Source organism: Prosopis cineraria, unplaced genomic scaffold, assembly GCF_029017545.1.
Source record: "Prosopis cineraria cultivar Desert tree isolate PC_DT_omini unplaced genomic scaffold, ASM2901754v1 PC10, whole genome shotgun sequence".
Lineage (NCBI taxonomy): Eukaryota > Viridiplantae > Streptophyta > Magnoliopsida > Fabales > Fabaceae > Prosopis > Prosopis cineraria.
In genome coordinates, this window is record NW_026555341.1 from 34,554,387 (window position 1) to 34,626,475 (window position 72,089).

The 72,089-nt window shown below is 30.6% G+C and overlaps 7 protein-coding genes across 11 annotated transcripts; 2 read left to right on the forward strand and 5 right to left on the reverse strand.

Moving 5' to 3' along the window:
- Positions 1-4,548: 4,548 nt before the first annotated feature.
- On the forward strand, positions 4,549-5,629 carry LOC129321217 (VQ motif-containing protein 8, chloroplastic). The gene has a single exon (XM_054966913.1). It carries the CDS (start codon positions 4,605-4,607, stop codon positions 5,274-5,276), a length of 672 nt encoding a protein of 223 aa, XP_054822888.1. The 5' UTR covers positions 4,549-4,604; the 3' UTR covers positions 5,277-5,629.
- An 18,112-nt stretch (positions 5,630-23,741) lies between these two features.
- On the reverse strand, positions 23,742-24,916 carry LOC129323036 (uncharacterized). Its single transcript, XM_054969574.1, has one exon. It carries the CDS (start codon positions 24,839-24,841, stop codon positions 23,888-23,890), a length of 954 nt encoding a protein of 317 aa, XP_054825549.1. The 5' UTR covers positions 24,842-24,916; the 3' UTR covers positions 23,742-23,887.
- Positions 24,917-36,387: 11,471 nt separating this feature from the next.
- LOC129284498 (endonuclease 2) lies at positions 36,388-39,014 on the forward strand. The gene is made up of 9 exons (XM_054920002.1): positions 36,388-36,681; positions 36,834-37,008; positions 37,257-37,361; positions 37,768-37,823; positions 37,923-38,006; positions 38,149-38,241; positions 38,340-38,407; positions 38,616-38,689; positions 38,778-39,014. Exons 1-9 carry the CDS (start codon positions 36,568-36,570, stop codon positions 38,870-38,872), a joined length of 864 nt encoding a protein of 287 aa, XP_054775977.1. The 5' UTR covers positions 36,388-36,567; the 3' UTR covers positions 38,873-39,014.
- Positions 39,015-39,867: 853 nt separating this feature from the next.
- LOC129322887 (universal stress protein A-like protein) lies at positions 39,868-42,180 on the reverse strand. The gene is made up of 4 exons (XM_054969339.1): positions 41,761-42,180; positions 41,459-41,550; positions 40,502-40,620; positions 39,868-40,136 (listed from the first exon to the last, which is right to left on the reverse strand). The coding sequence occupies exons 1-4, from the start codon at positions 41,948-41,950 to the stop codon at positions 40,055-40,057; spliced, it is 483 nt and encodes a 160-aa protein (XP_054825314.1). The 5' UTR covers positions 41,951-42,180; the 3' UTR covers positions 39,868-40,054.
- Positions 42,181-44,233: 2,053 nt separating this feature from the next.
- On the reverse strand, positions 44,234-48,759 carry LOC129321839 (acyl-acyl carrier protein thioesterase ATL3, chloroplastic-like). Its single transcript, XM_054967767.1, has 5 exons — positions 48,435-48,759; positions 47,686-47,786; positions 44,906-45,015; positions 44,725-44,820; positions 44,234-44,644 (listed from the first exon to the last, which is right to left on the reverse strand). Exons 1-5 carry the CDS (start codon positions 48,623-48,625, stop codon positions 44,528-44,530), a joined length of 615 nt encoding a protein of 204 aa, XP_054823742.1. The 5' UTR covers positions 48,626-48,759; the 3' UTR covers positions 44,234-44,527.
- Positions 48,760-52,474: 3,715 nt separating this feature from the next.
- LOC129321336 (transcription factor bHLH75-like) lies at positions 52,475-54,038 on the reverse strand. Its single transcript, XM_054967078.1, has 6 exons — positions 53,748-54,038; positions 53,516-53,647; positions 53,332-53,397; positions 53,121-53,189; positions 52,948-53,028; positions 52,475-52,696 (listed from the first exon to the last, which is right to left on the reverse strand). Exons 1-6 carry the CDS (start codon positions 53,979-53,981, stop codon positions 52,598-52,600), a joined length of 681 nt encoding a protein of 226 aa, XP_054823053.1. The 5' UTR covers positions 53,982-54,038; the 3' UTR covers positions 52,475-52,597.
- A 4,744-nt stretch (positions 54,039-58,782) lies between these two features.
- LOC129322350 (membrane-bound O-acyltransferase gup1) lies at positions 58,783-66,772 on the reverse strand. Of its 5 annotated transcripts, none has more exons than XM_054968669.1 (20): positions 66,637-66,772; positions 66,230-66,538; positions 66,060-66,118; positions 65,123-65,304; positions 64,974-65,022; positions 64,402-64,505; positions 64,253-64,317; positions 63,671-63,741; positions 61,933-61,992; positions 61,689-61,802; positions 61,368-61,492; positions 61,213-61,264; positions 60,973-61,035; positions 60,774-60,883; positions 60,608-60,700; positions 60,429-60,510; positions 59,954-60,031; positions 59,267-59,342; positions 59,111-59,160; positions 58,783-58,995 (listed from the first exon to the last, which is right to left on the reverse strand). In XM_054968669.1, exons 2-20 carry the CDS (start codon positions 66,393-66,395, stop codon positions 58,954-58,956), a joined length of 1,641 nt encoding a protein of 546 aa, XP_054824644.1. In that variant the 5' UTR covers positions 66,396-66,538; positions 66,637-66,772; the 3' UTR covers positions 58,783-58,953. The 5 variants fall into 5 exon arrangements, with proteins under 5 accessions (XP_054824644.1, XP_054824645.1, XP_054824649.1 ...); XM_054968670.1 differs by having other exon boundaries at positions 66,675-66,758; XM_054968674.1 differs by lacking the exon at positions 66,637-66,772 and having other exon boundaries at positions 65,123-65,294; positions 66,230-66,370.
- Between the last annotated feature and the right edge of the window lie 5,317 nt (positions 66,773-72,089).

Here is a 72,089-nt window from a genome sequence, read left to right on the forward strand (position 1 = left end):
AATATTATATTATGCATAGTAAATATAAATTTTTTTTAAAAAAATTTCCACGATATGGTGGTCCTATGCTAATTTAGTAAAAAATATAACATGACTATAAGATAGCGGATGGTTTGATTTTAAAAAAAAAATAAAAAAAATGATAATTATAGTTCTCAATTAATAGACAACATCAAGTTGGAAGGTAAAGGACATTGGAGTTGTTTTCGAGGAATGACAAGCCAAACAAGACTAATTTGCCGGTTCAACTAGAAAACCAACAAAGCACTTACCCTTCATTTGATTGGAAAAAAAATAGGAATAAAAAAATAAGGGTGTAAAAGTTTTAAAAATAATAAAAAATTATTTTAAAAAAAAAACAATTTCTCTTCTCCAAATTTTCTCTTCACTTTTCTCTCTATCCAAACAAAGCCTTAGTCTACTTTGAAATTGGGAATCAATTCGAACCAATTGAACTAATTCGAATTGGTAATTCTTTTTTTTTTTTTACATTTTAAGTTGTGTTTTCAAACTAGCTATTTTACAAATTTATATGTTTAAATGTTGAAAAGAATAATAATGATAAAATGTGCTAAAAATATATTTATATAATTATAAACTAATTATATATAATTTATTAAATAAACAAACCAAAGCCTAAACTTATTGGGTAGTCTCCCACAAAAAAATGGAAATCCCTAAATTTTTAACCTTATTTTGTTCAATTTGGAGCGAAATTATCTATCTATCAGTCAAGTTCACCAAATTATTTTCCTTTAATTAATAAAAATAATTTTTTGCATTAATTAATCAAGCAGAATCGTAACCATTTAGCAGAATTTTATATATATATATATATATATATGAGATGAGATATATTTTCTCCGTTAAAAAATATAAGACATTTTTAACCGAATCTTACCCTTCAATAAAGTAATTACTTACTTTTCAACTAACCCTATCTTTTTATATTTACTCCTATTAACTACTGTATAATAAATATAAAGTCATTATCAATAAGGATACTTTTAAAAAAAAGTAATGATTACATCTCGAAAGATTAAAAATATTTTATATTTTTAAATATCAAACTCCTCAAAAAATATCTTATATTTTTTAATGGAGGGAGTATAAGTTGTTATTAACACTATCTGAACTAATTCAAGTATCATTTTCTCCTCAAACGATGTTCCAGTTATGTTATTTATCTTAACTTGGTCGGTCATTTATATTATAACTATGTATTACAATATTTACTACATATGTGTATATATTATTATGGAAAAAATATTATTATATTGTTGCTTGACTATTTTCGATTTTCAAACCAACTCCTCGGATTGGTACGAACACATGATTAATTCTACACCTTTTTGCTTTAATCTTCATGTTTACGCACACTCTTTTTTCTTTGGTGGGGGCAACTTACACTTGTTTATCTTATATTTTTATTAATTAATTTATTGATTGATTGATATTTAAGATGAACCATTTTTCTTCCCCATCATAGTAAATATCGCAAGGTCTATAATATGTGTCTGCTTTCTCCTCTTATTTCTGAGCCTTTTGATTTTCTTTTGGTAGAACTTTGTAAATTATTGACTTTGGTGTTGCTGTTTTCATTGGGAAAACTTGAAAAAAAACAAAAGAAAAAATTATTAAAAGTTGATATTACATCACGTTCAATGATCTGATATTCTCCAGGTCAAAGGCCAACTTGCAGGTAAAAATTGTTAAAAGTCTTGCCTTTCAACACAAATTTTTAATTAAAGATGGGTCCCACAATAATGTTTTATTTAAGATTTTAATATTTTTACAAACATTCCCATTTTTATGTGCAATATAAAGTTTTTGGATAAAATATATGTAAAGTAATAGAGTTTAATCATATGTCATAATTGACATTCCTAAATGAGAGATTTTATATACTCATACAAAGGTTAAAGGATAAATTTATTTTGAAAGATTTTCACCAGAAGTTTGCTCCAAAAGGTTTTCACCTAAATATGATTAAAGAGCAATTTGCTCCAGAAGTTTGTCTAGAAAAGTAAATTGATATCTTAAACTTTATTTGGTATAATATTTTTTGAGTTATCAATATTTAAATCATAAGGAGGATCTAACAACCTGTTTCAAATTTTAATGAGTTAGTTAATTATCTTTAAAATTATATATATTTTTATATTTATTTTTATTTAATAGAGTATTTCAATTAGAAAATTTTATTAATTACATCCTTAATTAAAGATATTTTGAAAAAAAACTCATTAATTACATATTAAAAGATCCAAAATGCTTTATATTTTGAATATTTTATTTTAAAAATATTTTATATTTTTTAATCAAGGGAGTAATAGTTGGGCCAATAATTTTTTGATTAATTTAATTTAATTAATGGGGCCTTTAATTTTATTTATTCAAGTTATACTTTATATTAATTAATTCCAACTAATATTTTTAGAACTGAACTGGATATTGAATCAGAAAGATTAGTGATTCACAATTTGCAGGATCAAATCAAGTTGGATCAATAGTAAAACTGATGAAGTAAGATTTAAATAAAAATAATATTAAATATATATAATAAATAAAAAAATCTATTGCATGTTAATAAAATGACATAACATGAATGTAAATTAATAATATTATAATTTATAATTTTACTTCAATATAGGTGAATCTTAATTAAATTAGATATAAATGGACTTAAAAATATCTGTATTTACATATATAATTATCAACATCTTTATAAAAAAAAGTCTCAAATTATATATTATATATGTGAATTATTTAAAAATAAAGTTGACTTTTAATAGAATTTAATTTTTAATTTTTTTTAGTTTTTAAAAATTTTTAAGCTGTTTTAAATATTAGGTTTAAAACCATCCAATTTTTTGAAAACTACCCTGGTTTTCAGTTTCACTCTGATTTCAGACTCTAGCAATTCAAGATCCAATTCAGTTTAATTATAAAAATAATTTTTTGATTCAAACTGAGCTATTAACGGCTCTAACTGGTTGGGTTTGATTTTTAAATTATTGACTGCGGTTTCAATATTAGGCAATGACTTCTACTCTGGTCTCCAGCAACCTAGCACATGACGTAAACATCCTTGGAATTTCATACCAACCCATTTCACACACTGGATGTATCCCCAATTAATTAAATAATGCCAAATCCCTTCATTACCAAATAATTCAAATTTGTAGGGCTGATTTCTTAGAGTTATTACATATATAAACACGTAATTACCAACCAGCTTAATATTCCACGCAAGCAAACAAAAGCTCAGGTGGGGTAATTAAAAAGTTAAAATATTATTATTTTAGCCAACCATGCTCAGAATTGAAGTACAGCAATGGAGGCGTAGATATTACCTGGATCTATCACTAAACAAACTATAAGCACGAGGCATTAATTTTCTACACTATTATATAATCGGTTATTTTTTATGACCCTCAAATTTAATAATAATTTTGTCACAATAAGATTTGATGTAACTAGCATATCATAGGTTGTTATAATGAGATAAGATACTTCCTAAATAAATATACCATATGCGTTCTCCCGGACATTATTAATAATAATGATTTCACATGATAGAAGTCTGAATTAGTTTAAAAAAAAAGTGATAATATTTCTAAATATGAATACAAATTTTTCGAGATATCAAATGATGGAGTAAAAAAAAATGATAAATATGAACACGAATTTAATTTTCTAAATAATTATAACAGTTAATTCAAAATAATTTATTTTATGAGCTTTGGCCACGAACAACTCAAATCCTATAGCTTCTTAGACTTATAACAACTAGATTTTTAGTTTCTAACTTAGCATAGTATAACTCAATTTTTATAATTTTTTAACTTAATAAATTATAAAAATTAAATTGTATTGAATTAAAATTTAAGAACTAAATTAATAATTGAGAGAAAATTTAATTAAGGATCCGCTAGAAGTTATGTTGTTCTTACAGAATTTTTTTTAGTGATGAGACCAAAAATATCTGCTGCCAACAAAAAAAAAAAAAAAGACTAATCCTAAGCTCCTAACCCATAGTGATTGAGTCTAGCGTAACTTCAGAAGAGGTTTTTTTGTTTTTTGTTTTAGTGGAAAGTGGAAATTCATTAGAGAGAACTGTACAGATAAAGGCAAAAGCCAACTATGTTGAAGGCTTAAAAGTTCTAACAACTTTAAGAGCATGGTCTACTAGAAATTAGGTTTTTTAGTGAATTAAAATTTGAATTTCTTCCACAAAAAAATACCTATATTTAATGTCTTACCATACATCAACAAGATTTTCTCTAACAAAATGAAACTTTTGTTCAATAAAAAAGCATAGACTAATCTCAGATAATTTTATCTAAAATTTAGCCATCAAAAAGTTACAGAACGCCGTCACATAAACAAACCCTTACCATGTCTTCCTCCAAAATAATAATAATAAATCTTTCCATGTCATTTTCACCAAAAAGAAAAAAAAAACAAACAAACAAGGTCCTCCGTCAACAGTCAGAATCGTTGGCTACAAAATTTTCCTCTATAAATATCACTTCCATGCTTCTTTCTTCATCAAACAGCATTTGCAGTTTCAACATTCAATCTCTGTCATCACCAAGAAGATGAGCCCACCACCAGCTTCTTCAAGCTTCCATGGCTTCCAGCACTCATCCAAGGATCTCATCAAAGGCCCACGTCCCTCTCCTTTGATGATCAACAGAAGCTCCCATTCCATCAGAAAACCTTCATCTTCGCTGGCGCCGCTGCATGCCTCCTCCGTCACAGAGACGACGACCACCACGAATCCCAAACCCCATCATCATCATCAACAGCAACAAATAAGGAAGCCCATCATCATCTACGCGCACTCACCCAAGACCATCCATACCAAGCCTCAAGATTTCATGGCTCTGGTTCAGAAGCTCACCGGCATGCCCCGTCCTAAAGACAAAGACGTTATTGCTGTTTCCGGCGCCGGCACCGAGAACCTGGAGTCTTCCTTGTCCGACGAATCGATTATTAGCAGTATTAAACAAGAGAATAAGCACGGTACTTCTGAAGCTAATAACGAGATTACGAGCTCGTCATCACCATCGGTGCCAGTATATAGACATACTACTGGTTCTGCAGAATTTAATTATGCTGATATACCTCTATTTACACCGAATTCTTCAGATTTCTTGAGTCCCTACTCTAGATCGGTGTATAAGCATTCTGATTCACTCTTTGGTATGCTGGGTACTTTGATTTCACCTTCTGGGTTGGAATTCATCAAAGAGCTTCCTGAATATTGAATTTTACAACTTTTTGGGGTTCATTTGCACGTGAAGGTCAATATCTGATTTCTTGCTTGATTGGTTTGTTTGTCTCTACTTTGAATAAGGTTTTGTTAGCTGCAAAATAACAATTAGATGCCTAGAATATAGAATATGTAGTAGCTAGCTAGGTATCAATCCACCATGAATTTTCAATAAAATTTAATTTATTCTTTGTGCATGTATATAGATATATACAACGTGTAAGTTCTACAAAAAAGGGCAAAAGTTGATTGATTTGGTTTTTCGTTTGTTGATGTAAACTCATTTTTTTTGATATATTCCTAGTTTCATTTCATTTTTTTCAATGTGTAAAAGTTTGAACTCTGCCATGTTTGCTTCCTCTTCTTAACTTTGAAAATTGAAATACCTCATATTACCCGAAGGAATATACCGTCCTCATCATTAGTTCATTATCATCTTTGTCTCTTATTTTAAAACTTATTATTATATCACCAACAAATATGTTGGCGTATATATTTCCAGAGCTATCTAGTAATAAATATATATTGTTGAATTAATTTAATTATAACTAATAAGATGCACATCAAAAGATGATAAGTATGAACATGTCGATCGCTGACCATTATGCATAAGTCAACTCGATTATCTCTCTTATCACAAGTTCATTTTTTTAGTACCATTTGACATAATTTAAAAGCCATATCGATCGTTTTAGAAGCTAATGCTTCTTTCTTCTTGTTAGCTTACTTGTCCACCAATAAACAAAAACGTCTGGAAACAAATGCTTACATTATTAATTAGCAACATAAAAAATTTGAGTAATTTTGGTTTACTCGTATAATAAGGTTAGGTTTCTTCCCGGCCGTTAGTTCCTTGTTTCCTTCAAGATTCAAATGCAAATGGGTTTTCTTGCTAGACTCAAGTTTAAAAAATTCCGGGTTAAATGATCTCTAAAATTTTAATCTTATAAAGTATCGATCATATTTGGGGGGCAAAATGCAATATGTATATGTCAGTATAATATGCGCATATTGTGCCTTGTAATACACATAATGTATTCTATTGGGTTTAAATCCTTTAAAGTTAAGATTCCTAAACTTTTGTATGTGAAACTTTCTTTTTTTAGTGTTTTTCTTATTTTGTTATTTTTACATAAAATATAAAATCTTCTTTTTTTCCAAAAAAAAAAGAGGAAAACTTTACAAAAAATTTAGGGATCGAGAATTTAAATCTTATTCTATCATCTTTATATATTTTTGGTTTTATTGGTTTTTTAATTGTGTTATATTTTTAAAAAATGGATCAACAGCTTAACAAGAGAATTTTAACCATTATCCGAATTGCTTGGAAACGGATCAAATACTTGAATTTGAATGAACATTAGGTTTCAACAAGATGCTTAAACCCTCCCCCCCCCCCCGGGTTGAGGGGAAGCCAATATTCTAGCCGGTGCAATGTGGATATTTCAAAAAAAAATCGGTAATTTGTTATTATTTTTTTAAAACATGTTCTAATTAGTTCTGTTGTTAATATTTCTATGCTACTTTTTAAATACTTATTTAATTAAAATAAAAAGGATTCACAAAATATAAGACGTTTCTAAAAAAAAGGTTTTTATTAATGATAATTATTCCAATATTAATACTCATTATTTCACCCCTTAAATAAATTGTCTTCCCTCTCTCTTGTTAATGAAGGTTTTTTTTTTTGGGTCAGAAACATAAAATATCATTGACAACTGTAGCGTTTACAAAGACAAATAAGGTACAACGAACAAAATGCAAATAAAAAACAACACAATAAAAAAAAACAATAAACCCAATACAAAATGACACAAAGATAGAAAATAAACAACACCACAAATACATCCCAAGCCTTAAAATGGAGCTAGATAGCAAAAAATGTTGCTATTGTGGTGAAAACTTCAAGAAACTAAAAGTCACATTGAAAAATAGGGATCGTAGTTCATAAAACCATCCTAACAGTCTCATTCTTATGTAAACAATACTCTTTTGGTTTTATTTATAAGTGACTTCTAACATATTTTATTAGTATTAAGAAAAACTTTAAAACTTATTAACTTTATCTTAAAATTTAATAAGTCCTCAACTTTATCCCTATTAAATATACTCACTTTAATAACATATTTTCTCTCTCTAACATTTAATAGAGGGCAAAAAAGAAAAATTATAATGAAATTTAATGATGTGACTTATAAATAGGATAAAAAAAAATTTCTCTCTCTGTCATATAAATAGGACTCAAGGAAGTAACTATTATCCAAATAGCAAATTTAACACCCCATGCATCAGATTCCACCATCAGCAATAGCAATAAACTAGCTTCTAGCATCATAAAAAAAAAAAAAAAAAGCACCCCCATCTCTACCGCAAACCATCACCAATTAAATTGAGAAGCCAAAGTTGAGACCCCCAACAACAAATCAAAATTATCAAGATCTATATTGAAAAAACCTCATACCTCTTTGCCTACAATAAGAAGTTACAAAACCCACAACTAACCATGGTGCAAATTGTCAATCTTTTGGATAGACATTCTTTGCCTCCCCGACACCAATCAAATCCCTATTTCCTTCTCAACAACTTAGATCCAAGGAGGAAACAACACACCCCAACATAAAGACTCAGAAAACCAATCCCATACTCATCCACGCCATACGCTCCTCTCACGGCAAAAGCCAGCAACAGAGGCATTGGAAAACAAAGGTCATAGAAAAGAACTCCCACTGATAGAGAAAGAAAAGCTCCCATTGAAGGGATTTTTGGAAATTTATAGAAAAATTAAGGTTGTAAACTTTATTTATTAAACTTCACCGGGATATGTAATTTTGTTAAAAAAAGTTTTATAAATTGTAACGGTGGGAGTACGTAATTACATATTCATATTTATATGCCACCCATATATATATATTTGTATCTTAAAATTTTAAAATTTTTTTGTATTCAGCATATATATTGTATCATACTTCTGGGTCTTAAGAACTGTTATATATAGGTTGTTAACTTGTAAAAATGTTTTTGGAAAATACTCTTAAATTTTAAGAAAGTTACAATAAGATTTTAAGGAACTAACCAGGTTTGAGAAACTTAAATTTTGATAATATTTTTCTCAAAATTTGTATGTACCCCCTCCGCTCCTTTTTACTGATTCCAGAGAAAAAAAATAAAATCTGGGGAGAATTTCAACAAAGGAGATGTGACTTTTCTTCAAACCACACCCAATAGATTCTGAAATTTTACTTTGGGACCAAAGGACTAAATAGAAATTATGTTTTGATAGCAAGTTATTAAAATACCTTTTATTATTTTTAAACATATTCCAGTCACTGTCACCGGTGGCCGACCGCCGACAACCAAACCGCGTCCACCGAAGTTCTGATGATCGGCGGTTGATTCGAGAGAGGAAAAAAAATTAAAACCGCTTCAATTGATCTACTATGCAATCACCACATGCATGATAATAATTACCAAAATAACTAAAGAAAAAAAAAAGCTGAGGTGGAGAGAATGTTAAACGTGTGAAATTTTATAGGTTTAAAAATGTGTAGACCTAACAAGAGGAAGGAAGGCAGAAACAGCCAATTGGAACCTTTTGAAGGAAGCTAGCTATCAACACACACACATGTATGTGTATAAAATATCGTAGCAGCCCTATACACACACACATATATGTTATATAGGGTTAATGAAGTCAAACATGCTCTCTCAAATACGATTATAGAAATTGAAGCTTACAACTCAAAAGATTGACCTCAAGCTTTCTTTCATGTGAAAATTCAAAGGGAAGAAATTAATTTATAATACAATTCCACTCACCTCCTTCCTAATTAACAACTCAGGCCAACTAATACTGATCGTTGACTATTTGATATTAATGTTTTGACGGATAATTTCCTGGATAATATCGTGTGGTTCAAAAAAAATCTAGTGGTCTACATTTCTAGGATCATCTTCATTGAATATATGTCAAGCGAAAAGTGATATTATGATATACAAATGCTAAACATATATTTGACTTCCTGGCCAGACTTATGATATAAGTTATTTACTTAACTTGTGTCTGTACATACATACGTACGTACATATATTGTGTGTGTTTTTGTACATTTGGAATTGTTTCTCTTTTATGTTTTATTTTTAAAAAAATTAAACAAAATAGAAAAAAATCTGTTTAAGAGAAGAGAGAATAATGATTTTTTTCCCTGGTGGACCAAAAAAATAAGAGGCAAAGGTTATCTTTGACTTGAGGAAGCATCGTCATTCCACGGACTACTACAGAATATATCTTTAGGAGTGGGTCTTTAGGAGCGCTTTTTAAATAAGCGCTCTAAAATGTGAATGTGGAATTTACCGGAGCGTTTTTCTAAATAAGCGCTCCTGTATGTCAGGCTTATCAATAAGATAACGCTCTTAATTAATATATATATATATATATAATGTTATAAAAAATTTAAAAATACCTTCGGGAGCGCTCGTACTTAAGCGCTCCGGAAGATTGCTAAAGAACTTTGGAAGAACGCTCTTCCGGAGCGCTCCTTCACGAGTGCTTAGGAAGAGCCTTTGGAACTCTTCCAGAGCGCTCATGAAAGACCGCTCCGGAAGACGCTCTTCCGGAGCGCTTTTCGACGAGCGCTCTGGAAGAGTTCCGGAAGAGTTTTCTAGCTTCATTTATTTTCCCGTCCGTTTTTTCTCCATTAAGTTTCTTTCAAACCTCTCTCTCTTTCTTTCAAACCTTTCTTTTCTCCATCGCCGTCTCCTGCACTGCGTCGCCGTCCGTCACTATCTGTCGCAGATCCCCCACTGTGTTGCCGTTCCCGCACTGCATCGCCGTCCGTCACCATTCCTACGTTGCATCGCATCACTGTCTCCTGCACTACGTCGCCATCCGTTACCATTCCTGCGTTGCGTTGCGTCGCTATCTCTTGCACTGCGTCGCCGTCCATTCCGCCGTTCTGTCGCAGCCGCCGTCCTTCTAGCTTTGCTATTTGCTGTTTGCTGTTTGTTGTTCCAAATCTGAATCTCTATTCCAGATTTGCATTGCTATTGCAGATCTGTGTCGCTGCTGTACAGCGGAGGAAGCGACGTCGCTACTGCCGTGAATACCGCCATTTTCTGCCGTGAAGACTACACTTTGAAGGTATTTTTTTTAATAATTAATTTATATATATTTGATAATAAATTTCAAATATTTTTTAATAATCAATATTATAGATAATATATGAATTGAAGTTATTTATATTAAAATTATGGAGTATTTGTAGTTGGTAATTTAGATTAAAGTTGAGGAAACTACTTGAATATTTTTATTTTATTTATGAAATATACTTTTAAAGGAGATTATTGTTATTAATTAAATTACAATTGATTGATAGAATTTAGATGCATTATGCTATTAAATTTTTATTTGGATGAATTGATTTTTTTTAGTTTAAATGTATTGTGTCGTGGAATTTGATTGTTTGATCATTTGGGAGGTTGTTCTTTTAAGAAAGATGCTGTTGAATTTTTTTTATAGAAATCTAAGTCTTTTGTTTATTGAATTTTGATAATTATATTAGTGATATAGATCGTAAGTGGATGTAGCATTATATAATAGGGCTGTAGCACGTTATCAAGGAGGTGAAGGTCTCCCTCCAAACACCAAAAGACCTAATTCTGTTGAGTTTTATTCATGAAAAAGAATAAAGGTTTGTATTATTTTCTTAATAAAACAAGTTGGTACATATCTAAATGATTATTTGATTGATATTTTATGTTTGTTATTCTGAATATGTTGTTCTGGATTGATGTAAAATTTTTGGAAAATTCTGAAACTTTCAAGTTATAGGGGAGACTCTGCCGGATTTTCGACAGCAAATACTTATATCATTTATATAACTTCATCACTGAAGTATTTTAAATTAAGTTAGAATTTATTTCTACCATATTTTGATAATGACATCTTTTATTATTTTATAAGTACCTACACAATTACAAGGTTGGGAGTGTGGATAATATGTTATGAAGTTTATAAGAGAAGTAATCACACAATAAGACTTGATCATTCATGAAAATATAAGTCAAAAACTTTAAAATTAAGTTAATATAATGTTAATTACTTATATATTGCTTTCATATCTAGTGTAATATTTTATTGGAGCAAGGTATTCGCATTTTACTATGGAGCAAATAGAAAATTTAGTTGAAGAATGGTCAGAATATATTATTGGCTGTTTGTGATAGGAAGTTAGATTTCAATATTAAAAAAATAACAATAGTTTCATTTGTTAGGCTTGTTAGAAATTAAACTAGGTTAGTTAGAAAATTGAAATTGTTGTATCAGTTTCAAATTCGTTTCTTGTATATAAATTTTTATGTTGATATTATTTTTAAATTAGTTTTTAATATTATGATTTGCCATTGTTAAAGATATGTAAAAGGAGAAATTTGAAAATTTTGATTTAAAAAAAATAAATATAATATACGAGAGCGCTCATTTAAAGAACGCTCCTGTAAAGTAACTTTTCGAAGTGCTCTTTACAAGAGCGCTCCGGTAAGTTGTCAGCATACGGGAGCGCTTTTTATAAGAGCGCTCCCGTACACCGCATACAGGAGCGCTCTCTTAATGAGCGCTCCGGTAAGGTGTCAGCATATGGGAGCACTCCTATAGAGAGCACTCCTGTATGCATCATATGGGAGTGCTCTTATAGAGAGCGCTCCTGTACATAGCGTGTGCCCTTATAAACCGGAGCTCTCTTACGGGAGCGCTTTTAGAAAAGCGCTCCTGTATAGTGTACATACAGGAGCGCTTTTTTTAAGCACTTCTGTATATTTCGGAGCGCTCGATATGAGAGCGCTTTAAAAGCGCTCCCTAAAGTAAAAAAAACGCTCCTATAAGCTTATTTTGTAATAGTGAGCCATACCTATATTGCTATTGCCTTTGACTTTATAAGAGGATAATGTTGATCGTATTTATTTTAACTAAAGATAAATTTTATGTAGGATGTTGGAAAGTGTGTGTCTATTGTGTGAAATTGATGAGTTTATACTAAAATAAATAATAAATTCAAATACGAATTTTTTTATTTAACTTAGATTTGATTGAGTTCTTACCTTCGAACGGAAGAGATAATTTTGAAGACACAACATCAATAGTCATAAGCAACATTAATAGCAAAATGCGCAATAGCATATCAAGGGCTAGTTTATTTAAAATGAAAAGGAAAAAAAAGTGATTTTAGTCAAGTCCAACATGTGAGTTTTTAAGATAAATTAAACTAATCATAAAGATTTTGTTAAGGAAAAAAAAACTATTTTTAGAAATCAATTCCACTAGATAAGATCTGTGGTTTTTCTGGTAACAACTATAAAAATGGTAGTTAAGGGTAGGGGCAAAAATAGACTAAGTAAAACTAGATTTTGACAATATAGGCTCACTAGTAAAAAAATATAAAATTTACAAGGTATTTTTTACATCATTTGGAAAGCAAACAGTGTAAAAGGTTAAGGCAGTGACATTTTTATAATTATGTTAAAGTATGTAACACTTTTTACATTGGATGGACCTCCACTTGATGTAGAAACATGACTTTCTATATCCACCTAGTGTAGAAAAGTCACTTTCTACAGCAGGTGGTCATGTTTCTACATCAGGTGGAGGTCCACCCGATGTAGAAAGTGACTTTTTTACCAGTTGGATTTTTGCCCAATGTAGAAAATTTTTTAAAATATCCTCCTTCTTTCTCCTACACAAACTTACATAGTTTCTCCTTCCCCTTCATTTGCTGTGCTTTGACCCCCTTCCTTTCTCTTATTTGCTCCTTCTCCATTTCCTTCCCCTCCTCCCTCTAGCAACCCACGCACCCTCCCTCTCCCCATCCCCCTTGCATGCCCCCCTTTACACACCCACCCCCCTCCCCCTCCCCTACCTCTCCCCTTTTGCTCCCCCTCCCCCTCCTTAGTGTCTTTGCCTATCTATCTGCCACCACTCCTTCTCCTCTCCTCACTCTCTCAGTACTAAGCCGTTACTGCAGTTGCCACCACCTAAGTATGTCTTGAATATAAATTTTTAAATTTTATAATACTTAAATTTATATTTTAATAGTATTGATTGTTGTTGGGAGTGCTGTTAATGGCTTTAGATGGCCTCAAGTTATTACATGTAATCATTTATTTGGTTTAAAATTATTAATTTTCTCATGTAAAATTTTCTAAAACTTTTAAGAAGTCTAATTTTTAGGGGAGACTCTATCAAAAAAAATTTTTTTTGAATTCATTCGTTCTTCTAAATTGCTTAAATTTAGTTTTTAATTATATTGATTGTTGATGAGAGTGTTGTTAGTGGCTTTATAAGGCCTCAGGTTATTGCATGTGATCATTTATTTGGCTTCATAAGGTCTCCTATCACGTATCAAGCCTCTTATTGTGTTTGAGGACTAGCTTGATGTGCCAGAGCGTGTGAAGAAACAGATTTGAAAAAATATTCTGGTAAATAATTAAAAATTAAAATTTTTTATAGTTATATATTATTGGGCAATTACTGGTTATTATCTTATGTCTTTATTGTAGCTCATATACGATATTCCATCTAATCAAGATTGTCAACACAAGTTGATTTCTTACTGTGGAACACGTTGAAAAAATTTTAAGACTGATCTTGCTAGAAGATATATCTTTGTCGAGGTGCCAGAGGGTCAGGCTCATCCCAATCCTCTTGATACATACCAGTTCCTTAATGAAGATACTTAGAAAGAATTTGTCAAGATTCAGACTTTAAAAAAGTTTTGGTCTGTTAATTTTTAATTGATTTAAGTTTTATTTAGATTTACTTCAACCATAAAATCTAAAAATTCAATTTATTAATAGGAAAAATGAGCTAAAAGGCGAGAAATTGTTTAGCAGAATCAATGCCCCCACACCCTATCTCATGGAGGTTATGCTAGAGCTAATGATATATTGATGGCAGAGAAACATAAGAAGAGAGAAGAAAAAGCTAAGTTTGATCCTTTCATATTCCTTTCTCTACCATCACCTATCTCTCGAGAGGAGAAATGGATATATAGACATCAGTACAAGAAAGGAGGTTATATAAGTGAGACAGCACGTGAGATTGCTGAGAGGATTGTAAGTAAAATTATTATTCCTTGTCCCTTTAAATTTCTATACAATTATATATATTATTAATTAATATTATTATTTTTATGTTACAAGATGCTCTTAAGGAGCAACAAGCCCAAGGAAGCTTCATTCCAGAGGGCAAAAATCATATCTTATTAGTTGTTACAGGCAAATTAGAGCATCCGGGTCATGTGAGGGGCATTGGATATGGTGTGGGCATTAAGGACTACTTTAGAGCATCTGCATGTCCCAATTCAGGAGGTGTAGTGACTAGAGAAGAGCTTGATACATTGATATCCACTGTGAGGTAACAGACTAAGGATGAGTTTGAAGCTTCATTTATAGCTCAGCTTCTACAAATGAAAGAGCAAATGAAGGACGAGATGACGAGCATGATGAGCTCACGACAGGAAAGAACTACTGAACCAATTCATATGTCTCCTGAATTTCATAGTACAAAAGGGAGTAATATTCTTGAGCGTATGTCAGAAGGTCCTTCTGGTGACAATATTGGTGAACTATGTAAGATATTTATGGAAGATTTTAATAAACACTTAATTGCTCTTGGTAACATCTACAGCTTGGGGTCAACCATCCACCATAAGCAAATTCAAGATGATCAAGTGAGAGTGGTGGTTGCAGATCCAAAAGTGCCAATTGCGTTAGTTTCATTCCTTACTGATAAGGTGAAGACCGTGATTGAAGCTATTGGCAATTTTATCCTATGGCCCAAGAGACTTGTAAATCTAGTTCAATCTGTGGTACAAAATTTCATGAATTTTTATTATGTAGCAACTTCCTAATATATATTTTTTATTAGTTATTTCTTGCCTTTTTATTATATAGAAGCTTTCCTCGCTGAATCTCCTGAAACTTCCACAATCCTTGTTGACTCCGCATTAGCGAATGATCTTAATGAGATATGATTCATCATTTAAATTCAAAAGTTTAGAAATGGATTCGAAGCTTATGGGTAAGAAAGACATGATAGTGAAAATTGAACGGGAAGATTTGGTTCAACTTTTGTCGAATAATCAGCTTACCACATCACACATTGAACTATTTATGATATGAGTATGTTTTTCTTTAATATAATTGTATTGTTGTAAGTAAACTTAATCATCAAGTTTAGTAAACTAATATAATTGCATTGTTATAGGTACCTTCATCATTTGTGCTTTACATCGAACAAAAGTGATAAGTTTGGATTCCTTTGCCCCCATCACATAACAGAGAAAGGTAATACTCCAGAGTTAAGGGCCGAGTACCACTAACAAAGAATATATGAAGTCAAAAAGGATATTTTTATGGCTTCATATATGCACTTGTAAGGATCAATTTATAATTAATAGTTTTTTTCAATATGGATTTACTTTAACTTGTATCATATTTAGCAGGGACTATTGATAGTTATTTATTCTTTCAATAAAGAGTAACACTGTCGTCTTTTTATGCTCCCTCCATTATAAACTTGAGAAAGAAATGAAGAAGATGATAAACTTATAAGAATACATTTATTAAACTATTTAATTTAATTTTTTTTTGAATATATTATTTACTAACTTGGTGATCTTGATCATAGGGCAATGAAAACATAACAAAATATAGTCTTACAAAAGCATGGATATAAGCTCAAGGAACTCACGTGAATCGAGCCAAGGTGATGCTATACTTTATTAATATATTCAATTATTAAGATTTTTTACCAATGTCTTATGATTTGTTCTTATACAGAGTTATAGACAATCGGTGAGGACAAACTTTTGCGGTTTATATGTCATGAGACACATGCTCAATATCATTACATTGGGCATGACCGAATTTACAAAAGAGGTAAATATATTTTTAAAAGTTTTATTTTATTATGTTATTTGAGATTGATTAATACGCTTATTTTGTGAATCAAATTTTAGATATTCGACAATTTGGATGCATTTCCTAAAGCTAAAATTAAAAACATCCGCATACGTTGGGCAACCTATTTTGTGGAGAACTTGTGAGGTTTTTTGTTAGTTTTAGACAAGTTTTAATTTTGATAATTGACATAATTTAAACAATTGTTAGTTTTTTTAATAGTTAAATAGTTTTGTATAGTTGATAAATACTTAATAAATAATTATAAATTAATTGAGCTGTTTGATTTGATAATTTTTATGCACAAGAATGGGTAAAATTGATAAAATAAATACAGTATAAAAAATTAAATATTTTTTACACATGTTATTACCATAACCGCTATAGAATATAACATATTTTACATCGGTTATGGTAATAACCGATGTAAAATATAGACTTTTTACATCGGTTCGGTTGGACTGCAACCAATGTAAAAAGTCTCTATTTTACATCGGTTGAACTGTCAATCGATGTAAAAACTTCAAGTAATTTTTTTTATTTTCTTATATATAATTTTCAACATCGACTTTATAGTCGATGTAAAAATTTTAGTTTTTGCATCAGGTTTATAATTGATGTAAAAAGATGAAACTTTCTACATCCCCTAAAACAATATCACCTCTTTAATCACTGTAAAAAGTCATTTTTGTACTAGTGGCTCGATCAAGCCTATGTAATAGATTAGATGTCTGAGCTTGATCAAAAGTTTATATAAGACCTTTTTCAAGGCTTAATTAACTATGAGCCTACTCAAAGTTTAATTGATTAAACATAAAATTTGAAACTGGTATATCATTGATCCATAAAAAAAAAAAGCTAATAAAAAGTAACATACGCAAGGAAGAACTTGTACAGTGCATTCAAGTTTTGATTTCAAGGATGAACAAGAAGAAAGGGGCCAAATAAAGGTCGTGAAATTGATTATTTCCCAATTGCTAATATATATATATATATATATATATTAATTATTCTATATATGTAATATAGGATTATTGAAAACTTTAATATCTAAACTATAAGTCTTAGAATGTCTAGGACTCAACTTGTTTTTTATTTAATGTTATCCTTTAACTTTTCAAAATATTATAATCTTATTTTTACTGTTAATAAAAGTTCAAGTCGAACTTGAAGTAGTTCAAGTTGTAAATTTTTGATAAGTCAACCAGCCTACTTTCACTCCTATTTAATGTAATATTTATTACGGATAAGTCCAAGAGTTTTAGCTAAGTAATAGTAGGCGACGTTTTTAAAACATTTTTAGCCCATCAAACGTTTAAGTCATCAAAAATATCAAAAGTTCAGTTACGGCGTTTGGATGAAATCTAAGATATTTGGTGAGGCATTTTATGTGAGTCCCACTATGGAAGTTTAGATTAAACATCAAAATGGCTTGTTTTGAAGTGGGTCAATTTAAGCTCAACCCGTTTGCCTATGAGTTAAACAGACCCATTTGAGCCCGAGCCCAAAATCCAAAAAGGTTCAAATTCCTTAAATGATCTCCGATGCCCATTGGCAAAAATATCAAAGCGGCATAATCAAAAATTCATTACAACATCCTTGCAAGTTACTTGCAATTTCCAGTACACTACATACTATAGTTAATAAAAAGTATAGTGCAGAAAAATAAGGCATGTACAAAGTTGATCTCACTGTCTGGACATGTAATATAGAGTTATTTTCCAGTGTAATTTTAGGATTTTAGAATTTAAACATCAGTATTTCTATTTAGCTTTTGCTCTGCCCTGGTTTTTTTATTGAAAAAAATGAACATACATTGATATTTATGAAAAAAAATTGATTATGAATTTATTTTACCGTGTGAAAAGAAAAATGAGTTTAAGTTGTCTAAATTCTCTGATATTTAAAAATTTCCATATGAAATAAAGAAAGATTCATGAGTGAACTTTTGTAAAATTCAATTATGTAGACTGGTCAGTTTTTGACCAACTGGATGTGCATTTCGACAAAGATCACACGCGTACAAGGCAAAAGAAAAAGAACGTTTTCTGTCACAAAAAAATTCAGGTTGGTTGGGTTGGGAGTTTACCAAGATTAAAATATACTTCCAAGCTTAGAAAGAACTTATAAAGATATTTATAAATCACTCATCAACACGTAAGGCCAAAAATAGCCTAGCTATTTAAAGGGGGGCCAACTTTCACATAACAAAATTGTTAATTTAAAATTTTTAAGATTTATCATACTGAATTTTTAAAAATTAATTTTGTGATTTAAAAAATATTTGATAACAAATCATGTATAATTACATACATTTTTTAGAAAAATTTAAGATACCCGATCTGGATATCAAATGATCATCCATTTTTACCCTTATAATTTTAATAGCCTTTTATACTTAATTTGAACAAGACATGATGAGGTTCTCTTTAATATAGGGTGAAGGGAATATTATACTCCTTCTAAATTACAATATAAATTATCTTTTAGAACCCTTATTTGGTCCAAAATATGACATTGTATTGTTTTTATAATTATTTTTCAACTATACTCCTACTTTATTTATTACTTATTTTGAAAAAAATTATGCAACGAAATTTTGATTATCATTATTAAGATATTTATATAAAGTATTTAATGATGTTATGATTGAAAAGATGTATATAATATGGAGATTATTTTAATTGGGAGAAATTACCTGAAGAATGTTTGTGAGACATGAGAAAATCTGGAAATGGGATGAGAGAATTGGGATATATATTACAAGGTGATGGTAGAAGGTTGGGGGCTGTCATTGTGCCATGGGGTAGGGGGTTATGGTTCCCCTTGCATTACATAAAACTATCCTAGCCTTTCACAAGTGAGAAGCTATCTGATAAAGGTTATTTAACTTACTTGTGGGTCATAATTTCTCTCAAATCTCACATTATAGAGTGTCATTCTTCTTGAACTAGCTTCTTCATTGAACAAGTAAAAACTATATTAGGTTATAGTTCCTCGATGAACCGTGGGATAGTTCTTCATTAAACAAGTGGAACAATAAATATAAATATATCTTGGCAAGTCATTGAGCTTCGAATGGTGACCATATCATCTAGATTTTAACTCACTATTCCTCTTTTAAGGAAAACTCTCACATTACATGATCATGCAAAGTACATGTGTAAACAATTTATAGCATGCATATAACTAAACATATTTAGTGTGCCAAATTGCGTCATTGTACTTTGCACATATTTACTTCACAACACATTACATAATTTTCACATTATAACTTATCATAGAACTCCACGTTTCTCAAGTTATTCACAATTCTAGTCATTTTTCAATATGACTTACAAATCAAGTATCATACTACCTGTTTCACATAAACATTTAGCTTATCAATCAACTCAAAAATCGTGCCAAATATGCATTTTCAATTGCATCATGCCACACTTGCTTTACAAACATTTCCACAAATTTCAATGATAATTTATAAATCAAAGTAACAAATTAACACACAAAAGTATAAGAAAAATTTCCTTAATTACTTTTAACCTTTAAGAAGTCAAAGGTTTATCCCTTAAAATAAAACACTTATAAAGCTAAGTTTAAATGGTGCCGATATGTAATTCAATCTACAATTTACCACATCAAAATCATCAATACCATGATTTTCACAAGTCTTGCTCCTTAATTCAACACTTGAAACTCCTAAAAGCCTAATCTTTTTACTTTTAAACATACCTATTGGGTTCACTAGCTCCCATTAGATCATATTAACTCCATTGAACTCCCAATCAAATATTAATGGCATTAATAACCCTAACTACTTCATTTATGATGAATTTTTGGATATTAATTAAACACACCAGACTTTGATTAAATGTGTAAGGACGGAAATATATATTGGGTTGAGCTATTGAGTGTGATTACTGTACTTATGATTAGAAAGAAAGCTAATTCTTGCACATCACCTAGGTTTAGTGTTCCCTTGGTTCATATGTTTTCAAAAATTTAGACCTATATTAGGGACAAAGGAAGAATATTGTAAAGGGAAGGGACCACGAATGAATTGAGAAAGAAATGGGTGACATGACCGCAAGGTTCAAATGGGCTTACATATTGACAAGAAGAATCATAGATGTGAAGGATCTTTCAATGTCAAGTTATATACATAAGTGCTATCTTGTGTTTTATGCTCAAGTATCAATTGAATTTTTTCAAAAAAAAAAAATGCTGAAGTTGTTCAATAGAATTCAATTTCTGATTATCAAAGAAAGATCCATAGGATGATTTTTTTTTTTCCCATTGAGAAAGGGAGCACAATATATAGATGTGTGTGTCTTGTTCTTGGTTATATTATAAAGTTGTTATCATTGCAAAGATTAAGTAGTAATTAAATATGTGCTATTAAATTTATAAGAGTAGAGTATCGGAGGCATGGAGGAGTGCCCTTGAACCCTGTGGGTTTTGTTAGAACTAGAATGTCGTTATGTTTTCAGTTGTCAAGCATGCATATTTTCATTCTCTTACATTTTATAGAGAATCTTAATGAAATGTTTAAGAAAAGAATTATATAGAATTAAGTATTATTTAATATCCATTGCTGAAAAGGGCCTTATCGAACTAAAAGGGTTCTTAGAAAGTATTTGGATACAGAGTTGAAAGTGAATTGTCGCAATTATTTGATGAATATTTGAAATCAAGATAATGATGAGAATCCTTTTATTTCTGAAAGAATTTTTTTCAAGCACATAAGAGTTTATGGAAGAAAGTTTGGGAATAAGGACTTACGGATGTGGTTTAGATTCTTTTAAAATAAAAATTTTCATATATTGAAGGGTTATTTTTTATATCCGTGGGAATACTTATGGAGGAACCAAACATAGCATGCCTATTATATGTAGCCATCAAGCTGCGCCTATTATTTGTGACCTATGTGCTACGCCTGTTATTCGTGACTTATGTGCCACGCTTAATATTCATGGCTCTAAGTCACATTGAATTTTTTATTTGTCTTTGTAAACTATGTGTTCATGTTTATTTTTCATGGTCTATTAAACCATGTTTGATTATTGATTTACCTATATAGACTGTGTGTTCATGACAAAAATCTCGTGCTATATAAATTCCTCTAAAGGAACTTATTTTTAAGAAAAAGTGTTGTTTTTCCCCTTCTAAATTTCCATTTTTGAAAAGGGATTCATATTATAAATTTTTGGATAAATTGATTCCAGAAGTTCTATTACAATGTCTATTTTGTTACTATAATGAGTTCGAAAATATGTTTCAACCGCTTGTTTATTTCTATCTTTAATATCACAAATGTAGTCAAATTTGGTTATAATAAGTTTGGAGATTTTTTTCGTACACATGTTAATAATACCATTTATCTATTATATCATGTGAGTATTGTATTGGTAAACATGCATCCATGTTGATTTGTATGTACTTTATTGTTTTAAGGATTTAAAATTATCAAGGTATGGCCCTGGTCTTGAGAAATTAAACTGGATTTGTTATTTATTTATGAAAAAAAAATTAATTTTTTAATCTTTCAACTTTTAGTTTACTTATAACTTGATTTCTCAGCTACGACTCACTATGACTCAATCCATCAACTTTTAGCTTATTTATGACTCAGTTCTTCCACTTATAAGTGAGTAAAAAGTTGATAGATTAAGTCGAAACGAGTCATAGTTGAGGAATTGAGTTACAGGTAAGTTAAAAATTAAAAAACTAAAAAATTAATTTTTCCTTTATTTGTTATTTATATTTTAATTATTTTAACAATGACTCTTGTTATCATGTACCAATTAAATTATTTGTATCTCGGATAATAGAAATGTATCACCTCCTACATTTACATTATAAAGAGAATTCCCTTGTTGAATAATTGTGATAAGTGCCATGGTAAAGTTGAATTTATGGTAAACTTGTTTTATGATTTCGTTGTAGTTAAGAGTTGTTTGAAAGAAAAAAAAACTATAAGCAAGATACACATTTCTTTGATTTTTATTATTTAAAGATTGAGGGAAAAGTTCTCATAGTTTGTTCCAACTAAAGTATATTGATTTTCTTAAATATTTTCATTTTTAACTTATTTATTAGGCTTAGGAAGTGAGTGTTTTTTTTCCTGTCCTTTGTGCCAATCACGCTTATTTGATGGGGCATGACATCTCTAACCTATCATAAAGGTAAAAACCTAACTCGAGTTAATTTATTTTTATCCTTCAGAGAGGGTGAGACAATGATGATAAGTTTAAAACAATTGTATTTGTAGAGAATATGAATGAAGCACTATTAAAATAATTTAATATCAAATAGAGACTTGGACGGTTCAAATATTTGTCAAAACTTAATTTTGTAATTGTCAATTGTTAAAGTTTATTTGTTGTAAGTCATTGTCTAATATTAAATTATTTTAGAGGTCCTTAATTGATATTCTATCTTATATTTATATTAAGTTATGGATGGGTAAGTAAGGCTTATATAGAAGCTTATCCCGAATCATTCCACTTACTTTTAAAAAAAAAATTTCAAGTAATGATATATATATATATATATATATATAAAATTTTCAATCATTGTTCCACTCCATTTCATTTCATTACTTAAAAAACTCCCTAGTTAACTAGAAGTAGCGTATCATTGAACCTTATCATCTATGTCGACCTTCCAACGCTCTTTTTTGAAGAGACCAGAAAGCGTTGATTAAAAAGAAGAAGAAGAAGAGACAGAAAGGGGACGAAGAATCTTTCAAAACATAAAAACAACGTTACATCCAAGCAGCCTATGAAGCGATTGATGACTCCGAAACCATGTATTTATTTAAAGTTAAGATTTTATAAAAAAAAATCTAATTATTTCTCAGTTTTTATGAATCTTTTAACAAATAATTATATGTAATTAACACTAATTCATTTGTAAATGAACAGACTGCAATAACAGATCGCACATATTTAATTATATAAGTATTGATCTTACAAAAATAAATATTTAATCTGGCATTGACTAGTAACTTTATATAATTAATAATTATTTATTCAAAATTAACAATTAACAAGTGATTATAATTGATAGTATAATTTTAATTTTACATTAATTAATTTTGCATAAACAGACATTCATTTTAATTTTGACAAGTAATTAAATGTAATTAATAACTCATTTAAAATTAAAAATTAATTATAATTAATAATACAATTATATATATTTTGATCTTATATAAATAAATATTTATTTTTTTGACAAGTAATCATATATAATTAATAATAACTCATTAAATTATTAAATTTTAAGATTAATTATGTCTTTTCTCTCAAAAGTTCATTTCTAGACAGGTACCAAAAGAGTACATGTGACATAAAGACTCTTCACGAATTCTTAGATTATAATTTTCCAATATTTTACTGCGCGAAAGCAAAAAGTTTTCTAATTTCGCTCAAGTTTTTTAGAATTCATTGCATAATTTTCTTTTCTTACAAAAAATATAACACGGGAGTCAATATTATTCTCTTTAGAGTTAAATTTAAATGAAAATAAATTATTATGCATGAATATTTCCCATTTAATACATTTACGATTAATTGTTTAATTTAACTATACAAATAAAATTTATTTAGAGCAGGCATCATCTTCCATTAATTAGAAAATTCAGAAAGTCTCAGTTTACGGCCGCCGCAAAACTGACTCGTCAGACTCGCCGGAAACAATAACTGCGTCCTCATCCCACCACGTATCCAAGTCAGATTCCGTCACCATACCTAACGGCGACGTAACTTTTCTCATATCACCTACCGTGACACCACAACGGACGTCATCTTTGACGTACACCTTCTCTACCCCGCCGGATCCTACGCCTACGATCCTTCCCTCGTTAGCCTCCCACTCGGCGATCACAGCCGGCGTCCGGCACCGAAGGCGCATGTCCCAAATCGCCACAGCCAAATTTCTCGACGCGCTTTCTCCGGCCGTAACGACAACCGCTGGAGACAAGCTAGACTGTGCTGGGATCGATGCTTTTTCGCCGGCCGCCAAGGCTCCAGCGACGGCGGCAGCGGAGCAAGAGGATTCATAATCGTCAAAGTCCAATCCCAGCCCAAATCCTATGCTATCCCAAAGCTTCACCACGCTCTTGCTGTTCGCGATCTCCGACAGTGAAAAAATCTCTCCGATACTACGGCGTCGTCGATGCCTCACTTTACCACTCTGCAACCGGTCGTCGAGCTGGTAACCGGAGCCTCTGACCAGGAAATCTTCATCCACGCGCCGCCATTGGAAAGATACCGAGCATACAGCTTGCTCGTCTTCGTCTTCTTCGCACTCCGATGACACAGTCGACGGTGACGAGTAGTTTCCGTCCTCGCCGTCGGAGCTGCTGCTATAATCATCAAGGTCGAGATTGCTGAGAAGATTACTGGAGGCAAGAGAATGAGTCTCGTGGAGCAATCTGAGGATGAGAATCTTGATTCTGTTGACGATACCCCCAAAGGCGGCGACCAGAGCAAGAATCACAGCACTCCATTTACAGAAATTGTAGGCTATGGAAACAGATTGAATCCCTGCGAGAGAAGAAGAAGCAATCTGAAAATCGTTGAATCTCTGAATTACAAGAACTTCCATGGTTGCTTTGGAAGCAAAAAATAGAGAGAGAGACAGAAGGAGAGAGAAGAAAGGGCAACTAGAACAGAAGCAGGAGGGAAAATGATTGAACTGAAGTGGGAATAAATAACAATGGCGGAACGAAGAAAAGCAAAGGGAATAGACACGTGGAAGACGTTGATTGGGTGTAATGATGGAGAAATAATTTTTTAGAGTACTATGAGCAGTAGGAGATGAGACCCACAGAGAAGGTGCTCATCTGGAATTTGTGGCAGTTAGAAATACTGACTCATCACTTACCGGGATCGCAACACGTGGTAAAAGATAATTGGTATAGTCGGAAAATTCACCTTTTTTTTATTGTTTTATTTAAGTTTTGGGTGGTTGTGGTCGGAGAAGGAAATTCTCATACGTTTAGTTGAGTGTCTTGTTCTGTTTCTTTAGCTTGTTCAGTTGGAATAATGGGAAAAATGAAAGGAAGATCAAGCAAATATTTTTATATTATTTATAATGTATTTAACATAAAAACTACATAATATATTAATAAGTTGTACTAAAATTATTGAGTGCAAAATATGCGACTACCTAGAATTGCAGATATATATTAAACATCGAAGATGAGAAAATCCAGCAGGTTTTTTCTATATTAGTGAGTTTAATATTCTAAACGTGGCTTTTTCAATCAACATAGCCTATTTATGATGGAATGTTTTGAAACAGTCTTGTTGTCTTTGTTATTTAAAAATGCAATAAAAATAATTATGTTACTCTCAAAAATGTAAATATATAATAGGCATGTTTTACAAGCAGTACAGGACGAAATAAAAAGTAATTTTATAAGTGAGAATGATATTTTAGCTTTCTAAATTCTAAATAGAAAAGTAACAATGATGTTGACTGTTGAGTGATCATAACTTTAGCATCATATCATACGGAGGGTATATTTTACTTTTTATATATTAAAGTAAGTTTCCGCTTTTTATATTTACATTCCAAATGGGCTGTAGGTTGTTGGATTGCGATTGCTTGTGAATGAGAATAACTGTGGGTATGGATAAATTTTCATCCGTGAAAAAAAAAATAAAAAAATAAAACTTGCAGGAAGTTTTCAGAAGAAAATTAATTATTGGATGGTTCCGCCAATAATTATATTAAATATTAATAATTTATGAAATTAATGGAATGCTACTTTTGGGTGTTTTCTTTTCTTGTTCAGTTTCTATATGTTGTTTCACAAGTTTGGCAACGGCGGTATCTTTTCTCTTCGGTGACATACCTATCAAGAATTTCTGATCATAGCTCATGGACTTTTAAAAGGATCAAGTATACAAATTACAGTCTCAGCGCTCAATATTTTATAACTTAGATAGAGAAATCAATTACTTCACTTGTCGTTTTTTTTTTGTGCAAGCAACAATATTTTATCTCAATAAAAATTCATTGAACATTCAACGAGAAAAAAGTTAACTAATCAAAAAACACATTTTATAATGAGAAAAAATTACTTTTAAAATATAGTGGTTAGTTTGTTGATATGTATACACCAATATGGATGACGTGGGGAGTCTCTTGTCATTATGAAGAAGGCCTTTTCAATTATATATTCTTTGTCTTTTCGTGCAGGCTTATCTTTAGTTTGTTTGTTTGATTGATTGCCTCCCATTAAATCATAGCCACATAAAATCATTATCACGGGACAAAATATGTAATTCTCACTATTCAATTAAAATTCATCCTAAGTGGTGAGGATTCTTATCACCGAAATAAGTTATTAAATATTTGAATCTCAACTCTTATATAATACCTCTTCCCTTTAAAAATTTAAAACATTTTTTAAGAGAATTAAATATTAAAAAATATAAGATATTTTTAATCTTTCAAGATATAATTATTTTTTTTTAAAATATTCCTATTAAATAAATTATTTTATATTTATTTTAAGGTAAAACATTCTATTACAACAAGAATAAATATAAAAAATAAAATTAATTTAAAAATAAATGACTAATTTATTAAAGGGTGAAATTTAATATATTTTATACTTTTAAATAGAAGAAGTATATGCTAGTAATTTAGTTGAAATTGTTTGTCCTTTGCTCTCAGTATTTTAGGGTAAATATTTTTTGTTATTGCCAAAGTTTACTTTTTATGCTTAAAAAAGTATGTAATCCTTAGCCATATGGTATATTATAGAATTATAAAATTATTTGGGGCTGTATCATTGCTCAACTAAAACTTCACATAATTTTTTAAAGTTATTGCGCGACAGCACATTCATGCATTATTGTAGTGTCAAATATTAATAGGAATTATGTTGGTTGTTACTAAGACACTATTTATTTTATCTAATACTTTTTTATAATTCATCAAATTCAAGAATAACATTGAAATTGAAAGTAAAATTTTTAGTGATAAAATAAATATTAAATTTTTCGTTTTCTTCCTCTTTATTATAACATTTAAATCGCTGTTTCTGCTTTTTTTTTTCAATGAATCTCATTTCTATTTATATTAATTGTTAATTAAGAATGTATCGTTGATTTATTCATCTGGTTTACTTGTAAATTGCGGGTAGTTTAATTACATCCTTTTGCCAAAAAAACGCTAAGTTAAATCATTCAAATTTAGCATTTTTTAAATCCCTTGTGACGTTGAAAATTAGCTTAATAATATAATACTTTTAGGTAAAAATAGATTTATAAACAAACTAGATATATATTTTTGCGTTCATTGTATAGGATCTCAAAAACAAAAACTACTCTGATAGGGGCTCTTATAATTTAAGCGAATAGTTGAGGGTTTTACAGGCTCACGTGGCAAGATTATATTGTGATGTTTATAAATTAAATCATGTTAATGAAAAAATACCTCTATATTCTTTTTTAAATTTTAAATAATATGTGTGTCTATAAAGGTAGGTACAACAAGACTTTCTTTCTTTTCTTTTCTTTTTCGTAAAACTGCGAATACTTATAACTTGATAATGTCTGGAATCTTAATTTCTCAAAACAAATGTAAACTTTTAAAAATACTTTTAATTTAATAAGAGAAGGAATATATTTAAAAAGTGAAAAATAAGAATAATTTTAGAATAAATTTCACTGCTGAATCATTTTTTTCTTAAAGCATCTAATAAAATGATGCATTGGAGGTATTATATAAGAATAATAAAATTTTTGATTTCTCAAGTTTATCTTAATTACTATCAGTTTAGTCATTTACATTTTTTTAAAATTATCATATTAGTTCTTTAAATTTTAACACACAAATTGTATCTCAAATAAATCTAATATGTTTAAATTTATAGATGACTTGACACACACACACACACATATATATACATAGTTAAATAAGAACAAATTAGCTTTCAAATAAATTTAATTTTTATTAATCTAGTCCCTTACAATATGTTTTTTTTTTATTTTTAAATTTTTAAATTTTATTTTTTACCTAAATAATTACATTTCTTTTACTTAATCTACGGCATTTCTTCAATATTGTATTATTTATGTCAATAAATTTTAACATTTTCACTTCAATTCTTCTTTAAACAATAATACAGACTAAACTGATAAGGTAAACTTAAAAAACCAAAAAGATACAAATTAAATTTAAAAGACTGAACCAATAACTAAAAGAAACTAATGGGATTGAAAGTATCATTAGCATATGATATATACATTAGGTTAAGGTGATGCTATGACAAAAGCATGGGCTGGGCTTTGCAAAAGACAAACCGTCCTCGTTAACAACACAAGTGTGGTGTGGAGATCATGCGTGAGAGAGAGCAGGGAAAAGATTTGTTGGGAACGTAAGTGAGGGCACGTGATATGTTGAAGGGATCACGACTTGCTTCAAGTTGAAGTGACTGCTTCCTACCAATGGGGTCATGGCATGATTTAATTCCCACTAATTCGACTACATTATTTAATTCACAATTTATCCTTTTCTTTTTGGGTCTTTGACATACAACGGATTAATTGTGGAGATTAATGAAGGTTAAAACTCACAAACGAATACAAACATTATACAGCCAATCTTTGATCCTTAGTGAATCATAAATTCATGTTATAAGTTTTACTGGAAAATTACCATCAGGTTTTGAATAAGAAAATTTATTATTATTTTTAGTCCATTTACATATCAAAATTTTATATTTACATATTAAACTTCAGTATTTACAATTGCAAAGAATTTGTAGGTAATCAATTTTTTTGTTTGAAACTGTACATAATTCTCCCATGCTTGTTTAAAAGAAAAATTAAGTTGAATCGTAAGAGCTCATCAGGGCTTCTAAATTTAAATTTAAAGAGTACTTATATATTATTCACTAATAAAAATTTTATATTAACAGTAAAATTTAATTTTATAATTTTATAATTTGTGGGTTAACTTTTTATTAACTAGAGTAATGTTTGTTGATAATTCTCCCTAATTTATAGGGTCCCTGCCCCATTAAAGACGCTGAAGCAGTCAAACAGACAGCAACCATTTTTGGGCACAAGGCCTACCAACTTTTGACAAATAAAAAAGGCTCATCACTGAAGAGACTCCACTCATTTTGGCTAGTAGTCCATGTTGAGAAGATTTAGTACTTCTTGACTAATTCCCCAACCACAAACTATATGTAACATCATTCGGTTTCTTCAAATGTTATAAATGTGAATATTGATCCTAAAATGGGTCTTGACTGACATGCATGTTACAAGTAAACCTAAAAGGTGTGTTTAAATTTTAATTAGGCATAATTGACTACGAAAAAAATCAATTAATGTGATTGATTTGGAATATAATTTATTGTATTATGTGGTATATAATTGATTTATAAAATTAATTAATAAGATTGATTTTAATTACCACTGAAAAGAAAAATTAAAAATAAGGTAAAATCATGGTTTTGTAAAAATATATCCAAACACCGATATTACATATTAAAATTAATTATGGATCCAAAATCACACTTTCAAAAAAGAATATCTAAACACCTATTATACATGTCAAAATCAATTATGAACTCAAAATTATAATTTTTTAAAAAATATCTAAACATGCCCATACATGTTAAAATTAATTATGAACCTAAAATCATGATTATCTCATCAGCTACTACTTCTTGATTTTCAATTATACATTTCAAAAAATTTATTCAAACATTATATAAATTATTTTACAAATTATTTTTTTTTGTTCATAATTGATTTAGACATATAAGAGGTGTTTGAATATTTTAAAGAAAATCATAGTTTTAGATTCATAATTAATGTTAGTATATATAATGAGTTTTTGGATATTAAAAAAATAAGATTTTGAGTTCATATTAATTTTAGCATGTAACATAGGTGTTTTGATAATTTTTATCAAAACATAATTTTTATATAATTAATTGATTTTGAACGCAAATCAAAACAAGCACTTCATTTGAAACAGTCAGTTGTTTGTTGTCTCTTGAGCCGTATTGGGTTTGTGATTCTATTTTTTTTTAACAATTATTTGACGGTACTATAGGTTAAATTTGAGTGTTATTGAGCTTTAATTATAGGTAATTTTTTCAACGTGATTAACGTTTTTTTTTATTAACAAAGCTCAAACTCGTGATCTTGTACGAAGGCAATCAAATTCCACCTTTCATAATCCTATGATTTGGATATGTTTTTTTACCTTTTATTTTACCTAGCATTTGAATTTGTCTTAATTTTGAGCAAAAAAAAAAACCCAATTGTTGATATTTAAAATTAGAATTAAGCATCATTTTTATACTTAAATTATATACAAAATGTCACAAATACCTTTAAATTTAATTATGAATCAATTTTATCCCTCAATTTTAAAAATTTTCTTTTTCATCACCCTGTTATTTTCTTACCATTGTTTGACCATTTATGGACCCCATATTATTTTTTATTATAAAATATTTTAATTGAGAGCAAAAATAACCCTTCAAATAAAAGTTGATGGGCAAAAATAACTTTTAACTTGATAAAAAATATTTAAAAAATAGTGAGACTCACTGATAACTAACAGATGTTAAGTGTTTTTAATGTTAGGGTGATGACGGAAGAAATTTTTAATGTTAAGAGACAAAATTGAACCATAGTTAAGTTTAGGGACATTTGTGACCCTTCATGTACACTTTAAGAATAAAAATAACTTTTAATCTCTAAAATTATTTCATAATTGCAAGATATTCAGGTTTAACTTCATATACGATTTACTTAGATTAGGATTATTATTTTTTTCGGGTGACACATCTAATATCTCGAGTTTGTCCCACATGAAGTTAAAAAATTTAATAGGAATTCAAGCTAATCTCAATCAAGACAGGATGAGAACCATTCAAGTGGAAGCTCTATTATTAATAGGGTCCAAATTCAATATCTTTAATTAAGCTGATGCAACTTTCTAACTAGTTGAATCAAGTATCTAATAGTAAGATTGAGATTATTTTAAATCAAATCTAAAAAGTGTGCAAATATGATTGTAACACCTCATTTTAATTTTAAAAAGAAATACCTTATTTTAAATAAAACCCATTCAATGAATAAACAATGGGATCCTGATAAAATAAGTAAGGCTTTCAAGTCAAAACAAACCATTTTCATAATTAATCTCAAAATCAAATAGGTGAAAAAATACTTTAATAAAAATAATTTGGCTCAACCCGCACTTCAATTAAAAAAAAAAAACACTCTTTTAAGGTAGTTTTAGAAAAGCCAAAATACCATCCTCATTTCCAAAATCAATAACACAATAACTTAAATGTTAGCAAAAAAATAAATTAAATATGCAATCTTAAGCCATGACAATAAACAAAATAAACTGGACATGCGTGATACAAAATAATTGAGTTACCGCTCAATTCTTTTGTGCCTTCCTTTGTGACCTACTATAACTCTCACCTGAAAAATTGTAAGAGGTAGTAAATGAAATTTAACATATTAATAACAAATGGACATTTTAGATAGACTAACAAGCATGCTAAATAGTTCAAAACATTTATTTCCAGTCCAAAATAAATAAAACTAGCCCTTAATAGGCACAATATTCTCATAACAATTATATATATATATATATATATATATATATAAAATAATATGGAACAACAATTTTTCAATGTGAAAAGAATAACCAGTGTTATCTTTTTTTTAAAGCTAAAAACATGTTGGAATGTTCTGAACACCATCAACTCATACACTACTTTACAAATAATAATAATAGTAGATATAATTATTTATTCAAAATTAACTCTAACAGTTCTCAATATTCCCCATTTAATCTCTAAATTATTTCATCATTTAACTTAAATTAATTTCCGTAAAATTTTGTTCATTCTCTGACTCTATATATTCCATAAAAACCTCATATTTAAATTTTTTCCAGAAGAGTGAAAAGACTCAAAGTTTATCTCTTAAATTTATTCCAAATACATATATTCAATTCTAATCCTTACATTAAATTTATTTATAAATAAATTTTAACTTCTAAAGAAATTTTCTAGCCCATTACTTCATAAATGTATTATTATTTATTTATTTCAAGTCTCTCAGGATATTAAAAATTTTCTCTAGAATCCTCAAAGTCAATTATTTAAGCAAAACTAATATACATAGACTATTAATCTAATCTTTTTAGCTCTTTTAATATCCCAATAATTAATTAGAAATACCTAATAAATTAAACATTTATCTAGTTCTAAATTTCCTTTTATTATTGGATTCCAAAACTATCGAAAAGAAAAATAAAATAGGAAACGATATCACTTACCTAATTTTTAAAAGTAGACAGACTAAATTTTTTGGAAATCAATACATGTGTCAATGCCCCTCACTCTCATGGTGTCTCTTGCTCCCTTGCGCTGTCACCGCTCAAGTCTCTGGCCTCTTGGCCCTACGCACCCACCTTGAATTAATGCCTAAAGCCTAATACCCAAAAGCCTAAGCAACTTGTGGGCCGGTGCCTAATATTAGCGAACCAATAATTTTATTTTATATTTTATTTTTTATAAATTATTCATACAACTATTAACACTCCTCACAAATTCATCCTCATGGTAGAAGAAGCAAAACAATTTTTTCTTTTACAACTACTTTTAATTTCTTACATTAACCTATAATGAACAAATTAATATAGGTAAATATTTATATGCAGAAGCTTAACTTTTATTTTGCACAATTCAAAGTTCAACATAAGCAATTTAAAATTTATTTTTACACAACAAATACTCCAACGTTTTTTACAATAGATTTTCTTTACATTGAGAATTATATTTTATTCAATTCACATGTCAAAGTTTAATATGAACAAGTCAACTATCACTATTGTACAACAACTAATTCACTTTAAAATTTTTACAACTAATTTCATGGTTCAGCAACCTTTAGCTTATATCAGTAGGTTAAACTTAACAAAATACACAAGTAGGCAAATAATGTATAACACAATATTTATTATGCACAGCAAAAGGTTCATCTATCCTCACCTAAAAGTCCATACAATTTTATTTTATCAGTAAGTTAGATCTAATAAAATGTTCAAGTTAGGCAAATAATATACAACACAATATTCACTATGCACAACACAATATTTACATATTTTTAACTGAAAATTCATGTGATTCTAATTTATCATTAGGTTAATTTTAATAAAATGCACAACTCAACGTTCAACAACAACAACTCAAAACTTATTTTTACACAATAAATACTTCAATATTTTTGACAGCAGATTTTTTTTCATATTAGGTCATATTTTATTTAATTTACATGTAAAAGTTTAATATGAATAAGTCAATTATTATTAGTGTGCAACAACTAATCCACTCTAAACCTTTCATAGCAAGAATGGTTTAACAACCTTTAGCTCATATAAGCAATGATAAACCTTGTGCAACCTAAAACGTGAGAAACCTTCAAATCATCAGCTAAACTCTTAACTCACCAAACATTTAACTTGTGCAAGGCAGAATGTGAGAAACCTTCAAATTCTCCAGCTGAGATTTTGAAATAATTAGAAGCACTATTTAGGATGGAAGAATTTTGAAATCTGTCTCTCAAAAGTTATTCCTTGCCATTAGAGTTAAAAAACCTTTGCATCATCCAGCTGAGTAGCATTCCCACATTTGTCATTAGTCCCATCACTCTCTATTCATTCATTTTCATTTCTTTTCATTAAGGGTAAAATTGTATTGTTGGTGCGAAAAAAATTGTAATAAGAGCCCCAAAGCCTACAGCACAATATCAATTTTTTTAAGCCCAAAATGTAATAATGTGTATTTTTAGGGCTCTTAATGTAATTAAAAAAAAAGCACCTAAAGCCTAGGGCTCATTGTATTCTTAAAGTGAATTAGGATGGTGGCCCAACATCAGACGAAATAATCTTCTTTGGGCATAAAAAAGCATTTCAATAATGAGATGGGATTGGGCTTCATCTTCAATCTCATCCAAACTCTTAGATTTTTATTTTGGGTGGAGGATATAAGAGGGAATTACAATCAGGTTCACATAAAAAAATTAATTATAATTAATTATTAATGATGTTTAATTCAGTTATCAATAAATGTTATAGTAATTAATTTTTTATATGAGATTCTAATGTAATTTTTTTAAAAATAATTTTTAAAATTCCTTGTGAAATAATTATCATCTTACCAAAACATCAGTAATCTATAAACACACTAGTTATGGTATTAATGGTATGATTTGTTTTTGAATTATAGGGTCAACCCAGTTTTTTTTCTTATAATAATAACTATTATGAAGAGTTAAGATTGATTATTAATGTCGATTCAATTTTTGGGTCAAAATTGGGATATAAACTTAATGACTTGAAATTTAGGAATATGCTTGCTTCATTCCACTTGATTGGTCAGTATTTTACTTGATTCTTATTCTGTTGCAAACGGCAACTATAGAAAATGCGTACCGTATACTTTATTCACCATGATGTCTTTTTCTAGCAGTTTTTGCAAAGGCAATGAGACTAATTCGTGACACAAAAATATTTTTAATTTGTACATAATTTATTTATTAGTCATTTTGTACCCATATCCTTTCTGAACCATTTCAATTATCACATTACGTAACTGACTTGAATCGTCATAAACATTATATTAATTTAATATTTTGAATTTAGTTGCACCTGTTAATGAAGTGATGGAAATTGCTCCCCCATAATAATGTCTTTTTAAGCACTAAGCTAATCATCATAATTTTCTTTTTAGACTGCATTTTTTTCTGGTGTAACATATGAATTATTTTGTTTTCACTGAAAAATATATTATTCTGAATAAAATTTTAGATGAAAAATTTTAAATTTAAATTATTAAAAAAATTGGGCAAAGTCATATACATAAGCATTATAATAGAATTAAAAAAAAAGATATGTATAAATGCATAATACATTGGAAGAGTTATTTCTAATTAAGTTTGATAAATTCTTTTCAAGTTGTATAAAAAAATAGCGTCAAAGAATATCTTAAACCTTAAATTATTGCATGAATAATTCATGGATTTTGAATTCCTAAAATTTACAAAAACTCCTTTTAACTTATAAATTTAGAGTGCTTGAACCTTGCTGTTAAATTGAAAAAAATGACCATTATTTTTAAATGTTAAAATGAGTGTCATATTAGCGTGCGATTGGGCTCTACAACTATGAAAGTAATGACTATTTTTTCCAACTGAATGATAAAATTTTTGAATGTTCAGAATATAAAAGTTGAGAAAACTTTTTACATATTTTAAAAGTTTAAGATTTAAGATACTATTCACATAGTAATTTAAGATTTAAGATGCTCATTAACCCTAAAAAAATATTTTAAATTTTTAAGGAATGAAATTGCAAGCATATTTCAAGATAAAAAAGGAAGAAGAAGAAGAAGAGGAAGCAAGAAGCAAATATATAAACTTGGAAGATACGTAGAAAAGGACTAATACTCAGGACAAAGAAATTAATTGTGACTTATTCTTTAAAAAAAAAAACGGTAACTTAAAATTGGAACGTATAAAAAGACACCTAACTATGGCTTTTGCCTGGTTTTGTTTTATCATTCAAGGTCCAAAAACAAAAAACCAAAAAAAAAAAAAAACCAAACTGATTTTTTAATTAAAAAAATTCTTTCCGTTAAGAAGGACTCTATTTACTTGTTTCGGTCAAAAGCCATTAATTCGCAATGCATGAAGGCTTTCATCACTTGCATTTCAAGTTAGTCATTTCTAGCATTCAAATATTCAAAGAATCCAATTCAATGCATTCCTCAAATTATCATCTTAATAATCAAGTAGCTTAATTACCTCAAATACATCTCAAAATTCAAGTTCCCTTTTTATAGTTATTTTGTCTTTTTTAAGCCACAGTTTGGATAAAAAACTAAAATACTGAAAGATATTCATGTATCTAATATTATAAAAGAACATGATATTTTGATTTATTGAAAAATATATTGAAATAATATATATATATATATATATATATATTAAAATTGTCCAAATTAAATCTGAATCTTGCAAATACTTGCAGGGACATAATGGTCATCATGGAGTTTTCAATTTACAGGGATTCTGAAATCAGCCATTTCCATAATTCCCGTCCGAACGTTATATGGCTCACGAAAGCATAGTGACTGTATTCTCTCGTTCACACAGTTCACATTAGCCCTCTTGCTTCCTTAATCCTTACTATCAATCTTCATTACCCTATAAAATCTCACAAAAATATTGACCTTTGTATGATTTTCAATAGAATCACCGATTATGGAGTTTTGCAGAACCCACTTTTTGGCCATACTCTCACTGGTGCTTCTGTTTCCAAGGACCACCAAAGGCTGGGGAGAAGATGGGCACGCCATCATCTGTAAGATCGCTCAGGTACCTCATTCTCTTTCAGCGTCTCAGTTTCTTGTCTCAAAACACTGCTACTTCATAATCGTTGTGTTGCTGTTATGTATGGATTGTATATGTGGTATTTTGTACCAGGGATTCTTGACTAGTCTTCTATTTTGCAATTGAATTTTGAACAGCCTCGGCTGAACAATGCAGCTGCAGAAGCAGTGCAGAATCTGCTGCCAAAATATGCAGAAAACGACTTGGGGAGAGTATGTTCATGGGCAGATCATGTTAAGTTCATCTTTCCCTGGTCATCTGCCTTGCACTACATTGATACTCCTGACAACCTTTGCAATTACCAGTACACCAGTATGATTCTTTTGCTATTTCTTCTTGTCTTGTACTTTCTATGCTTATTTGTTTCTGGCATTATGGCATTTCTCAGACACTGCCTTAGCTTTTTGACCAAATCTTTCAACAAGCACTTTTGGCAACTTTGTTAATGATTGATATTTCTGGGTTTCTAATTTGAGTGAGAGTACTTTTGTAATCTTGAGGGCATGAGATGATGGTAATATGGTGTTGTATTAACCAATTTGCCCTGAACATTCATTCAGGGGATTGCAAGGATGAGAATGGACTGAAGGGAAGATGTGTTGCAGGAGCCATCAACAATTACACCAACCAGCTCCTCAGCTATGGCAGAGATTCTGATTCACAATGTGAGAACTGATTTAAACACTTATATGATGCCAATAATCTCAAATTTAAACACTTTTTGTTAAGCTTTAATCAAAATTAAGTTGAGCTATGTATACTAATGGGATGACTTTGTTCATAAACACCTCTAAATAAGGTATTGAAAACTAGATTGGTCATTGAATCAGTTACAGAATTGGAATAAGGGCTAGTGGTCAAAACCATAGTCAAATTGTCATCAAACCAGCCATGAACAAAGCATTTCATTGAACTAGTTAGAATATTGATTTAATAATTTACTAGTTCAACCAACTAAGTTGACTTGATTTTTAATACCATCCCTTGCTAAGTCTTGAGAATTTTTTCCCCCATTCTCTATTGGCTGACCAAATTTCTATTTGGAATATGATGATAATATCACCATACCAGATAACCTCACCCAGGCACTTCTCTTCCTTTCTCATTTTATGGGAGATATACATCAGGTATGGGCATATATCTCGATAAAATATAATCTTTAAAGCACTCATCAGCCATATCCTCATATGTGAATTACCAATTTGATGATCATAATTAATTTGCAGCCTCTCCATGTGGGCTTTACTTCAGACAGGGGTGGCAATACAATCGATGTTCACTGGTACACTAGAAAGACAAATCTTCATCATGTCAGTTCATTTCCCATTTAGTTCATTAACCATATATACAGTCCTTCAAAATTTACCTTCACTGAAATTAATATATATAAGTTTTACTTCCTTGAACAGTTACGTATTAATACCATGTGGCAACTAATTGAGTACCGTATAGGTTTGGGATGATAGCATAATAGAAACAGCAGAGCAAAGATTCTACGACTCTGACATGGATGGCTTCATTGATGCAATCAAGAAGAATATTACGGTAGTTTTGCAATGGATTTTGCTGTCATCATCATTCTAACCAGAATCAGGGGGAAAATTCAAAGTTTGATGTTAACCAATTTTTTTTTTTGGGCACAGAAAGAATGGTCTGATCAAGTGGGAGACTGGGAGAGCTGTGATTATACCAAGACCACATGCCCAAATATGTACGTTTCACTAGACGTGATCAATAAAAAATAAGGAGACAGCAAATTATAACAAGACAAACATATTAGATATCTGACATACTTATATGTTTTTGTGATTGATTTGGTCTGCTGAAAAAATATCTTGCTATTTTGATTTTGATGCCTCCTTTTATTATTTACCACCTTTAAAACAATGAGAAATCCTGACATCTGTTTCCCTGTTAAGATATGCATCTGAAAGCATCAAAGCAGCATGTGAATGGGCATACAAAGATGTCTCTGAAAATTCAGTTCTTGGAGGTATGCCATGATAGGTTTTGAATGTTAAATAGTTATTGTGATAACTTTTTCCCCCTCTGACCCTTCCATGAAATATTAAACTATGCAGATGATTACTTCTCATCTCGTTTGCCAACAGTAAATCTGAGGTTAGCTCAAGGAGGAGTACGTTTGGCAGCCACACTTAATCGTATTTTCAGCTGAAATAGTTTGTTACTTTGCTGTAATCGATTGAAATATGAAGGAGATCTATAGATTCCTATCCTAGGAAATGATAAATTTCTAGCTCAATGTCAGTATATGTATGCATGTTTTATATCGCTATTATCATTATTCTCATGGTTAATTAAGCTGTCTTGCTTTGATTCCTTTACATTAGTGAACCAGCATACTTAATAAACTCAATTTTCTTGCATTTCTAAGCTCAAATCTCATGACACATTGTGTAATGCGCGTAAGCCCAAAGAGAAAACCCATCTCAAAAGACTAATAAACCCTACTCAACTTGCAAGGCTCCCGTGTGGGACTTGTGACAATGCCACCTTGTCAAGAGACGAGATCCTCGACGGCTTCACTCCACAACATTTCACTCAGCTTCTTGCAAGTCAAAACCCTCCATGGGTAATCCTTTTTATGACACCTACCTTTTAATAAAAGCACTAATATAACGAGCATAAGTTTAAAGGGAGAGCTCATCCCAAAAGATTAGTTTATTAGGTGGAGAGTCCCTTGAACTTATAAATCCCACTCAACTTGCAAGACTCCTCGATATGGGTTCATGACACATTGATATTTCAAATTAGGAGTCACATGTCCATGCTTTTTAGCTCAATCCCTATTATCTGCGTCAAGATTAGCTGACATTAAGCTGATAGAAATTTTATGGAAACTGAAAAGTGTGAGCATCCTTACTTAAACATAGAGTCATGCCATGCCCTATAAGAACCAGCATGACAAAATTGAGACATGGAATCTCACGCTAGCATGGCAATCTAGCAGAAAATATCACTATGGTTTCTTTACTACAAGGACAGTGCAATAGGCTTTACGAACAAAGTTGCTCATATTTTGTGTAACCAGTCACTTTTTAGATTGAGACTTGAATTTTGACAGTGGGCAACTCAAACCTGTTATATTTCTGTTTTGGTTTTTAATAATGAGTAGATTCTTCATTACGCATTTCTTGCAGCTAAGAAGAATTAAAAGCTAAATAACTGAACTACACATACATTTGACTTCAAAAATTTGACTTGGATATACAGAGAGATTATCAAGAAAAATAATTCACACTTGGGTAATTCAAGTTTACAGGGGCAAGCAGAATATAAACATTGTCCCCCATCTTAGTCATTAAAATGGATAGCAATTCATAGTTTTTTGACTCCTTCATGAAGCTTTTTTCTTTACAACGAGGACAGGACACTTGGCATGATGAGCACAATAGTTGCTAACGCTTCCCAGAAACGCCCTGTTCCAACAAGATATATTATCATCAGTATTTTCTATCTCAAGATGCAATAATAACAAGCTTTCTAGATAGGAAAAAAGCTCATATTGCATCATATTAGGGTATAATAATTTTTCCTGGAGGTTCTTTCTTGCTCATGTGATTACTGTCCCTCATGCATGAATGAATTTCTGATAGTTCTGTAAATTTTCTACTCTTCATAGGCAGAATATGTAAGCATATAATAATCATAGAAGATATGATATATCCTCATCAATTTTTACCAGAAACCTCATCAATTTTCTTTTATGCAAAAATTAACGGGAACGCTGTCAACTATGCAAACACTTGACAAAAATGAATGAAACAAAACGAAGTTTGAGAACCTCTGTAGTGGTCCACGGCCGTGGCTGCCAAGCACAAGTAGTTGGACTTTCAGTTTCTCCACTGCTTCACAAATTGCTTCTTTAGGACTTCCACTTTCTGTCAGTGTCTCTGCATCAATCTACAGGAACAAGACATGAGATCCTATGCTCATATACACTGCACACAGATGGTTTTGCTCCTCTTTTTATTAAAGCCAAGGCATGTTGAATTAGAAGCTTGAACACAGTTCATGAATTCAATATCCAAGATTCACAATGTCACTTCCAATATTCCTTGACCAGAATATAATCAGCCTGACATCCATCCATTGGACATCATTCTTGGAAAACTCAAGTATCCACAACAGTCAGAAACAAAGCAAGGGAAAAGTTGTAAATCAAAAGGCACACGAGCTCTTATACGGCATAACAATGGTTAAATTTAACTCTAGTTTGTTTCTTATAAATAAGTCCAGAGGTAGTATCATGTAAAAGTGGCTTATACAGACACAGCAACTCGTTGGAACAGCAGAAACCAACCACGTCTGTAATAATGCCTAAGAAGAAATGGTGTCACTTTTATCCAAGGGTTTGATTGGCAAAAAAGAAAACAATTAGAAAGTAAGAAACGGATCTACCAATACATAAAGAACTATAAACAACAACAAACAACCTTATAATACTAGGTAGAGTTGACTATATGGATTGAAAGACACTATTGTGCTCTGTTAACAACCAAATCTTTGGATATATTATCAACCAAAATATCTCTTTCACTAACTTCATTGAGTGTCCTCTTTGGTTTTTCTCCCCAACTCTTCAGAGGACTCGAAATTGTCTATTCAATCTTCCTCACTGATACTTCCAACCGCTTTTTTTGTACATGTTCAAACCATTTTAGACGATTTTCTACCATTTTCTCTTTATAATGCCACCAGAATGATGTGATTAAGGGGGAAAAAAAGAGGGTGAGCATACCCCATGTTGGGCACAGATTTCCTTAGCTTTCTGCAACAAAGCCAGGGTGAGCTTCTTTCGGTTTTCCTGCAAGGACTGTATCAACACGGGAGCTGTAAAACAAAAGGAAAACGTAAGAAACTAGGTTGGAGAGGAGAAGGAACAAGCAGGCTCTCAATTTTAGTTGTACACAAGAAAATGAAAGTATTTATCTAATTCAGTTGATATAAATGATATAAACTTGTGAATAACAATGATTTAATCTTCAATTGAAGGAGAAAACTTCGGAAGTGTGGAAGAAGAGAGAAGTAAAGGAAACGTACGGGCAGCACCGAAGGAGGAAGCATAAGCATAACCAAAATCGTCAACGGGTTGAGCAGAGAAGATGATGAGCTTAGAATCTGAAAGGATATGAGCAAGGTTTTGCAGAGCCCATTCCAGAGCGTATCTGCTGCATTCGCTTTCATCTATGCCTACCATCACCACCTTCTTCTCTCCTCCACCTTCTTCCATCTCTGTGTCTCTGAGTGTGTCCGTGAGCTTCTTCTCTGAGATATGGTCTTTGAATTCTGGTGGGGTTCTCACATATCTACCATTCTTGCCCAACTGTCAAACTCAGGAACTATTTGTCTGCGAATGATGTGTCGTAAGTCGTTAGTTTGCTCGTGAAGTTGCTGAATCCGTTCATGCCGTGAACGAATTTTGTTTCGGAGTATCGAACTATTGTTCTTTTTTGAAGTTTTGGATGAGTTAATAACATAATGTTGAATAGTTCAAATCCGTCGCTATTTGTTCTTGAGCTGGCTGACGCAAACGCGTCATCATTATTGGATGTACGGAAAAATAACTGGAAATTGGCCTTCCAAGTCAATCGATGAATGCTGCTAGTTTTGATGTTTCAGGAACTGCACGTTGTTTAAGCTAGATTGGGCATTGGCTTCAAGTCTTGGTTTTTGAGAAGTTAATAGACACTACCACTTAGAGTACGATATTTATTTCAATCCTATTTAATATTTATAGATATTTTAATAATTATTGTATTTATTTTTATCTTTTTACATCTATTAAATATTAAAAAGGTTATTAAATATTAAATTATTTTATTTTTAAAGAATATAAATATATAAGAGGAATAAAGTAAAAACTTGTTGATTAAAATTTTCTTTAATTCTAGTAAAAATATTTAAAGTTATTTGCAAATAAGATCATAGAAATACTCACAATGTTTTGATTCTCATATTTTCCATAACATTCTTTCTAATCAAAACAGTTTAAGTCAAATAAATTAATAATCTTTTTTTAATGCTCATATGGTCATGGATATGAGAGATTCCCCTCTCATATTGAAATGTTTTTTTCCCCCATATTCGTCTCCACGCCTCAACAATTAGCATGGAAGGAAATACAAAATAATATTCTTTTTTTTTTTTATTCCATCACCCAAATCATGACAAATATGAAACATTTTTACCTCCCAAAATCCTGAGAAATATGAGATATTACTATCCATCTAGACTAATCCTGATGTGTTGTGTGAGACTCTTTTTACCAACAATGGTCTCATGAATATGTCAAGAATGCTTTCAATATTTTTATTTAGCACAATAACATATTCCAAGATTAATGTAAAAATTGGTTTAAGGATTTATGAGTAAGGTTATAACAACTACTCAGTACCTGATGCAAGCCAGTATTGCGCTAGTGTGTCTGATGCAACCCGATCAAATCGAATTCTTCCATCTCACCAAAATAAAATTCTTTAGTTATAAAACAAAATTTTAAAAGGAGCAAGCCTAATTTAAAGCACATGTGTTTATGGATATTCAATAAAACTTCATACATAAAAAAGTTCATTTTCAATCACTAGTCTTAATTCCAGGTTTTAAAAAAATTCCCACATTTATCAGCTACTTGGTAGATAAGCTTCACCCACACACCCACGCCCACACAACTGCATTTTCTGGTATCAAAATGCCTAATTGAACGGTAATGAACTAGAGAGTTATCTATGGATCATGTTCTACTCGAAAACCAGGGAACTATAACTTTTAAAATTTGTCACGGAATTTTGTCTATTTTTTAACTTAGAAAAGGTTTTGGGGAAAAGAAAAAAACAGAAGAAATGAAAGTAGGTCAGACAACCAAATATCATGTTAGCCATGACACAGCAGAGCTAGCGGAAGCGGAAAGTCATAAGAAGTTGCCTGCATATACAGCCATACAAGCCACAAAGATAAGAGTGATAGATATAAATCAAGGAGCCTTGATAAGAATTAAAAGCACTCTCTGTTATCTTTGTTCTTCCGGTGAGGAACACAATCAGGAAACAACATCAAACATGATATTTGTCGAAGGAATTAGAGACTAATAAAATAGTAATATCATTCACAAGATCCCCATTACATCCTTAGGACCTTATTTAGACAGAATATAACTAAATTCTGAAACTACCATTTTTACCCCTAATTTCCCTAATTACCCTTACTATTCCTAATTCCCATGTATCAAAGTACTACATTAATCAACAGCTAAAAAGCACCTCTTCTGAGTTTGATCATTAGGTGTGCAAATCTCTAAACTGCTGCTTCTCCGTTCTTCACTTCATTGGGGCACATGACACAATAACTTGCTATTACTCTCAACTAGAAGAAATTCTTGAGAATCACCAAAACAAAGCAGTTACAAGGATCCGCAGGAATACTTAAAACCCCTAATTCTCCCCCTTATGAGTAAAAGACGATGACAACCGATGAATCTAAAGAATTCTGAAAAACAGAACATAAATGAAAACGGATATGCACATTCCTTGTCCTCTTCAAATTTTTACCAATCTTTGCATTGGCTGCGGCAACCTTCGTACAGATGCACCAAGAAATCAAAATGTAAAACAATTTAGATATATTTAGTTTGTATCGGAGATATTTTATAATTTTTGAAATTAGTTTGCTGGACTTGTCTCATTGAGCCATCTCATTCTCTTTCCAATTCCCAAGCTGAATTGAAGGGACATGTATTACTAATTATCTTCTTGAACATTTTGATAATTGAGAAACTGCTGCCATTGACATTCTTTTTGGAAGCAGGCTTAATTTAAGAGTCATCATTTCGAAGGAACTTTACAAATTTAGATTTCATCTCTGCTGGAATACGAACAGGACGGTAATTTTTGTCAAGCCATACAGCGGCACCCTTGGCTTCCAAAATCGGCTGCCATCAAATTCAGAAAATATCAAGAGAAACTATCAAGAATGAGGAGAAAGATTAAATTATAATTGACAGAGACGAACCTCTAGGCTTGGCAGCTTAAAGATGAAATGATCGAAGTACAATCGAGCAGCTGAAGAACCCGAAACTCTAACCCTTACAATAAACTTATCTCCACTCTGGTTGCACGTTCTTAGAATGAAATCAAATATTAGTAAATAGAACTATCCTTAATAAAGTTGAAACAGAGCATTAAAGGCTTACCCTTAGAGGAGCAAGGAATTTGAGTGACAATTCTGACAGGGCCAATGCATCACCACTACGGGCCACAGCATCAGCACTAATACCAATACTTTCTAAGAGTTCGTGACGACCTTATGAGCAAATTGATGCGCAAACAATCAATTTACGGATGTAAGCTAGGAAGTAAGTGATGAAATACAAAAATTAATATACTTTGAAGAAACTTCCTATAGGAAAAACCCAGGGTAGTAGCTCATTATCATTGTATTTTGCTTGTAAGAAACTTATCCAGGAAGAAGTAAGTTACTTTTATGTTATTTTAATACTTTCGTAAAGAGAGAAATCTGAATATTAACTTTATCTAGCCAAGTTATTAAGGTTTCCTTAATAGGTAAGAAAGTGAGTTTAAATGGACGAGCTTGCATTTGTAATGGGACACCTTGATGAATGTAATATGTGATTGAGATTTCTAATAGCTCTTTTCTCCCTTTGCGTTTCTGCCTCTCCTTCTTTTGCTCCCCCTACTATTCTGTTCTTCCTTCTCATTTCTCCCTCTCTTTGTTTCTATTTCTCCCTACTCTCTCCCTCTCTTTGTTCCTGTTTCTTCCTACTCCTAGGCTGTGCCTACTGCTGGAGAACGGAGAAAATTCTCCAGAGAGTCCAGTATACTCAGTTTTTAATGCTGCCAGAGCCTGAAACCCCATTTCCTGACATTAGTTCACAAAACGACCACCACCATCATTGATAGGAGAGGGAATTTGGTCAGACCCAGAAGCCACAACGCTTTCCTCCATTGCATGCACCACCACATGCCGGTGGAGTGCTCTGCGAGTGGTCTTCACGTGCCACATGCACCACAGCTACTGCTTATGACTTCAACGCCAATGTGCACAGTTCCAGAATCTTATTTTTTGGCATTTTTGGGCGCTTTCACAGAGCTTTCTACAGTTTTGAGTAATTTGAGAGTCCCAAATCATCATTTAGAGCATTATTTGGGGTAAAAACATTTCATGTTTTGTGGCTTTTAAAGCTTGTTGGCCTATCTTATGTGCAAGAAATCATTTCTGAAACTCTATTTTTTTTTTTATTATGTCCAAAATTCTTAAAAGTAATTTTGAGAAATCTGAAACGGATCAAAAGGAATATGTGGATCAAAAAATTCAAAAATTGAAGGAGTATATGAATAGTAAGTTTGATGAACCCTTAAGGGCTCTCAAATGTTTAAGCCATCAAAGGGGCATGCAGATAACTTTTTCCAGACAGGATTATGATATTTTCAAGGCACAAGAGAATGGTACCCTCATCAAAAAGCCTTCACCTATGTCAGCTATACAAAAAAAAAGATCCTAACAGCACTAGTGGCCTTGAAATTGGAAGCTTAGCTTTGGAAGAATTCAAGGCAATAACTGAGGCTAGCACAAATGTTATTAAGAAACAAGAGAATGATTCTAATTTAGAAGAAATCTCCATGAAATATGAAGGCATGAGTGTTGAATTGAATCAAGGTTTCAAATTGGTGACCAAAGATCTTGAGTCATAGGCCTTAGAGATTTTTCAAGTTAGGGATCTTGACAAGAGGAGTGTTCAACTTTGTCAAAGTCCTACTTCCAATCATCAATGTGCTACACCATTTGCTGCAAAAGTTGTTGTGGTTATGAAAGAACATATTGTTTTCCCATTTGATAACAACCTCTATAACTACCTTGTTCATTGGAAAAGTTTGCCAAATCACTATGATCACTATGAATTAATATATATTGAAGAAAGCTCCTATAGGAAAAACCTAGGCTAGTAGCTTATTATCATTGTATTTTGCTTGTAATACACCTATCTAGGAAGAAGTAAGCTGCTTTTGTGTTATTTTAATACTTCTGTAAAGAAGGAAATCTGAATAATAACTTTATTTAGCCAAGTTATAAAGGTTTCCTTAATAGGTAGGAAAGTTAGTTTAAATAGACCAGCTTGCATTTGTAATGGGACACCTCGATGAATGCAATATTTGATTGAGATTTCTGATAGCTCTTCTCTCTCTTTGCGTTTCTGCCTCTCCCTCTCTTGCTCCCCCTATTGTTCTGTTCTTCATTCTCATTTCTCCCTCTCTCTGTTTCTATTTCTCCCTACTCCCTCCCTTCATTAAGATCTATGCAGGTGTGTGTGAGTGTCTACTACATCAGTAAGCCTCACAGTTTTCATTCAATGTAGAGTAGACAATTTAAGATAACTATACCATGGAACCCAAATCATTTCAATTTGAAACTTTGTAAAACTTCTGATGATGAGAAAACGCTCTCAATCATACATATTATATAAGTAGTATTATGTCGGCAACAACTCCATCAAGTAAAATATACAGGTTACTCCTCCCCAATTTATGAACAAGATCGGATGTAAAAGATTGTATAACAAGTACAAACAAGAGGCTATAACTCCAAGGATTGTATATAACTATCTAATACTTTTTGCACTTTTCATGAAAGTATGTGTACCTTTATTATCATAATTAAGAAAGAACCTAGAACTGTAAATAATAAGACAATCATGCATAGTCTTTGGCCATGCGATATGTTATCAACAGACAACAGAATGATCTTCAAAAATCATGATACATGGTTTGTTTTTCTTTTCAAGTAAAGTTGTGAATCAAATATAAAATATTGTCATATATCATTTATGATAAGTATTCAAAATTCAGATAATAAAGAAGCATTTATTGGGATAACTCATATTGAAAGATAATAATTCAGTCAGAGAAACAGTTCACGGTGCTGGGAACTGAAACGTACAAGCTCATGAAGTCTCACCATGTTGGCAATAACTTGCATAAACAGCATTGTTGACCACACCATACTGATCCAGCTCATAATCACGGACTTTAAGTTCAACATCAAAGAACCCACTCATTCTGCAAAGTCACAAGTCAGTGTATGAGCAAAGCCTTCATCATATGTTACAGTATACATATGACTACGAGCTTGTAAGAAGAAAATAATGTGTGATCCAATGATTGACTGAGTTCCATTTCAATCAACTTAATGAACTAACGCAAAATGTAGTGTCTACCTAGAAGTTCAAAAGCTTCCCTAACATTTCAAAATTTCTTTTTTAATTTCAAGTCAAGAATGTGGGAACAAATATTCCAAAGTAATCAACGTATCTGAAGCCGCTCAAAGAAAAATATATTACTTCATCCAATAGAATATATATATATATATATATATATGTAGATTCCTCTCCATCGAACGTCAGGAACCCTCCCGGTGTGCAAAATTGCATACACCAGGGTAGGCCAAGAGGATTAAATAAAACTTAGCCGCAGGCCATCAATTGCAAACAGATAAGCTTTAATTCCAAGTTCCTAACATGGACATAAATGCTACCAGAAAAGTTCAGTTGCCATCGTAAGCAAGTTTTTATTTCATCCTAAAGAAGCTTTGCCACCCAGGTTCCTAGCTTCAATTTCAAATTCCGCTCTATCAAACAGATAAGACAAGCAAGGAAGTGAATGACACAGAGAATAAAGAGTAGTCATGTCAGTGGCAATCGCAATTACCCTTTCCCAGCTTTCAGATCAAAAATTGGTGGGGAAGTGGAGGAGCTCCTCACCGGGATAACTGATCGGAGCGGCGGCGGCGGCGGCTTGAAAGGCCGGTGGATACTCTGGAGAGAGGGTGTTGGGTGGCGGAGATGAAATGACGTAGGATTGAAGATGAGAGAAGGCATCATTGTAGCAGTAGCTATCATAGAGGAAGCGAATGAAAATGGCGGCAACACTTCGAAAGATTTAGGGATTTCCGTCGAAAATCAGAGGCGTTACAACCCATGCAGATGTAACTACTTTACGGCGACTGAGTGGGATTTTCTTTTCTTTTTCGTTTTTTTTTTTAAGCAAAGAGTGGGATTTTCATTTTAACTCTCTCTCTCCCCCTCTCGCGACAAAAGAAATTGTGGATTTGTCATTTGTTATTTATCTTATATAAAAAAAAACTTGTCATTAATTATATTATTAAAAAATGTATGCAACTGGATTTAGTTTCTAAATTTTATTTGGAAAAACTTAATTTTTATAATTTATTGATTCTGAACAATGCTTGATATAATTCATTATCTATAATTCTTCCATTCAATAAAGTACAATGCTTGAGTTGTATTGAATTGAGCCAAAATGTTAATATTAAATTAATATTTGAGAGAAAATTTAGGAATTAAAAGTTATATTATCTTTTAATATTATCGACATTTTAAAATTCATTTGTTCTTATTTATTAGGGAAAAAATATATTAGATATATAAGACTTAGTGTCCAAGTCTTCTCTTCAATAAATGAATGTACATTATAAATGATGAATAATATATTATAAAACGTGTTCTTCCCACAAATGAATTTTTTGTTTTGATTAAAAATGTAATAATCAAAGGAAACGAGAGGCTTGGGTGGCCTAGCCATAACCCATAAACTGAATAAGTCGGAGATGGTTTGAAATATTCATTGGGTCAAATTGGAAGAGTTCTATGGATCTTCACAAATACATTGAGCCATATATTGTATTTACTTCTATAGTGCTTAGAGTACACGTCCAAAATATTTAGTTTTTATAGATATTTTCAAAATTCACTCTTATTTACTAATAGACGCTCGGTAGAATTAGCAAGGGTTACTATTGGCATTCCTTAAGGTGATAGTTCGAACCCTAGAGAGTAACAGACGCGATAATTAACGCGACCTCCAAGAGGTTTCCCCGCGGGGGGTTCGAATTAATCTGGAGCGGGCAATGAACCCAGGATATTCTAGGATATCGAATGGTTTATATCAAAAAAAAAAATTCATTCTCACTTTCTCCGTATGTATGTCATTTTTTTTGGCTAAGGTATATGTTATATATGTGGATGAAATTGAGAATTTTCTTTTCTTTTTAAAATTTAAGATGAGTATTTAAATAGTGAATACGCAATTGAACAAAAAGCATGGCTTAATCTCAGAAAGAAGGGCGCATATATATATATATATATATATATATGCAAATAATTCAACTGATACCTATTAATTTCCAATGTAGCAATGAGTTTATTGGCGTAGCATTCCTATAGGACTTTGAAAAGACATAGTAACAAGAAAGTAATGTACTGTAATGATCTAATTATAATTATATTGCAAGTTAAGCAAAAATGTAAAACTTTTTGATAGAATCACAAGTGAGATCCAACAATTAATAAGTAGTGTTTTTGTGGGGTAGAATCTGATCTCAATGCTGTTGCCATCCCACTTGCCAGTTCAATTTTTTCCTGTAGGACGTGTCACTTATCTGAAGTGTCCCTTTTAATCAAGTTTTGTGTAATATATATAAAAACATAATAGGACCTTAATTGGTCCCTCCAAATATATATTTGATCATTAATGCAACGTACTTGCCCTTTCACGCTCTGCTTCATCGATCCCACCGATTCAATTTTCTCGTTTGGTAACTCAGATGTCACCATCACCACTATGGGTCATATCTAAGTACACTTATTTTTTCGGTAAAATAATATCTAAGTATACATACTTTTAATTTGGAAATAAATTGACTATATGGATTTGAGTCCAATCTTAATTACTAAAAATAACTTCATTATCACCATTTTTTATGGTTAATTAAAGTGTATTTTTATTTTTAAAGTATTTTTCAACAAATGAGATGCATAGCATATGACGAACCTTGTGACACTCTAAACCTGTTACTTCTAATATCACATGTTTTAGTAAAAAAAAAAAAAGTAGGGGTATTGTTTGCCCCATATTATTGAATAAGATAGCAGTTGCTTTTCTATAAATACTTTATTAACCCAAAATTTCTCATATAGACATTCCATGTATTATGAGGCCAAATTTTCTCTTATGAATTAAAGATTAACTTCATGTGTCTGATCTATTAACTTGATAGTGAGGTGACATTGTAACATTTTGACACTTGAAGAACAACGTAACATATCCCAATTTGTACTTCAAGATGATTAATGCTACTCCCAAAAAAAAAAAAAGCTTCTTCAAGAGCAAAATTATCCTTCAACCCTTTGTTTTAATCTACTATCTATGAACTTATTGTCGTATCAAGTCATTTAATCTTAGGGGAAATAAAAAGACATTCATACTTGTTTAGTTTAAGAGTTCCAATTTAAGGGATCCAAAGCTAGACATTTAGCGAGAATGAATAAGAATCTGTCTTAAATATCTTTGTAATGACTAAACAAACTTTATCTGGAATGTACTAACCAAAAAACACACTGGAATAGGCTTTTATATCCTCTTATTATTAAATGGGGCTGTTACTAAAGCCATATTGAATGCTATACGCACTTCACACTAACATGTCCCGTAGCTTTCACTTGCAAAATGAATATGTAAGTTTTAAAGTTTTCAACTCTCTGTAATGTGGCCAAGATGATGATCGCCGACAGTACAGAAATTAGAGGCATCGTTTTCAAAGGTTGTCAAACTCACATGTTGTCCCTGTCAAGGTAATGCATGAGAAAGGGATTTATCTATACATGATTATTTAATTTTCTAGGAAGTTGGACTCTTCATTGTGATAGTTTTGCTTGCATTCACAGCCCTATGGGGACCAGTTTTCATTAAATTGTGAGCCACATGAAAGTGATTGCATTCTCGTATCAAACTTTGTTATTTGTTAGTTAGAGAAAAGATAGATACAACAAAATGATCTTTTATAACATATTGCAATTGAAGAGATATATTTATTAATACCTAATTAGTGGATTCAATATGCTATTCAAATTAAAGTGCAGGAATTAATGATCACGTTAGATTAGCTCAAATGATAAGGAAGGAATGTTGTGTAGATAATGATGAATGTTTAATAAAAAATACAAGAATTCATTCCCAATGATAATTGTTTGGATGATGATGAGTGATCTCATAACATATCACAAATGAGTCATATTCATATATTCTATTAATATAAAGAAAAGTATATATCTTTATAGGTATGTTTAATTTGAACCAGAAGCTGTGTGTTTCTGAGCAGTTGAGATCAAATTCACATATATTTCTTGATGTTCTCTAATTGGTCGTCCTTAGAAATTGTCATTTTTTTATGGTTATTCTCTACAATATTTTATATTTCACTCTTTTTTTTTTCCATCAATCAAAACCCTTTGCAGACCTTTTGAGAGCCATCAGCATTCATCTGCATACCGATTCTGATATTATCAATTAATGAAGTAATGGACATCCAAATAAAAAAAAATGCTAAAAAAACGATCAATAAGTATCCATGCATATTTGAAGCAATTTACATCACTCAATTCGAAAGTAAAATATCGCGATGTATCTGATATTTATCAGTCAAATATTAATGATTGGAGCTTCTTAAAAGCGACTCTTTGCCGATATATATATATGTCAGTCATAAATATCATCGATTACACAATAAAAATTGCGACGAAGATCATAATCTCAAATAACAGTGACCATCATAGTGTTTTGGAGTTTCTGGTTAAAAGGATCGTATCATTTAGATTTGCTTCTCAGTAATGTTCCCACTTTTTGACCCACCAATCCTTGATGTGAAAATTACAGTAGTACACAGAATATGATTAAGAAAGGAAAAGCCTGCAACGCTTTCACCATTCATTTGTTAGTCGCAGCTCGTAGTTTCATTTTCACATATATTTATGTAACAATATGCATATAACGTACGATTTCTCAAGTACAAGATATTAATGAAGTGGCCACGTAGGATTGCGGTAAGGGTACCCCCTATAACCTTCTTCTCCCATCTTCTCCATCTCTTGGACTTCACAAGTATTAATATTCCTCTGCAATACCGAAACTCATCAATGGCTTTCAACTCATTAATGTACGTATTGAAAATAAAAATGATCATTAAACCATTAAGACACTGGCTTCGAAGCTTAATGGTTAAAATTATAATCGAACTATGTTCAGACCAGTCTATTTCACTAAACTGGTTGAGGCACTAGTTCATTGTTTTACTGATTCAACCAATTATGATCACCAGTTTCAATACCATATCTATAATTATAATTGTATAAGCAATACTGGGTACCTGTAAGGGTTCGGTGACATTGAACTCAGAAGATTGGAAATCATAATGCATGGTTGCTGCTGTAAGCTTCATGGAAAGAAACTGAAATGAAGGGTAAATATTAGTTCAATATACTTGGGTAATGAAATTCTCCTTTACCTCAAGAGGCTATATTCTGATATATATTCTCTCACCTCAATCTGTTGTTGCAGAGATTGAACATAATCTATGATCACATCTAACATGACTGCCATACCCATTGTCTGCAAGTTCTCATAAAAGGCATGATCGAGTTATCTTTCTCGCAAAACTGAACTAAGACGTGTGTGTGTGTGTGTGTGTGTGTGTGTATCAGAAAGGATATGATGGTTAGAAAATCTGATATATCTGATACTATATGTAAACCTTGTAGCACCCTGGGACTAATTCTTGCAAGCATCTTAACTTTTCATTGATTCTCTCTCTTCTCACCTAGAAAGAGCAAAACACTTATCATTTTCTGGGAATACTATATAGACTCATGATTTCCATAGGATTGCATGAGAGATATATAGGATTTGTTTCATTTTATATTTTGAAGAAGTTTTACCCTTTCTGCTAAACTGTGGCTATCAGTTGCTTGGCCTCTTTTCGCTCTCACATGGATGACGTCTTTTTCTTTCTCTTCATCATCAACCTCACGCCTGTTACTGTTTCTCTTCCTCTTGCTGATAACCAGGTTCTGCAGAAATGGGAACAAATAAAGATGAGAAAGAAACAGCACATAAATTAAAGTAGATGATATGATACACACACACACACACACACACACTGTTCTTAACCTTGTTCTTTTCAGCAGCAAGAGGAAGAGAAGGAACCAGTAAGGTTTCTGATATAGGCAACGTTTCTGCATCTTGAAGAACATAATTAGGAGAGATTGATGAGTGAAGAGCCTGTGGATTAATATTGGTGTGAACGGGAGGGATATTAAGTTGTTGATCCGGGAATGAATCGTTGAACAAAGCCATGAATTCTTGAATATTATTGGATGAGGAATTTTTCTGCATCTTGCTCATGAGCTTTGATTTCTTCTACTATATATCTCCTCAAAGCACATCTAACTTGGTTGGATAAGGAGATAAAGGTTGGTCTTGAATCTTGATGTTGATAGTAAATAAAATGACTTTTTTCTTTTCATTCACCTTTTTCATATAAATCATCAGTTTTAGCTTTTTTTTCTTTTAAAAAATATAAAACCATGTGCGGCTGGAGGTCCCGGCCCGGATTTGAAATAAATCACATTGATTAAAATTTTTTAATAATTCAATTTTCTATAAATTTCATATAAAAAATATTACCTTGATGTCAGTAAGATAATCTCAGCCCATCTTAGTCACAAAAATACTTATTATAATACTCTTATATTAAAAAATATAAGGTATTTTGAGTTTTTTAAAGTACAATTAATAAGATTTTTTCAAAAATATCTTTAATTAAACAGTGTAATTAATATATTTTTTTAATTCTGACATCATATTAAATAAAAATAAATATAAAAAGAATGTGTAATTTTCAAAATAATTAAATAACTTATCGAGAGTGTAGTTCAATTACAATTCCTAATAACATTGAATGGAGAAGTACTTAAAAAAATAAAATAACAATAGATTAAATTTATAGAAGATCAAAATAAGTCTCATATAATTGCATTCTTTTATGTGTCACATTCTATTAATTTTACTAAAAAAATTTTTCTAAAAAAACTTATATACTTAGCTTTATATATTTAATGTACTTATTTTCAATTAAATCAAAACATATAAATCTTATATAAATTATTTATTTTTATTATTAATTTTATTAACATATTATGACTTGTCATAATTTAATTAAATATAGGTATATTATAGTATATATAAGGTTAAGTACATGAGTTTTACCCATTTTCTTAATTTGTAATATATAACTACATAAACAAAGACATTTAATTTAATTTTGATTCATAATATTACTGGTATACTCTTCTAATTTATTTATAAAGCATTTCTAACATATTTCACCAGTATTAAAAAAACATTAAAATTTATTAATTCTATCTTAAAATTTAATAAGTTTTTAACTTTACCTCTATTAAATATACGTATTTCAATAACAATTTTCTCTCTCTAATATTTAATAAAAGGTAAAAGAAAAAATTTATAATAAAAATTTAATGATGTAATTTATAAATAAAATTAAAAAAAATTTCTACCCTAAATAGGAATAAGGGAGTAAAATATCAAGATGTATTGATTTATATATCATTTCAAGTGGACCTACAAGAGCATGATTCAAGATACATTCATATATAGCTCTCGCCATTGAAATGACGCTTCTAATTATAAAGAGGTTACTGTCAGCCATGTCGTTGTTTTGACAATTCCATGATTTGCTTTTCAAGAAACAGCTTAAAATTCATGTCATTATATATCTAGATATTTAATAACTTGTGATTCCTTTTTTTTTTTAACGAAAATAACTTGATTCCTATTAATGTTTTATTTTATTTAATTAGAAACAGGAGTTGATTACCAACATAGCTGAATTCTTTAGGATTTTTTTTCTGTGGCATATAAATGTTTTAGATCCTAAATAAATATGATATTTATTTTTATTTTTATATTGAAATATGTTAATTCAGCTATAGGATCCTAAATGAACTCTATAATTAGAGTCACCCTAAGTAAGAAAATGGGAATCAATGTTGACACAGAATTTTCTGTTTATGGAAACCTAGTTTTCCTAATTTTCTGGTTCTCCATCCCTTAGGAGAATAATTGAATAAATGAGCAAAACCCCATAAAAAGATTGCACACTGAAAATGGTAAATATGCATGTTTATCATCCTTCAAGCAATCATTTTTCTTTTTAAAAAAATCATTACTCCCTCCATCTCAAATTATAAAACACTTTTGAAAGATATTTTTATTCTAAAATATAAAACACTTTAAAAAGATTAAGGTTTCATTAAATAAGTTTATTCCAACATTACTCATTCTCTCTATATTTAATACTAATTAAGTATAGATTTAAGGTTATTAAATGAAGAATATTTTTAAAAATTTATATTTTTGTTTTAAAAAATAAAGTTATTAAGTGTATTTAATAAGGTTTATTGGTATGTGAGATTTTATTTAAAAATATTTTATAATTTAAAATAGAGGGAGTATTATTTTAAGGATTAAAAGTATTGCATAATTTTACCGTACATGTTATTAGTTTTTTTTAAATGTAAAATTAAAAACTATAATGGAATTTCTTAAAATCTAGTGTCACTTTTTATTTTAAAAATTAAGAAATTTTGAATAACTTAATACTATGTTTGAATATATATATATGAATTTGAATTTGAGCCAAATCTTTTATTTGAAAACTTCAAAATTTAAGATTTACTTGTGTGTATGAATTTGAAATACATGAATTTTAAATTTAAAATTTGAAATTTAATATTTTAAATCAAAATTCAAATACAAATTCACTAATCCAAACACTAAAAATTCTTTATCTTCAAATTTTTCTTAAGATCTTAAATATAGTTTTTCATAACCTTAATCAAAATGGGCACAAGAAGCTTTTCCCCTTTTAATACTGACATCTCAATTGAGAAAAAGCCATTTGAGGTACACCAACTCATGAAATAGGATTTAGTTCATTGTCAGCAAATCTAAATTTGTTGGAACAACGATGCCTACAATATACTTTCCTTCCCAAATGTGATGCCATAATTTGGCTGATTAAATTGAATCCACACAATTCCCATCCTTATCTAAATTTCCAACTACTGAGTTCTTACAAACAACTTTTATCATTTGTGAAAGTATATTTACTTTACCAAAATACATTGGCTTAGGTGGAAGGGACTATAGTGCTTTTACAAAAGGTGTCAGGTTTGAGTTTGTGTGAATTAAAAAAATGTCTTTGAAAAAATTATCCCCAAGTGAACTTGACAATACTTGAATCTAACTTAATTATATTGCTTTTCCAAAAATATATTCATTATGTTTTTTTATTAGGCAAATTTATCTTTTATACACAAATCAAGAAAATTAGTTGATGCTTTTAAAATTATTTCTTCTTTCCACATTATCTTTCATTAAATACTCTTTTCTTTCTTAATTAGAAACAGCCTTTTTATTCTAACAAAAAAGACCCTATTTAGGGGCATTTTTTGGAAAAACACCAAAATCTTATTGAAGTTGGGAGGTGTAGATTTCTTATAAAAGAGATACTTGCAGTCGTTTTTTTAACTGCCCATAATATTTAAATGTTGAAATTTATGAAGGATTTTATTTCGGGAGAATGACATTAAAGTTCAGAATGGAATTATAACAATTAAGTCCCTAACAACCAATTTTGAAAAAATAATTTTAAATATTAATTAAGACAATTATAAATTTAAGAGTTTTAATTATAAATAAAATATTTAAATTCTAAATATACTTATTAGTTTACAATTGAAATTCTTACTTGTAGCTGTTTAAATCAATATTGAGAGCTTATCTTTTTTTAAAATTGTCAAAATTTTTTGTCAATCCTAACTATCATAAATTTTTAATTATGAGATTTTATTATCATTCTCTTTTTAATTTAATTTTTGAAGAGTGAATCCTCATCTTATCTAAGAGAGAAATAGAGATATATTAATGAACCCTATCTTTGTAGTTCACGTGGATGCCCAACCACATGTACAAGTACGTAGTACACACGCGCTTGAACTTTTTCGAAATAGAATGAGTGACAAAGTTGAATTACTTACAAGAAATAGCAAGGCTATTTATCAAACAAAAACAAAACGGGAGGGGCGCGGGGGGTAAGGGAGCCATTTTTACTGTTTATCCATGAATACGTTTCAAAATTTGTGAAAAAATACAATCATTAATCTTTATAATTTTATCATATTTTACTTTTAATCCTTACTCCCTCTAATCTTATTTATAGAGTAGAGAGATACAATTTTTTTATCCTATTTATAAGTTATATCATTAAATTTTTATTATAATTTCTTTTACCCTCCATTAATTATTGGTAAGAAAAAAAATGTTATTGAAATATGTATATTTAATAAAAAAAATTAAAAATTTATTAAATTTTAATACAGAGTTAATAAATTTTAAAATTTTCTTTAGTATGAATAAAATATATTAAAAGTAACTTATAAAATAGGACCAGAGGAGTATAACATATTTTCAATTTTCAATTCTCATAGTTATTGTAATTTAATATCATTAAGAACCTGAGAATCAAATGTCACTTAATCTTGCTAAAATCATAAGAATTGAAAGTAAAACCCTATAAAATTATAAAATCCATTGATTGTATTTTTCATGACTTGTATTAGTGAAAGATAATTAATTTCTTAACTTAATCATATTTTAAGCGTGACTATTACAATGGTCTCTCAATATCTATCCTTCAATCTTCTTGTCATTTTGAAGGACCAATAAAATGAATATAAATTATATATTTAAATAAAATAGAGATGAAATGACAGGCGACTCTAACTATATACTCCCTCAGTTAAAAAATGTAAGGCATTTTTTGAGAAATTAGATGTTAAAAAATGTAAGACATTTTTAATCTTTCGAGGTGTAATCATTACTTTTTTTTTTTCAAAACTGCTTCTATTAATAATAACTTTATATTTGTTGTAGAGTGTTTAATAAGGATAAACAAAAAAAGATAAGGTTAATTGGAAAGTAGGTAACTACTTTATTAAGGGATAAGATTTGATTAAAAGTGCCTTACATTTTTTTAACAAAGTGAGTATAACACAGAGCACTAACTTTCAGGCAAATGTAACGCACGACATCAATCTGGCAAAAAGAAAGCGAGATGCAGTTATGAAAAGTAATCAAGAATGAGCATCCATGTCCGGAGAAAACTGGCAGGAAAACTTGATAAAATCTCAAACCACGTACACCAAATCCATTTCCGACAGATTTACTTGTTCTTTTTCCTTAGAATAACCTGAGAGCAATACCATAGTAATAAGGCAACAGATGTCCCAGTTCAGGGCGACCTTTGTCTTGCTTCAGCTATATGGAACATAAGCTGCAAATATTTAGGTGAATTATTAATTCTAAGAAAAAAGAAAGGGAAAACATATCTGTCCAACTTATTTGGAGATGTGGACTACAAATCAAGTTTAATTCTGAATACACCGTACCTTCGTTCCCACGTAAAACGACAGAAGTAAGCCAACAAGAACTGGCAGTCCTGTGAGTTGGAATTCCCAATGAATTATATAGATCGCATTTAACAGCGTTAGAGTGCAAAGTTATAACAGCGGTAGGGTGCAAAGGTAAGGATACCGACGTAGTACCTTCTTTTTTAGTGAAAGAAGAAAGCAACCAGTTGACACCTCCAGGTCCAATAACAAAGCCAACCAGATTTGCCACCTGTCAAAGGGGAAAAAAACTTGTCTTATCCCGAAAGAAACTAAAAGAGAGATGTCAGCTTAAAGTTCTAGGCTTCTAGCATTTTCATCCAGCTTCCAAGCACACGGCATTCCTCCTAGAAGAGCAGAGATATAACGCACTTATGATACAAGTCAATAAAGATCTTACGTAAGATGTTACACAATATTGTTAAAAGACTGTTATTTTAAAGATGATATGCAGCTGGGATCCCCTGGTTCTCGATCATTTTGAATATCAATGATGGCAAACGATGGTTATGGTCCTAGTAGTTCACAACTACTATGCCTCTATGCCTGCTTTACACAGGCACATCTTGAGTTAGTAGGGCCCTTGCAGTTCACAACTAATTTTGATTTGATAAAAATATCAGTGAAAAAAACATAATCACAATACACAACAAAGCAATATTATTGCATCTCTTTTCATAACATTTAAATTACTTCTGATGGCACCTTTTTATACGTTATTTTAGAAAAGACATCACTGGCACACCACAAGATGCAAAATAGTTCATAAAGATGGTACATAACATAATGAAGAAAAATAATATCCATATATGCTATAGCTTCCAAGTTCAATAAAGGGCAAACCATGAGACAAGTAATTGTGACAGCACCAGCGAAAGCACTGAGTTCACGAACTAAATATTCCCCAAAACCACTTTCAGCCTGAAAATCATAACCATAATCACCAAAAGTTAGAAAGCAAGAATTATGACTTTGAACTAATAATTATGAAAAAAAATGGACATTTCTGATAATCTTATGTGCTTACATATTCAGGGGGGGGGGGAGCCAGTGGGAGGGAGGCTTCAATGACAATATTATAATTTACACTTCTCATTCTTCAGAGTTGTTTCAGGGATTTTATTTCCATCTGTAGCCAGGTTAAATTCCGGGTTTATTTCCAGATTTTTAGCTTCTTTGTTAGGTAGTATTGTTTCATATAATATGCACCCACTCACATAGAATCAGACCAGAGAATAACATTTCCTCTGTTCTGCAAGAAACATTATAATAACTCAATCGATTGAAGACAGAAAGGCTCGGAAAGATATTGCATGACCTGAAATGCCTTCGCTGCTGACTTCAGTACCAACTCAGGGATAAAGAATAAGCATGTCAACCAAGCCCATGAAAGAAGCTTCCTAAGGATAATGGGAGTTATCAAACATAAGCTATAAAGTCAAACAATATGCCCTTTCTATGTAATGGATACAACTGACCAACAAGAGGAGAGAGTACCACTCCAAATCATGCCAAATAGCAACAAATGTGAATATGACCCATACATTGAGTAGCTTCTTTTGAGACCCCCCAAGAGGAATGTACATGTACCTGCACTTCTAGTCAGTTCAAGCCATCATGAGGGAGAAGAAGCAAAAAATCAAAGCAAAGAAGTCAGTTGCACCTCACAAGCCACTTGTTAAAGGAAGCATGCCAATTTTTCCAAAAGCCCTCCAAACTGTGGCAATTATTGATACACTTTGGCATATTCTCTGGAATCTCAATGCCATTTATCTACAAGACATGGTTCCAAGGGTATGATCTATATAAAAGTATAGCAGGTTTTCAAGACAGATGCTTAAAGGTTACAACAGGTAACATACCAGTGACCAGAATCGGAAATAGCGCCAGATCAGTAAGAATTTTAACCACATGAAGTTTAAGACCTGACACAAATTAATGATAAAGCGTTATGCTGATTCAATGATAAAAGGATCACACAGGAAACAAGGACATTTAATGCTCTAACAGAGCTAGTTGGCACAAGAGACATGAGGAACAAATCAGCAAGGCCTTAAATCGTACATGTTCTCATATAATAATCCAAAAGAATAGCCTCTTACCCCATATCCAATGATGAATACATCTATAGGAGACAATTGCTTCCACAAACCACTAATCCATTAAAAGGACAAAAAAGAAAAAAGAAAGCAATTCAGCGACCCAATAAGCAACACTAAATATGACCCACTTTTTTGCTGAGTTTAAAGGAACTGACCTGATTGCAAAGGCATTATAATAAAATAAATGTGTCATTAACTCCATAAGAAGAAGACTCAATGCCCAACGGAAACCATAGCATATCACATTTTTGTTTAAATTACTATTCTGGGGAATATCCAGCTGCAAGAACATCAGAACAAGTATCATTGACAAAACATATATTCAAACAACCATAAAACATTAGGAACACATCAAGCTATGACTCAACAATTAGATTGCAGTTTTAAAAACGTTTATACTTAACTTCTACTGCTCAATTTTTAAATAACCAAACAACCAGAACAAGGTTATACTAAAACGTGGCTTAGTCACAAACCTGTGAGGCAAAAGCATTGAAGCTAACTATTGGACCAGCAATGTAAAGTGGTGCATATAGCAGATAACAAAGGTAAGTGGTATATCTGAACTTGTCACTTTGCAAACTTCTCTCCTGGCATTGTAACCAAAGTATTGAACAAAGAAGGCATAATTATATAAAAGCCTAAATAAAAGCATAAAGCGGAATTCAGCAACTATTATAAAAATCACTTATGTCTTTATCAATAGCAAGCTGATCTAACCTGCAAAATTTGGTAGCAAGGTTTTCCTGATTTACAAATTTGGCAACGTTGATAATGCTTCTGTAATCCACAGACAAAAACTTCAGCAAAACCATTTTTTGAGAATCACAATGTTCACTGAATCAGACAAGACGTGCATTATACAATTTTCACTGAATAGTTATAATGACAAATGTTTTGCTCAAGCAATGCAATGCAGAGTAAAACAAGCCACGGCCACATTACTGAGCATAATAGAAGAGATCATTAATTGAAGCATGCCAGAATAGATTCATCTTTGGTTAATTAGATTATAGAAGTCCCACACAGGTCATATATCAAGTTATACAACTTTTTCTCTTCTACAAAATACAGGCAATACAAGCCTACGTTAACATCAAGGCTTTACAAAGCATTCTCTTTCCCTTTATTCTTAATTTGGTATCAAAGCTTTGGGGAGGGGGGGTAGAATATGCCTAGAGAATTTTCAAGGCCAGAAATTTGCTCTAGGCCCCCCTCACCCCAACAGATACCCAATCACCTTCTAAGGCAGCCCTCCGGCCAGCTTCTTCAGTGGCTCTCCATTCACCTTCTTTGGTCTTCTTCCAGCCACCTTCTTAAGCCATCTCTTTTTTATGCTTTTCTAAATGTGCTTTTCTCACGTTATTTTCCTTCAATTGCATGTCACTCCAACCGCTCTTCCCACTGTGTCTTTATTCTACAGGTCATTTTCTCCAGTTCTATGCCATTCTATCCACTCTACCCACAGTAGAGCCTTCCTCTAGTTGCATTTCAGTTTAACCATTTTCTGCTATGCATGTTACCACTGTGTTCACTGTCTTACAGCAGAAGCTCTGTTTTTCAACCTCATAGGTGGTGTTCCCTTGGGGCACATGATTTCCCTTTTCATGCTCCAGCCATGCTCATATCTATTTTCCTTACTCCAGGTCATCTCTTGGCTGATGACATTCTTAGGTGATGAATCAAGTATTCTATTTGCTGGTCTTTGCTACAAAGATATTTTTTTGCTTATGCATGGATATCTTTCTATTGGAAGTAATTTTATTTGAGGCATTGTCAAAAACTATATGCAGGCATCTCACCTAACAGGAATTCACACTAATTTGGCACGTTGTGAGTGGCTAGTCCATTTATCTAGGCCCAACCCCCATTGGTTTCTTTGAAGATATTTTACGTGAGCTTCCTGTTTCCCTCTACAGTTAGGTTTTATTAAAGGTCTTTCATCTCAAGTATTACATAGCTAATAACAAGCTTACTGCATTTGATTTATCCATCCATCATAGAGGGGGACAGGGACCAGAATAGAGTTTGTTTGTTATTCTTCATTTAATAGACAACTGAAGTTCCCATATTGGTTGTGTCTCAAACTAAAAAACCCTTATCCAATATAAACATATATGTAACACATGCCTCCCAGAATATCAAGACTTTCCAAGCATCCTCTCTGTTTTCACTCTTTACAGGGAATGTAATACAGTGTTCTCTCAATAATAAGAAAATATATAGTATAAGCTACTAAAGACAATGCATGCCCACAAGATAACACCAAAAGTTACTCTATACTGAAAAATTTACAATAGTACTATAGTAGCCACCCTTGGCATTACTAAATGGATCACAACAACTTCAGAGGTTTACAGATACGATTGAAGAAATAATATATATATATATATTAACATATCCAACCAAATTACTTTGAAGAAACGAAAAAGTAACATATTGAGAAAGAATATAATACCTCCTGATCAATACGAGACTCTTGATTCAACCAATGATAATCCAATCCAAAGCTTATCATACGCAGAACAACTGCCATAAATAATTAAACTCAGCACTTAAATGATATATATCAAATAGATTTTTCTTCTTGATGTAGTATGCATGTAAATTAGAATGAAAAAATATGCATAGTTAATTTTAAAATGTTATTAGCACAGGTTTTCTTGACATGCACAAATGGGATGCGTGCCATCTGATGCTTGTTAGGCTTCTTGTCTGATTGTATGGAGGCTTATGATCCAAGAGGAATGCAATTAGCTTTTTTGGGTTTTGAGCTTTATTTTTACCTAAAAAATTTATGTTAGCCTACAAGTGATTATCAAATAATGTAACTTGACCCTGGTTTTAAAGTTTAAAGAGATCTGATCTGACTTTGACTTAAAAACATTCAGGTGTATGCGGATAACACAGTAAATTCTATTTCTCATGACGTGACAGAATAACATGAAAAGCCATGATAAATTAATAACTACACATCGATAGAAAGTTCTCAGCTAAAGATACCATATGAACATAGAGAAATAAAGAAGACAACAAATACCAAAGTTGAAGCAAATGTGCCACCTAAAAGTGCCTCGGTAGTTGTCCAAAAATGCCAATTGTTTCCTAAGGCATAAATGGATCATTTTAGGAAGGAATAGCTGATAAACTGCAAACAACAGATCAACATAATATATCTTACTCTCTCACCCAAATGTAGAGAATGGATATCCTTCATAAACGCGATTGCAGAGAAGAAAAAATAAGTTATAACTCCAAACTATGAGTGTAAAATACTTCTTTCGTGCAAATATCTGCAGTGATATAAATTTAGTAGATTTAAACACAGAAGAATTACTAAATATGGTAAGCAAATATCACAATTTAATGCTCAGCTGAAAAGAAATCCACGTTATTCATTTGAGAACACCAGGAAAGAAGTTAAGCTTTTCTTCAAGAAGCACTAACAAACTATTAGACACCTAAAATTATATTTACCTGTACAGTAAGAAGTAGGATTGCACAAGGAAACTTATACATTTAAATCCAAACAACAAATGAAGGCCACTAATACCTCAAAATATCCCACAGATGTTTCTTTAAGGTTTCTAAATACGGCAAGCTACAAAAGATAAAGCAACCTAAGGAGAAAAACTTTTCAGTCGCCAAAACAAAACTTCATATGATATATTACTATGACGAAGTGCAAATTAAAAAAGAATAATAATACATGTTTCTTGTAATACTACAGTAATATTTATTCATTCATCCTTTACACGCACCTTTACCAGAAGAAAATTAACTGTGGCTATTGATAGGACAAAAATGACACTGCAGAGGAAAACAGACAAAATGTTAGAGTGATGAAGGTAAATAGTGTCAATAGCAAGAGAAAGTATAATAAATTCATGATAATTTAAGTAAACCCTACCATGCTCCATGCAGATATGATAGGTACATCAAAGAAAACAAAAGCCAGGCAGTGGACATTCCCCTCAGTTTCAAACGAAAGAACGATCTCATCAATGTTGCCAGCAGAGTGAAAAGTCCAAAGACAATAGTAAGAACAGGTATATTTCCTCGAAAGTTCCTCCACTGGGCATCTGAGACATCCTTCATACAGAAAATAACAAGTAGGGTAATTGATGAGCCAAAAAACAAATGCCGTAAAGCAAGATTTTCTGCAACCAACATTCATGTCAGACATACAAAACCATGAACTATACATACAAGCATTAACTACAAACTTGGAAAAACAAGAACAGAACTTGTCAAGCATGACCCGTTAAATGCCTTTCATAGATATCCAGCTCTCATCCATTGTCATATCAAGAACCCAAAGTCATTCTAACTTGCTGAAAAGTCAGTATCACCACATCTAAATGTAAATTGTAGATGAACCTTTTTTTTAAAACCTGAAATATGATAAAAAAGCCTTAGCTTCCTGATTTTTACTGGCGAGAGAGAGGGGGGGGATCAAGCGTTTAAGCATGTCACAATTGTTTTCTAGGCTAGTATTAAATAATACCCACTCACTAATCCCCAAGGGAAATAAAATAACACTAGTTTACCAATTATGTCCACTGAGACAAGGATAAGGTAAAATATCAGAATCAGTATAACAGTAGAGAAGTGTAAAGACTGAAATAACGCAAGTAAGGCAGCATGATTTACCCACCTTCTCGTACAAAAATTGATCGAATCCTTTAAGTAGTAGATCTTATGCTTTCACTTATTACATATATGCTATACGATTCTATACAGAAAACAACTGAGCTATGCCAATCAACCAGGGAACCAAGAACAGCAATGGTTTCAAAATATAACTATGAACGACTTTGAGAGAGAACGAGCTGCAGACATCATACATTGAGGGGATGAGGTGTAAGCCATCCTGGATGTAAACCGTAGAGCAGTTTGTAGTAATCTATGAAAATCAAAAACCACAGCACAATGCGCACAATTAAGCAGAAGGCAAAAGAAAGAAGGAAAGGGGGGAATAGAGAATAAACTAACTCATATATGATCGAGGAAATACCATTAGAAAGTTGAAGAGACCGGCGGATGATGATGACATAGAAAACAAATGCATAAGTTATAAGAAGGAACATCTCCCTTTGCTTCCATCGTTCACTCAGACTACGATTATTGCCTTTACCATCATTCAATTTTTCCTTGTTCATTGCTGATGTACCCATACCCATTCGCTCCAAGTCTCTGATAACAGTGTCATATAATTAACACTTCAACACCACCACTTTCATGCATCCATTGAAAGGCGTTCCAAATTTCATTTTAATTAAGCAACGAGTCTGGAATATTACTTCTAAGTTTGAATCCGGAGGGCCTGCAACGGCACATAAATTGAAGTGACCAAATAAAACAACGAAATTAGTTAATTCTACGAAATAAGTAAATTTTGCATCTCGAATAAACAAAATCTACCGGAAGTAGGTAAGTGCACAAGTACTCCATCATCTCACCAAAGCATTAAACGTGCACATGCACAAAATCAAAATATATCCAAGGAAAAAAAAAAACTGAGACAAAGAGAGCATGAACATGAGGTCGCCGGAGTTCACCTGAAACTGCTGATACCAATTCCTTTAAACGCACCGTTTCTGTTTTTATTTTTATAATTTTATAGTCTCGGGTTATAGCCCAATGACTGCTCGACTTCTATTTTCACTGGGCTTTTTGTTTTCTTGTACTTTATAGCGGGCTGCGTTTTTAAGTTGTACCTTCATGTAAAACATACATATATATATATATATATATATATCCCGCCCAAAATATATATATATATATTTATAAAGTATATTTTAAAATATTTATTTAATCTCATTTATAAGTTATGGTGTAATTTTTTAGATAATATTTAAAAAATACTTTTAAAATTACCTTTCAGAAGATATAAAAATTAACATGGTATTATATTTTGAATTTATTATATAAGAACATATTTAAAATTTTATGCACTTTTATTTCTTATATTTTTTTTATACTGGTATTGATAAAATTGATAGAGATGACTTATAAAAAGGATTGAATGAGTATATTTTTGCCTTCTGCAACAAGAATTTAAGTTGGAGTTTGAAATTTGAAAGGAAAGAAAAGGAACACTGTGTACTTATTTCAACTTAGCTTGGGAATATTTATATTCCAGAAATGGTGTTTGGACTCATCGATTTCACTAATCCTAGAATATTAAGGTTTTTATTTTGATGATGTTAAAAAAAAAAAAAATCTTCGAGATGATCACTTGTTCCATCTCCAGAATTGCATTCTTATTATTACAGGTATCTTGATTTTTTTACTACATTTCTTATTTTCATTCAGACCACAAAAATTGCAACTGCAGTTTAAGTAATACCTTTCCATTGCAAGTTATCATAAAGTTTTTTATTGCCGGCCAGTGTTATTGTTGTTCACCTGTGATATTAAGTCCACTCTTAATGGAAGTTAATTTTCAACTTATAAAAATAAAATTTAAAATAACTTCAACTCAATTCATTTTAATTATATTTTTATTTATATATTTATATATCACATGATACATATTTATATAAATGTGTGTGTATACTCTCTCCGATCCTATTTATAAGATAAAGAAAAAAAATTTAATCTTATTTATAAGTTATCATTAAATTTTTATTATAAATTTTTTCTTTTACTCTTCATTAAATATTGTTGATAGAAAATAAGAAAATATCAATCAAGAACGTCTGTATAAAATTTATATTAGGTAAGGATCAAATGTTATCAAAACCCGAATAGATATTAATCAATTTAGGTTTGTCTTTTGTCAACAAGTGTCCATTTAAATTTTAATAACAACTAATTCTAAATTAATAAAAGTTCATTGAGACTTATTTTTCATTTAAATTTTAATAACAACTTCACATTAATTAATAGAAATTTCATATAAAGATCCTTGATTATTATTTTTCCTAAAAAATATATTGTTAAACTAACGAGCATGTAGCTCAACTAATAAGGAGCTATGCTAACTTAACAAGTAATTTTGAATTTGTGTTTTGGATGTGCAATCATGTTAAATACTCATTAGGAGAGCTTTGCTACTAATATAATTAATCCTACATGGCTCGACTCATGAATAATGGGTAAATGTATTAAAAAAATATATTACTAAATTATATATAGTCAATCAAGATAAAATTAAAAATTTATTAAATTTTTGGATATATTTAATTGATTTTAATTTTTTTTAATTTTAATAAAATATATTAAAAATGGCTTATAAATAAAATTATATACATATACATATACATATACATATATATATATATATATATATAAACAAGCAGAGCATAATGATATAAAGAGATAGGTTCAATTGGCCTATATAATAAACATTAAGTAAACAAGTCTAATCTATTTACTTAAACGATTTTGATCGTGAAATTAAATCTAAGTTTTCTGTTTAAATAAGTCAGGCTAAGACAAGCCTTAGTCAGCTCAAGTAATGGGCGTCGTGGCCTATTTCTAGCCCCAATAATAGAAAATTAGGAACTAATTCAAATGAGTAGGATCGAGTAGACAATCGATAAAGTCTAAAAGTTGATGGTGGTTACATGTCATATTGTCATCCACGCCAAGGAAAACACGGTGAAGAAAGTTGAAGTGCTTCCGACTCTTATATTTGATGATTGACAATTTCTCTCCAATTCCATGAATGACAGCTTGCGGCTTCCTTCAGCCGCTGGCTAGTTTCAACATGTCAATGTTTCTTATGTGTACTTTCTTTCTTTTTTTTTTTTTTTTTTGCCGACAGTATCTTATATGCCATTCACTCTATTCTTAAAAGAAAAAAACTTATAGAATGCTTTTATCTTGGCGCTTTTGTGTAAAAACATTCTTAAATATAAAGGTAGAATCTTAACCCAAAAAACAAAAATTAAAGATAAAACCCATCGACACCTATATGCTTTGTGTAGATGGGGAAAAAAACATGAGAGGAAGGAGGGAAAAAAATAATTTTCTCTTTATTTGGATGAAGAAAGAAAAATAAAAGAAAAAATGAGTGTGAAATTCACTACATATTCCTCTAAATTTTTCTCTCTTTAGAGAGATTTCGGGAGTAAGTTTTTTATTCCACCATCTATTATGAACAAATTGACCTTATAAACTTGATTATATCTCAAGATTTCATTTTGGTTAGCTTAAACCTGATCTTCAAAGTTAAAAGGTTGGCCCTCAAGACTTTAGCCCTATATCTTTTTCATGTTTTTATTTAAAAATTAAAAAAGCATGTTTAAAATTAAAAAAAGTTATTACACATAACATTAAGTCTAGAAAAATAAATTTCAATTAATAGACACAACAACAAATTTAAATCTAATAAAAACAATAATATCACGAAATCAGCACCGATAATAATAAGACTTTGCTTGTATCTTCAACTAAATTTTAAATATTTTCATTGTCATTAATATCAATATAATTTTATCATTCTCCTTCTGAAACCTCATCAACGGCAAATATATTAAGTTTTTTTATATATTCCTTCTTCATCCTCATGAAATGAGATTAGAGTTTTCAGAATTATTATATTATTTAATTTTTTTATAATAAAATTTTAAAAAAATTATAAAATGACTTAAAAGGGTCACTCCTTTTATTTTATCACTTAAAAAGGCCAACTTTTTAAGTATGAATTATCATTTTATACTTTAAAGTAGCAGACTAGCCTTATTCTTTTTCAAGCTTAGTCGATCCTAATCGATGACTCTAATCCTCCTCTCTCTCTTATTTGGACAAATGCAAAACTTGTTATTATATTTAATTTTAAAATAGTGTCCACTATTAAATTTTTTTTAATTTAAGAACAACATATTTTAACTAAATTATTTGATTTAAAATTATAATAATATGAAAATATATTTTTTAACAACTAACTTAATTTTGAATTAATTTAATGTTCGAGAAGAAATTAATTTGATAATTTTAATTTTAATATAATTTCTTATTTCAATTTGTTTTTATAAAAGTAATTACATAAGACATGATATATTTTAAATATGAGAAATATTATAGTTATTATAGTATTTATTTTTTTTCTATTTTTCTTTATCCATCAAGAGTGATAATATTTTCTATAGCTAATGTCTTCAATACATTTGTCTATATATATAGAGCAGTGTCATCAGACATGTTTTCTTAGTTCTCTTGAGTCACCTAGATAATAATATTAAAAAAAATGGAGTCTAATTAATCCACGTTTGATGAATTATTAGAAAGTGATTTGGTTTTGGCACCAAAATTGGCAAGTGAAAAAGGCGCCTCCCCAGTCACCACGCGTGTGATTGGACGTTCAACCTTTTATAGCAAACTTCTTAACTTCTTCATGTGAAGAAGTGACAGTCTCATCACGAGCCTCACACCATTATTCTCTATTCTCCCCCTCAGCTTTTCTTTGACATGATGTAGAGCCACTTGTCAAATTATTATTTCTTAACAACAAATAACTCCTCATGTTATATGTATGAAATCAAGTCTACATCATATGATATTATTTTGAGATATCTGTACCTGTCAAGTGATTTAAATTTACTCATTTAATTAAGTACCTCACATAGTATGATAGTAATCATTTAATTTAATTAAATAGTTATCATATATTATTAAAAAAAGTATTAAATTTTAAATTTTTAGAGGGACAATGCACATAAACATTGTTCTGATCATGAAAATTATTTTAAATATTTGGAGGGAAATGTAGCTTGATAATATTTAAATATTGATGAAATTTAATAGTTGTAATTGAGATATTTATTGAGTAAATAAAATTAGTAAACTAACCAAATTCAAATCTTATTTTGACAGTCATCTAATATTTTACTATTATTGCTGAGCTCTGTAATTAAATAAAGGTATGGCATATTTATTTATTTTTTTCATTCATGAGGTTGGATTTTGAGATATATGTTAATCAAGTGTGTTGACATCTGATAATTTTTTTGTTGCTCAGAGGCATTCTTCTATTGAAAATAATTATATTTGAGGTACAGTCAAATGCTAAATGTGAGCACCTTTCTCATGGATGATTTGAAAAAAAAAAATTCAAATAGAATATGAGGTTTATTTATTAAATATTAATAAATTATAATGATTTATAAACTTATTAATCAAGTTGTTATTAGAATTTTATTTTTTATGTTTTTTTTAATTTTGTTTGCAATAATTTTTTTTAGGCTAAGCTTATAAAGGACCTAATCACTAAATTAATCAAGGAAAAGGACCACAGTTGCAAAATAAGGAAGAAAAAGCACAAAATTACTCCCTCCATTTAAAAATATAAGACATTTTTTGACGTGTTAGATATTAAAAAATATAAGGTATTTTTAATCTTTCGAGGTGTAATTATTATCTTTTTTTAAAAAAATACCCCTATTAATAATGACTTTTTATTTATTATAGGTTATTTTATAGGGATAAATATGAAAAATAGAGTTAGTTGAAAAGTAGGTAATTACCTTATTAGGGGTGAGATTCGGTTAAAAATATCTTATATTTTTTAATAGATGAAGTATACATTAGAAAAGAATTGCAAATTGTAGAAGAAAATTTGCAAATTCTGAATCGATCCTTTTCCCCAATTATTTTAATGATAAGGTTCTTTTCCCTAATTGTTTCCTTATTTTAATTATTTTAATTAACAGAGTCCAATTTAATTAACCTCAATGTGTAAAAATATTGAGTTTTCTCATCAAGCTTCTTTTGCCGCTAGCCTAAAGCATACTCCCTTCGTTCAAAAATACAAGACATTTTTTAAAAAGTTAAATATTAAAAAGTGTAAGGTATTTTTAGTCTTTCGAGATGTGATCATTGCCTTTTTCTAAAAATATTCCTATTAATAATAATTTTATATTTATTGT

What these genes read in the sequence shown, in the direction of transcription:
- LOC129321217 (XM_054966913.1), top strand. Translation starts at nt 4,605, where the DNA reads ATGAGCCCACCACCAGCTTCTTCAAGCTTCCATGGCTTCCAGCACTCA.
- LOC129323036 (XM_054969574.1), bottom strand. Translation starts at nt 24,841, where the DNA reads ATGGAAGTTCTTGTAATTCAGAGATTCAACGATTTTCAGATTGCTTCT.
- LOC129284498 (XM_054920002.1), top strand. Translation starts at nt 36,568, where the DNA reads ATGGAGTTTTGCAGAACCCACTTTTTGGCCATACTCTCACTGGTGCTT. An exon ending in CAGAGATTCTGATTCACAAT is followed by an intron (nt 37,362 to 37,767) that starts GTGAGAACTGAT and finishes TCACCATACCAG; the next exon opens with ATAACCTCACCCAGGCACTT. An exon ending in TTATGGGAGATATACATCAG is followed by an intron (nt 37,824 to 37,922) that starts GTATGGGCATAT and finishes ATTAATTTGCAG; the next exon opens with CCTCTCCATGTGGGCTTTAC.
- LOC129322887 (XM_054969339.1), bottom strand. Translation starts at nt 41,950, where the DNA reads ATGGAAGAAGGTGGAGGAGAGAAGAAGGTGGTGATGGTAGGCATAGAT. An exon ending in TTCCTCCTTCGGTGCTGCCC is followed by an intron (nt 41,551 to 41,760) that starts GTACGTTTCCTT and finishes TTTGTTTTACAG; the next exon opens with CTCCCGTGTTGATACAGTCC. An exon ending in AAATCTGTGCCCAACATGGG is followed by an intron (nt 40,621 to 41,458) that starts GTATGCTCACCC and finishes TTGTTCCTGTAG; the next exon opens with ATTGATGCAGAGACACTGAC.
- LOC129321839 (XM_054967767.1), bottom strand. Translation starts at nt 48,625, where the DNA reads ATGATAGCTACTGCTACAATGATGCCTTCTCTCATCTTCAATCCTACG. An exon ending in TGCAAGTTATTGCCAACATG is followed by an intron (nt 45,016 to 47,685) that starts GTGAGACTTCAT and finishes TTTGCTCATAAG; the next exon opens with GTCGTCACGAACTCTTAGAA. An exon ending in TTAAGCTGCCAAGCCTAGAG is followed by an intron (nt 44,645 to 44,724) that starts GTTCGTCTCTGT and finishes ATTTGATGGCAG; the next exon opens with CCGATTTTGGAAGCCAAGGG.
- LOC129321336 (XM_054967078.1), bottom strand. Translation starts at nt 53,981, where the DNA reads ATGAGCAAGATGCAGAAAAATTCCTCATCCAATAATATTCAAGAATTC. An exon ending in GCCACAGTTTAGCAGAAAGG is followed by an intron (nt 53,398 to 53,515) that starts GTAAAACTTCTT and finishes TGCTCTTTCTAG; the next exon opens with GTGAGAAGAGAGAGAATCAA. An exon ending in CTCTGCAACAACAGATTGAG is followed by an intron (nt 53,029 to 53,120) that starts GTGAGAGAATAT and finishes CCTTCATTTCAG; the next exon opens with TTTCTTTCCATGAAGCTTAC.
- LOC129322350 (XM_054968669.1), bottom strand. Translation starts at nt 66,395, where the DNA reads ATGGGTATGGGTACATCAGCAATGAACAAGGAAAAATTGAATGATGGT. An exon ending in TTACACCTCATCCCCTCAAT is followed by an intron (nt 65,305 to 66,059) that starts GTATGATGTCTG and finishes TTCTGTATGAAG; the next exon opens with GATGTCTCAGATGCCCAGTG. An exon ending in ATTTGGCATGATTTGGAGTG is followed by an intron (nt 60,511 to 60,607) that starts GTACTCTCTCCT and finishes CATTATCCTTAG; the next exon opens with GAAGCTTCTTTCATGGGCTT.